General features: G+C 36.3%; 1 pseudogene across 1 annotated transcript; it reads left to right on the forward strand.

Annotated features, from left to right (window-relative positions):
* Positions 1-20,188: 20,188 nt before the first annotated feature.
* On the forward strand, positions 20,189-21,352 carry LOC308654013 (phosphoribosyl pyrophosphate synthase-associated protein 2-like; annotated as a pseudogene). Its single transcript has one exon. The product of its transcript is annotated as a phosphoribosyl pyrophosphate synthase-associated protein 2-like (transcript).
* Positions 21,353-72,089: the final 50,737 nt, after the last annotated feature.

Raw genomic sequence — 72,089 nt, forward strand, 5'->3', positions numbered from 1 at the left:
CTTAAACACATAGTATCATAATTCCTTTTCATATTTTTAAAAATTAAATCTCAGGTATTATGTAATATATGCAAGTGTGTGCATGCATGCATGCACACACACATATATATGTATATATCTCTAATTTTTAACTTGTACATAACTTTCTATTCTTTGAGAGTATTTTAACTGATTAAAATATCCTTCCAATACATATATTTAAGTGTTCTCTCTGTTCCTGTTCTTCTGTTACTTTGAACATACTTGTACATATACTACTGTCTTCGTGTGTGTGTGTGTGTGTGTGTGTGTGTGTATTCATTATTAAATTCCTATATGGGAATTTGTGTGTCAAAGAGTATGCACATTTTAAAACTGGAAATAAGTTGCCTACATAATGTTAAAGCAATTTCCATTTTCACCAAATATGTCTGAGGGCCTATTCTTTCTATCATCTAAAGTTTTTATACATCATCAATCTAAGAGATATAAATCACATCACATTTTAATTGCATTTATTTTATTACATAAATTTTTCTTTGAAGAATCACTTATATTTTGAATTATTAAATCTCACTGAATTATGTCTCTGAGTCATATGAATATGACTTGACAATTTTTAACCTTTTCTGTTTTGTTGGAAACTTATAATTCTCTGTAAAAAAACAATGAGGAATGAAAGCATATGTTGAGAGAAAAATGAATGCAAATAAAATGAAAAATTAAGAATGGGGCATCCTCTTTTCCATTTAGTTCTTCATAATTATCCCTCACAGAAAAAGTTAATAGTTTTTATTTAAATGAATTTTTATTGGAAAAAAAGAAATATTGAGAGTTTAATTGAAGATTATTGAGTTCCCTCACTGCAGGAATTGCACTTACAGTTCTCTTTTCTCTGGTCCCCTTCCCAGTTGAAAAGAGGGACAGAGCAGCTCTAAGTTTTGACTAGACTCACTGTCAGTCAGCCAATCCAAGGACAAGCATGAGAAGGGCCTCTTGAACTATGGCAAGTTTTCTCAGTAACTTATCTATTCTGATCATCACTTTTCTTACCCTACACTGGAGGTCTTGAACATCATTTGACTGTTAATTCATAGAAAAATTTTTAAAATGATCTAATTCCTATCTTGTTGACTCAGATTTCTGTATTTATCTTATTATTCTTAATACTTACAAATGTTTTGTGAAAATTTCCTTTAAATATCTCTTTCTTGTTTTTCTAAACATCATATTACCTAGGTACACAATACAAAGACATAATAAGCAAACTTAATGTTGAATACTAAATACCTTACTCTAATTATCATTTCTAAATACATATAGGAATTAACTATCCTTAATGATTCACACTTGAAGATAGCCATATTTTTACATCTCCTTCTAAAACATAATAAATTAACTTCTTGTATTTAAGTATTTAAACTTGGAGAAAGTAAAATTCTATAAAATCATATGTTGCACAGAGCTTTCAGTATTACAACATAGAACAGAATTCACGCTTCATATATGGAAATATTGCTGTAAATATATTTCAACCAATTCATGTTAAAATCATTAATCTTCCTTTTGAGATATTTATGTGGTTTATTTAAAAGAGTTGCCATAGTCTCAAGAAAAAAAGCATATACCCTCAGCAAATTTGGGCCTGTACTTTTGTGTTTGCTTCTGAGAAGACAAGTTGGTAAAATGCTTTTATACTTCAAATCAAGTTTCAAAAATATAACATACTTTTGCTTTAAATTTTCCAAGTCTATTTTCCAAGTCTGTGCTTTCTTGTTGCCTGATGGTTCTCTGGAAAACAATAAAAAGATTAAAAGGGTACCAAAAATTATTGCATGAGGATTTTTTCCAATCATTTCAAAGTAAGTCTAAGAAAGTGAACCAAATCTGTTGCAAGCCATCCATGGGCTGCTTGTGGGCTGCTGCACATCATAGTCTATGGAATAGGAGAATCTGGTGCCTAGAATGACCAGTGCACATTTCCTCTGGCTGTTGGCCCTGACTCATTGTGGGCCCTATTCAAGCTCTGCCCCAGGTCCCACATAGCACCAGATGGGGTGACCTGCTGTAGCTACACAGCCCTTCTGAGATGGGTGTGACCTGCCAAGATGACAATCAACCTATGAAGACATCAGGAAGCAAGACTCCACCCTTGAAACCTTATCCCTGCCTTTGAGGTACCCCTTAAATCACTGGAGCCATTTTCTATTGTCTAGCTCGAGCGAGCGCCTGTATAGACTGGACCTATCAGGGGCTCCACTTTTGAAAATATTTTTCTGACTCTTTGTCTTTTGTTCTTCACTCATTGTTTTAGGCTTTAATTTCTCAGATGACTTACACCCTCCTCAGCAGGAAAAAAGACCCTCACTCCACAACAATATGCTAGCTATCTCCCCATACAAATCCATGCTTATTATCTTTTTATTTTTTTCTGTTTTGTTGATAAGTGTGATTTTTAGTCAGTACTTGTTACTTCTTTGAGAAAAAACAAATGCTGAATGTCTTCTCTGATATAAGGTGGGTGACTCAAAACAGAGTAGGGAGGAAGAGCATGAGAAGAAGATTACCACTAAACAGAGACGAGAGGTGGGAGGGAATGGGAGGGAGAAGGGGAATTTCACGGAAGATGGAAGGAGACCCTCATTGTTATACAAAGTACATATATGATGGTGTGAGGGGGAAGAAAAAAAGAGAGAGAAAGGAGTCACAGTAGATTGGGTAGAGAGAGGTGATGGGAGGGGAGGGAAGGGGAGGAAAGGGGGTATAGGGAGGGCAGCAGAATACAACAGACACTAGTATTGCTGTATGTATATACGTGGCCGTATAACCAATGTGATTCTGCTATCTGTACACATGGAAAAATGAGAACTCATACCCCATTTGAATCAAATGTATGATATGTCAAGATTATCGTATTGTCTTGAGCAACTAATAAAAAAAGAAAAGAAAACAACTAGGGAGATGGAAGCTTTGAAAATTAAGTAATTTTCATACTTCATTAAAATTGCTTCATAAGTAAAACCAAATCCAGGAAGTCTAGTTGAGAAAAGAAACTAAAGTAACATAAGAAATGATCCCCTTTCTCTTTGTTCACAATAGTCATCCATGTGTTAAGAACACTGCATGTAAGTATATAAAAAAGTCTTCTGCCTCCAATAGTGAACCATCTCTTCCTTATAGACTTCTGGTTTTCAACTCTTTGTATTTGCTTTTTCAATATTCCCTACTTACATGATTATATAAAAACTAAAGAAAAATAATCAAAGATGATTCCAAGGTTTTAGGCCAATACCTTACCAGAATGAACATTTCTTTTTTAAAATGTAGAAAGTGAGGTAAACTACATGAAAGAAAATATAAGTTCCAAATTTCAGAAGGTAGAGTTTGAACCCACTGGAAAAATAGATGCATAACACAGATCTGGCTCTTCAGGTTCAGGAGAGAAGTGGGGTCCTCACTGTAAAACAAAAGCTGAGACTTGACACATGATCTGCTCACCCAGGAAAAAGTAGTAGGACGAAAACAGCTGTAAGTCATGGTCTCAGCTTGGTGTTTGAACATAGTTAAAAAATGAAACCTGGGGCCTACAAGAGAAGAAGAAGATCTAAACTACAGAGAAGAAAACAGTGCAACTTATATTAATATAGAATATTGTTTCTAATAATTAAAGCAATGCTCAAGGTAACATGCATTCACATATTTTTATATTCTAGCAGTGATGGGAAATATTAGTGTTTTTTCATTTTGATCCAGATGAAAGACTTCTAAAATAGTGAAGGTGAAGACACCACTGCCACAGCTGCCACTGTCATGCAGCCGCTGCTACCTGCCATGCTACCTCTGAGGTCACTGCTGCCCCCTCTGATATTGCTGCTGCTGTTCAGAGGTCACCTGAAGGTCTTCTTTCTGGATGTTGCTGCCCATGCAGCTGCAGACACCACTGACCCCAATGCAACAGATGCCAACACTCCTGCTGTCCCCTGGAGATCACCTGGTGATGCTGCCCCCACAGGGACAGTTGCAGCCATTGCTGACACTGATTCATTACCTCTGCTGCTGACCTGCAGCCTGCTGCCATCAACCATCACCACTATCAATGCTACCACACCTAGAGGTCTGCTGCAGGGAAGACTCCAGGTTTGTTTGCATGTGGCTGTACCCATTTGGAGACACTGGCCAAGGCCTGGGGCCAGGGAGCCAGCAGGTTTACCACCACAAAACCTCTGTGTAGGGACCCCGGCTGAAAACTGCAGGTCCAGTGTGGGGGTGCCTGTGGGTTTGAAGGAGCCTGGGGTCTTCCTGCTGGGAGTGCTGGTGGCCTTTGTCTTGCTGCTGCATCTCAGGGTTGCTCTTTTGCATGAGTGTACCCCTGGTGGTCTATTTGCAAGTTGGGATGGCAGTGTGGCCAAACCTGAGGTATCTGAAGCCCAGATTGGTGAGAGAGTGACTGGGCCTGCAAGGGCTGATCTGGGCTTGGTGATCCTGAGAGACATCAGAGAGCTGAGAAAATTTTGAACACTGATGAAGACAGTTTGACTTTCCATCGAGATTTATTTTATTTTTTGATTTGCTGTTATCTCTACCATATTTGGAACAGGGTGGGTTTTTTTTAATGCATCAGTGTGTGGAGAACAATGATATATAAATGGTATTTTGCATTTTTGTTGTATTCTTATGTCTTTGATTTTTTTTCTCTCTGTGTTCTTCCTCTCACTTGTTTGTTTTCATGTATTTTTTTCCCAATTTTTCTCCAACAAACAGCCAATCTCTATTGGCTCCTGTTCCACTCTTTCTATGAATTTTTGCTTCTAGTTTCTCTCTTCCTCACTCACAAACATCACATTCTATGCTACTTCTGTTCTCTCATCCACCATTTGAAATTGTAAATCATTTTAACAAATTTTCAGTTTATACTATAGATAGTTATTAAACTCATCATTTGGTTTAATGTGAGATGAGTTAGTGGGATGGCTTAGTGGGAGCTATTAGATTTAAGGCTACATATTGTTTATACTGGGTGCTGTTGATATTGGTCTCACCATTAAAGACAAGGCATTAGAAACCTTCAGGGACACAATATTTCTACAGGGTAGAATTTGTGCTGCCTTAAATCCATACTTCTAGATGGAAAAACACATAACAACATGAAAAAACAAGGAAATAAAGCACCCCAAACAGACCAAAATGCTTGAATGACAGAAGCCACTTCTAGTAGCAGAAATGTCCATGAAGGAGTTCAGAATGTACATAGTACAACTGATCTGTGAAGCAAAGGATAGTATAAGGAGTGAAATCAAATAAAAAATACAGAAAGTGAAATGTTACTTCAACAAAGAGTTAGAGATTGTGAAAAAAAACAAGTAGAAATCCTCAAAATGAAGGAATCAGTAAACCAAATTATAAATTCAATAGAAAACATCATCAACAGACTAGACCACTTGGAAGCCAGACCTCAGTCAATGAAGACAAAATATATAATCTTGAAAGTAGAGTTGACCATACGGAGAAGATGGTAAGAAACCATGAACAGAACATCCAAGAATTATGGGATAACATGAAAACACCAATTTTAAGGGTTATTGGAATAGATGAAGGAGCAGAGATACAAACCAATGGAATGAACAATATTTTCAATGACATAATAGCAGAACATTTCCCAAACCTAAAGAATGGAATGGAAAATAAAATACAAGAGGCTTACAGGACCCCAAGTGTACAAAATTATAGCAGATCCACACCAAGACACATTATAATGAGAATGACAAACACAGAGAATAAAGAAAAATGTTAAAGGTCATGAGAGAAAAAAATCAAATTGCATATAGGGGGAAACCAATTTGGATCTCAACTGATTTCTAAACCCAGACCCTTAAAGCTAGGAGGTCCTGGAATAATATATTTCAAGCTCTGAAAGAAAATGGATGCCAACCAAGAATTTTATATCCAGCAAAATTAAGTTTCAGATTTGAAGAGGAAATTAAAACTTTCATGATAAATAAAAATTAAAAGAATTCACAAGTAGGAAACCTACACTACAGAACATTCTCAACAAAATATTCCATGAGGATTAAGTGAAAAAAAAGAAAGAAAACCAGCAATGGAAGGCTCTACACTAAAGGAATATTCAACCAAATGAGAAACTAAGCGAATTAAAAAAAAAGAAATAAATCAAAATTACAGGGAATACAAATTATATCTCAATAATAACCTTGAATATTAACCACCTAAACTCATCAATCAAAAGACGTAGATTGGCAAATTGGATTAAAAAGCATGACTCAACAATATGCTGTCTTCAAGAGACTCACCTCATGGGCAAAGACATCCACAGGCTGAAGGTGAAAAGATGGAAAAAACTTATCACTCATGGATTGCGTAAACAAGTAGGGGTTTCCATTCTCATTCTGACTTTTGAGAATTCTAGCATTCTCAAAGTCAATCAGAAGAGTCAAAGAAGGACATTTTATGCTTCTTAAGGGAAGTATATATAAGCAGGACATAACAATCATAAATATTTATTCCCCCAACAATGGAGCATCTATGAACATCAAAAAAACCCTTCTCAATTTCAAGAGTCAAACAGACCACAACACAATAATACTCAGTGACTTTAACACATCTCTCTCACAATTGAGCAGATCTTCCAAAAAAAAAACTAAATAAAGAAACTATAGAACTAAATAATACAATCAATAATTTAGACTTAACAGACATATATAGAATATTTCGTCCATCAACAAGCAAATATAGTTTCTTCTCCACAGCACATGGCTCCTTCTCTTAAATAGACCATATCTTATGCCACAAAGCAACTCTTAGTAGTACAAAAAAAACAGAGATAATATCCTGCATTCTATCAGATCACAATTTAATGAAATTAGAAATCAATGATAAAATAAAAAATAGAAGCTCCTATAACAAATGGAGACTAAATACACTATTGAATGTATTATTAATAGTAGAAGGAGTTAAAGATGAAATAAAAAAAATTCTTAGAGGTAAATGAGAACACTGATACAACATATCAAAATCTCTGGGACACTATAAAGGCAGTACTAAGAGGAAAGTTTACTGCATTGATCTCATTCATTAAAAGAATAAAAAGTCAACAAATAAATAAATGCCCTAAAACCAAATCTCAAATCCCTAGGAAAAAAAGAAGACCAAATCAACAACAAAAGCAATAGAAGATGGGAAATAATTAAAATCAGAGCTGAAATAAAAATTAAAAAAACAAAAAACAAAAAATTGGTTCTTTGAAAAAATAAATAAACCCCAGACCATCCTCACAAAGAGAAAAAGAGAGAAAACTCAAATTACTTAAATATAATAAAAAGAAGGAAATATCACAGACATGTCTGAAATACAGAAGATAATTAGGAACTGTTTTGAAAATTTATATTCCAATAAAATAGAATATATCAAAGACATTGACAAATTTCTAGAGACATATGACTTACCCAAACTGAATGAGGAGGTCATACATGATTTAAACAGCTAAATTTCAGATAATGAAATAGAAAATGCCATCAAAATCCTACAAATCAAGAAATCGCAGGACCAGATGGATTCTCAGCCAAGTTCTACAAGACTTTCAACACCAATACTCCTGAAAGTATTCCATGAAATAGAAAAGGAGGAAACTCTTCCAATCTCATTCTATGAGGCTAATATCACCCTGATACCAAAACCAAAGACAATCAAGGAAATAAAACTTTAGACCAATATTTCTTATGAACATAGATGCAAAAATTCTCAATGAAATTCTGGCAAATAACATATAAAAATATTAAAAAGATAGTGCACCACTATCAAATGGGGTTCATCTCAGGGATGCAGGGTTGTTTCAACATATGGGAATCAGTAAACGTAATTCATCATATTAATAGACTTAAAAACAAGAATTATATGATCATCTCGATAGATACAGAAAAAGCTTTTGACAAAATCCAGCACGCCTTCTTGTTCAAAACACTAGAAAAACTAGGGATAGTAGGAACATACCTCAACATCGTAAAAGCTATATATGCTAAACCCAAGGCCAGCATCATTCTAAATGGAGAAAAATTGAAAGCATTCCTGCTAAAAACTGGAATAAGACAAGGGTGTCCTCTTTCACCACTTCTGTTCAACATAATCCTTGAAACACTAACCAGAGCAATTAGACAAAAGAAAGAAATTAATGGGATACAAATAGGTAAAGAAGAACACATACTATCACTATTTGCTGACCAAGTGATTCTATATCTAGAAGATCCAAACAATTTCACCAGAAAACCTCTAGAATCAATAAATGAATTCAGCAAAGTAGCAGGATATAAAATCAATACCCATAAGTCAAATGCATTCATTCACATCAATGATGAATCCACTGAAGAGAAATTAAGAAAACTTCACCATTCACAAAAGCCTGAAAGAAAAAAAAAACACCTGGAAATAAGTCTAACAAAAGAGGTGAAAGACCACCAGAGAAAAAAATCTACAGAGCACCAGAAAAAACACAAAACTACAGAACACTAAAGAAAGAAATTGAAGAAAACCTCAGAAGGTAAAAAGATCTCCCATGTTCCTGGATAGGCAGAATTAATATTGTCAAAATGACCATATTATCAAAAGGTTTCTACAGATCTAATGCAATTCCTATTAAAATCCCAATGACATTCTTCATAGAAATAGAAAAAGAAATCATAAAATTTATTTGGAAAAATAAGAGACCCAGAATAGCCAAAGCAATCCTTAGTAAGAAAAGTGAAGCAGGAGTCATCACAATACCAGAATTAAACTATACTACAGATCTATAGTAATAAAAATGGCATTTTATTGGCACCAAAATAGACTTGTAGGCCAATGGCACAGAACAGAGGACACAGAGACAAACCCACATACATAGAGTTATCTCATTCTAGACAAAGGTGCCCAAAATATTCACTGACAAAAACATAGCCTATTCAACAAATGGTGCTGGCAAAACTGGAAATCTATGAAGCAAAAATGAAATTAAACCCTTATTGCTCACCCTGCACAAATATCAACTTAAAGTGGGTCAAAGACCTAGACACTAGAAAAGAGACCCTGTGCCTAATAGAAGAAAAAGTAGACCCAAAAATATTCACCATGTCAGCCTAGGATCTGACTTCCTTAATAAGACTCCTAAAGAACAAGAAGTAAAATCAAGAATCAACAAATGGGATGGATTCAAATTAAAAAGCTTCTTTTCCGAAAAGGAAACAATCAATAATATGAGGAGAGAGCCTAGAGATTGGGAGAAAATCTTTACCACATTCACCTCCTATAAAGGATAATCTCTAGGATGTATAGAGTACTCAAAAAATTTAACACCTTGGGGATGTGGCTCAAGCGGTAGCGCACTCGCCTGGCATGCGTGCTGCCCGGGTTCGATCCTCAGCACCACATACTAACAAAGATGTTGTGTCCGCCGAGAACTGAAAAATAAATATTAAAAAAAAAAATTTAACACCAAAAAACAAAATAACCTAATTGATAAATGGGCTAAGGAACTGAACAGACACTTCACAAGAGGAAATACAACCAATCAACAAATATATAAAAAAGTGTTCAACATCTCTATCAATTGGAAAATTTCAAATCAAAACTTCACTTAGATTTCATCTCACTCCTGTCAGAATGGTAGTTATCAAGAATAAAGGCAACAATAAATGTTGGCGAGGATGTGGGGGAAAAGGTACACTCATACATTGCTGGTGGGACTGCAAATTGGTACAATCACCATGGAAAGCAGTTTGGAGTTTCCTCAGAATACTTGGAATGGAACCACCATTTGACCCAGATATTCCACTCCTTGGTTCATACCCAAAGTACTTAAAATCAGCATACTACAGAGACACAGCCACATCAATGTTTATAGTGGTTCAATTCACAATAGCTAAACTATGAAACCCACCTTGGTGTCCTTCAATAGATGAATGGATAAAGAAAATGTGGTACATATATTCAATGGGCTATTACTCAGCTTTAAAGAAGAATGAAATTATGGCATTTGCCAGTAAATGGATGGAGTTGGAGAATATCATGCTAAGTGAAATAAGCCAATCTCACAAAACCAATGGTCAAGTGTTTTCTTTAATATGCTGATGCTAATTCACAATAAGGCAGGGGGTACAAGAGAAGAATAGCATTACCTTAGATTAGGTAAAGGGAAGTGAAGGAAGGGGAGGGGTAGGGATATGGGGATAGGAAAGATAATAGAATGAAATAGACATATATATATATATATATATATATATATATATATATATATATATATATATATCAGCATGACCAATGTGATTCTACAACATGTACACTCAGAAAAATTAGAAATCATACCCCATCTATGTATAATATATCAAGCGCATAAGTGTATTCTACTGTCATGTATACCTAATTAAAACACAAAAATTTTTTTTAAAAGAATATACCATGTGTGGGTGGAGGTTCCCCCATTCTGAGGGTCTCCTCAGACCTTACCTAGTCTAGTGATATGACAAACTATGAAAAGCAGTATGCATGTTGCTCAAAAGACTAGAAATGGAATAACCGTGAGATGCAGGTACACCACTCTTTGGTATTTGCCCAAAATATTTAAAGTAATCATTCTATGGTATGCAATATATGCACACCCATGTTTATAGCAGCATGACTCATAATAGCCAAATTGTGCAGCTGTCCTAGGTGTGCATGAACAGATAAAGAAATATATATTACACACACACACACACACGCGTGTGTGTGTGTGTGTGTGTGTGTGTGTAAAATTAAGTGTCAGGACCCATCCTGAACAGGAGCTATGTGAACACAACTTTAAGTCCTGAGTAAAGAGGTACTGAACTGGTATTACATTCATTGCAATGCAACTGGATCTACCTCCACTCAGATAATAGAGGTGAGGTTCCAGGAGTGGGAGTCACCTGATGGGGTTGGATTATGCCCTCTTATTTGTTATAACCCTACCCCTTGTCTCATTTGAATGGCTTCTCCCCAGTAAAACCCAGGTTCGAGGCGTGCTCCTCCTCCTTCTTGCCTGCCTTGCCCCCTTGTGAGAGCTAAGGCTGAGGAGCAATCACTGAACCCAAAGAAAAAGGTGTTTCTGTGTTCGTGTCTTTATTTAGTTAGCCCAAATTCACGTGGAGTGCCCCTGATTGATTTAGTCGCATGTCCCCACAATTAAATTTTATTTGGCCATAAAGAAAAATAAATTATGTTGTTTGAAGAAAGGGGCTGGAAACGCAAAAACTTTATATTAAGCAAAATAAATCAAATTCAGGAAAATCAAGGGTCAGATATTTTCTCTCATATGTGGAAGCTTGGGAGGAAAAGGGAATAAGAGTGGGGAGGGAGAACCTCTTGGAAATAGAAGGGAGATTGGTAAAGAGGTAGAAGGGGACCAGGGTGAGGGAGGGAGGAGTGAAACAGGAAGTACTGGGGAAAAATTGATCAAATTCTGTTGTGTGCATGCATGAATATCTAACAAAAATCCCATTAAAATATATAACTATAATATATATTTATTCACTGATAAAAAATTAGAAGAAATAAATAAAAGTTTTTTATTTATCCACTGTATGGTAAGATTGCTTACAAATAATAAACCCAAAGTGAAATTATAAAAAAAATAAGTGAAGGTGAGGTGAGGACCAGGCTAAGAAAGAGACCATTTGGATTTATTGCCCCCAATCAAGTTAGTTATACAATTACTTACAATGTTAGATATCAAGGACTGTGCAGAATCAAGAAGTAACAGACTCTGAAAATCATCTCAAAGATATTACAAGCCCAGTGCAGTAAGGAGATCCAAGGGCATATTGTTCCTATCATGATACAAATCAGTGTTTTGAAAGGGCTGGAATTAAGGGCACAAAACTTTTTTAAAAAATTTATAAGACAAGTGATCATGTCCTATACTATATGAGAGAGATTTCTTTTAAGAGGAAGAACTAAAAATGAGAATAAAGGATGTGTGTCCAAAGAATGCTTGGGCACTTTGTTTCCTATTCATGCCCACCCTAGCATGGTAAGGGAAGGATGCCCACCCTAGCATATGGGGATGACCACTCTCCCAATACTAAACACTGGATTTTATTAACATTTAATAGCATTTTATTAACACACATACTTGTCCTTTGAGAGGAGGGTACAACACCTTGTAGGGACAGAGAAGGGTATTATTTGGAATCTAAGTGAATAAGCACAGGAGGTGCGACACAGACTTTGTAGTATCAAGAGGGTAGGGTGACATACCCTGGTTGACTTGTTTGAATAACTTTGTGGGTAGTACAGAACTGAATTCCATAACTTAGGAGAAAAAGATACTGCATCTGTTCCCTTTGATACAGAGGGCTATCTAGAGGCTTTTATCTATGGGAGCAAAATGGGGAGGGGTACTTGCAGTTAGGCTTTTGGAAGTCTTCCTGATTTCACCAAATGCCAAGGTAATAATAAGACCCTCTGTTTTAGGATACACACACCCACACATACTTGGGGGAAATTGATAAGTTTCACGGTATTTAGACCTTATTCTTTTTAAATTTATTCTATGGCATATGTTCTGACAATACTAAGAAGAAATGCATTATTATGGCTTGCAGTGTGGGTATAACCCACACACACTCTCTATAAGTTGCATTATCCTTAATTTAAAATTATGGCAGTGGAAGAGATGTAGGAAGAGCAGTTGATAAAGCTAATAGCTACAGAGGGGGATAGCCAGAGTAGGAAGGGGGTTTTAGAGGAGAAAAATTTCTAATAAAAATGCTTCTGTTCATTCCTGCACAATGGATGCAGTCCTTTTTCTTCAACTTCCTCTTTGACGTATAAGTAAAGACACTGTAAAGAAACAAATTTGCACCATATAGTTTTGAGAAATTCTGCAAAATAAAATAACTACAATGCTGAATACAACAAAAACATAAAAGAATTCTTTTATAATGCCTGATTGAATTAGGTCAACTAGAGAAATAATAAAGGACAGAAACCTTGAGAAAATATGAGTTCCATGAAAATAAGTAGAGCTAGCATCATTCCAGGGAACCAATTCTTGAATTTAATGGGACTAAAACTTCACCTTGAGAGAGCAGACACACTTTGGGGCATACTTGAAGAGGTTGATTAGATCAAGGGATTCATCATGAAACACAGCTCTATAACAGGGGCTATTCCATTCAGTGAAATAAAAACCTGCTTCACATGTAGTGGACAGACCTAGTTATGGCAGAGCAAAGCAAAGGGAAAATTATCTACCCTGAAAAACAAATTTGCTCTTATTATAGTTAGGGGCTGTGATTCACTCCTATGTATTTTAAAAAACAAATAAGCCGAAACAGAACAACAAAAGCAAAACAAAATCAAATGATGGAATTATTTCCATTGGTCTATGTTGGTAGTATCCCCAGACAGTTTCCAGATAATGATGCAAATTATATTTAGAGAAAGAGAACATAATCCATTAATAAAATAATACAAGCAGACTAAATTCAAAAAACACAAACTCAAAAATAACAGTCAACCGGTCTTTGACAAGGGTATTAAGAATACAGGTTTATCAAAGGATAGTCTGTTCAACAACAGGAAAATGAGATATTCACATGTAAAAAGCTGAAATTGGTCTCCTACCTTACACCATGCACAAAAGCAAAAAAAAAAATGAAGACTTGAACACAAGACTCAAAGCTGTAAAATTTCTAGAAGAAAATGGACGAAACCTTTCTTTTTAAATTTTTTAATTTTTTTAGTTATATATATATTTTGATTTTATATACACACACAAACACACAGACACACATACATACACACACACAGAGTATAGCTTCCCATTCTTATGACTGTACATGCTGTGGAGTTACACTGGTCATGTATTCATATATGAAAATAGGAAACTTATGTCCAATTAATCCTACTGTCCATTAATCCTGTTCCATTTCCCTATTCCTTCTCTTCATTTCCTTTTGTCTAATACAATGAATTATTATTCCCCTCTCTACCCTCCCTTGTGGTGGGTTAGCATGCATATATTAGAGAGAATATCCTGCCTTTGGTTTTCTGGGAATGGCTTATTTTAATTAGCATGATAGTCTCCAATTCCATCCATTTACCTGAAAATGCCATAAACTCATTCTTCTTTATGGTTGAGTAATATTCCATTGTGTATATATACCACAGTTTCTTTGTCCATTCATCTGTTGAAGGGTATCTAGTTTGGTTCCATAGCTTAGCTATTGTTAATTGAGCTGCTATAAACATTGATGTGACTGCATCAATGTAGTATGCTGATTTTAAGTCTTTGGGGTATATATGAAGGAGTGGGATAACTGTGTCAAATGGTGGTTCCATTCCAAGTTTTCTGAAGAAACTCCATACTGCTTTCTAGAGTAGTTTCCCCAATTTGAAGACACACCAACAATGTATGGGTGAACATTTTTTCCCACATCTTTGTCAACATTTATTGTTACTCATATTCTTGATAATTGCCATTCTGACTGAAGTGACATGAGATCTCATTGTAGTTTTTATTTACATTAGGAGAAAACTTTTTTGACATTTTTTGGTTTTGTCAGTAAATCACAACTTTTATTAGGTGATGCTGACTAGGTATCTCTCAAAAAACTAGGAGAAATTGGTTTGTTAATACAAAAAACTTTTCTGGATCCTCCAGATCATCTGGATCTACATAATATGAATCATTTTCTGAACATTTAAATTATTTTTGTCTTTCTGGAAAAAAGTCCTTATAAGGTAAAGATAAAGTGGGAGAAACAAGCATAAGCATGAAGGCTTTTTGTCTGTGAATGTTATTCCCTCTGCTGAGCCCAGCTCACCCCCACCCAACTGTACACAGAGAAGCAATAATTGCACGGCTTTCCCAAGTATTCTGTGTCTTGTAAGTTCTCTACCTCCTCTAAGATCCCATGTCAGTCTGCATTCTTGAAGACAGGGACCTCTGTCCTACAAAGAAGTTATCCATAAAACCACAGCTTGCCTGGAAGATTAAGAAGTGTTTTTCACATGAAATTTGTCTGTTTGACTTGAAAGAAAGAAAGGAAGGAAGGAAGGAAGAAAGGAAGGAAGGAAGGAAGAAAGAAAGAAAGGAAAAGTAAAGAAAGAAAAGAAAAAAGAAAAACAAAAAACATGCTTCCTTTGAGAGATAAAGAATAGAGAACTCAAAAAGATTTCAAGGACTGGGGATTTCAGTCTTTTAAACTATACTTAAAGCTTCCTTTAGTGTGAGAACTTAGGTGAATATACCAAATAGACAAAGGAAAACAGTTTTGATTTCTTTTTATTTTATATAAGATATTGAACAAATAACCTGGACATTTTCATACTAATTGCTTATTATTTCAAATTTAAGTTCCAAGAATCTACAAAATGCTTGTATGAATTTTCAATAAGGAAAATTTAAGAAACTCAGAAAATATGAGGTAAAATTAATCCACTTAAACTGATTTGTTCAGTGACCAATGTTTTATTTTTTCCCCTTCTTTTTATTTCCTAGTAAGTTAGAAAAATTCAAAACAAGATAGATGCAAGGAATGAGTGAATTATTTAGTGCCTTAATTTTTAATACTACAACAGTCAGTGCAGCCACTGCTGGAGGGCAACTTTCTGCCTTAAGGAAGCACAGCCTCAAGATAGTGAACTTCACTTCTAGTCTTTCCAGTTCAGGAGCTGAGGATAACCTAAAGTTTAAGTGCTTTTCGGAGTGCTGACTGCCCTCCCCCTTCAAAGGACATAGACATTTGAACAGTGGCTCATCGCCTGCAAGCAGAATAAGAATTAGCCATGAGTATTAAGTATAAAATAATCTAAGAATGTATGAAAAAATAACTAAAATAGAGCTGAAAATGTAAAACTCCTAGAAGAAAGCATAGGGAGAAATCTTCATGTTGGAATTAGCAATGATTTTGTTTTAATGTTACATCAAAAGCTAAGGCAACAAATGCAAAAATAAACAAGTGGGACTGCACCAAACTAAAAAGAAAAGGAATGAGAAACAGAATAAAGATATTCTATAGAACGGGAGAAAATATTTGTAAACCATATAACTAATGATGGGTTAATATCCAAAATATATAAGGAACTAACACAACTAAATAGGCAACAAAAAAGAAAACAAAACAACAATAACCCAACTAAAAAATAGGCATTTTTCCAAAGAAGATACTTGCAAATCACACATCAATTTTAATTTTAAAATTAAGACATCCAATATACACAGTATTGGCATAAACACAGACACACAGCCCAGTGGTGTAGTTCACAAATAAAACTTCACATTTAAGGCTAAATGGTGCTAACCAAGAGACCCAGTTCAACAGGGGAGAGAACAATCTTTTCAGTAAAGAGTGCAGGGAGAATCAGATAGCCATAAGCAGATGGATGAAGTTGAAAACCTAACTTGATCCATGTATGAAAAACTCAAAATCATGCAAAAAATTAAAAAAATTAAAAAAATAAAAATCACATAGTCCTAAGAGTTAGAGCAAAAACTAAAAAAGAAAACACAGGAAAAAGTTTCATGATATTGGATTTGACAAGTATTTCTTGGATATCACACTAAAGGGTCAACAAAAGAAAAAATTGAATTAAATTAAAGTAAAAAATATTTATGCATCAAAGAGTTATCAAAAACTCTATCAACAAGTAAAAAGACAATTCAATGAATGGGAGAAAGTATTTGCAAGTCAAGTATATGAAATTGCTAATTCTTTTTATTTCTTTTGATTGTTATCTTCTCAGCATTCTCAATATCCTCTCTGGGTGTCACTTTAATGGATGGTGGAAATCTTCAGAACTCCATCAAGTCTTGGACTCTTTTTATGTGTTTTTTTTAAATTCATATTCCATCTTATTCTGATAGGCCCTAGCTTTCTGTTCCAGCCTTCATCTATTTAGAGCATCAGTTACATCTTCTCCAATATATATTTCAAAACATTGGCAATGTTTTTTTAATAGTCTTTCTGTATTTATACATAGCTACATCTAACTGTTCTGGGAAAAAGTTCTAATGATCTGTTTCCTTCCATTTCCTCTCCCATTTTTCAACCTTTTTTGTATTTTTCTGAGCACATTTTATGCTTTCTTTAAAATAAATATGTGATTTTTAGTAGATGTTCATGTATCTTGTAAGGACATAACTTTTGTCTTTAAAAAATAGTTAAAGCATACTTATAAATAGAAGAAACATGAATTATACAAATACGAACTTTACATGTAGTCACTTGTCAGATCAAAATATAGAACTCTCCAGACTTCCTTCATACATCAACAAGTCAATATGTGTCTCTAACCTCAACCAAGGTAACTGTTACTCTGCAATTCATCATATAGCTTTCTTTTTCCTGGATTGGAACTTCACATACACTGAAGTAAGCATGCTTTTGTTTCTGGCAGCTCTTTCTCATCATTCTATGTGTGAGATACATTCAGTAAATATTCTGATCATTATGTAGCATTTCTTCTGTGAATATTCCATAACTCTTACATTTGTAGTTGCTAAGTTACTTGATTTGTATCCAACTTTCAGCTATAAAGCTAGATATGTTAAACCCATTTGTCTGCATGTCCCATGGTGGACATATTCATTTTATATTTTGGGTATAAGCCTTGAAATTTACTGATGATCTTAGAAAACTTGGGCATATTTGAATTCCTTTTCTGAGATTTTTTTCAATTTACACATCCACATAATGAAATCTGTGAGCACATCAGATTGAGATCCTAATGAATTTATATTTTGTGCACTGTACATTCATGTATTGTAGAACTTTTATTATATTAAATTGGTAATTATAGGTTTATTACAATTATTACAAGAGATTTCCTTGTTCTATTACTTCCTAATAGCATACTGACTTTGCCAGTTTTCTGAAATTACTAGATTTTTAAATTCCACTTTATTTCCTTTTTTTTTTTTTTTTTGGTTAATGTCTCGCTCATTTCACTTATGTATGCATCTCAAACCGCATATATTACTCTGCCATTGTTAATCTTCACTTATACATAGAGTTCCTCTTGCCAGTGTTGTTCACTCATATACCTTCATATTTCTATCCAGGATTACATTCTGTCAGCACAACCATCTTTTGCATTTTTTACATCTTACTCTGATACTAATTATTTTGGTGTGTTTTTTTAACAATATTTACTTGAATATTCCTTCTCCCAATTTTCTCTCCTCACTTTTTTTGGAATTCCAAATATTTTTAAATTAACTATCGATTTCATTCTTTTCTAATTGGAAGGATTGCATTTTCTCCTCTTCTGCATATACTGTACCATTCAGTTTTTTTTTTAAAGAGAGTGGAGAGAGAGAGAGAATTTTTAATATTTATTTTTTAGTTCTCGGCGGACACAACATCTTTATTGGTATGTGGTGCTGAGGATCGAACCCGGGTCGCACGCAAGCCAGGCGAGCGCGCTACCGCTTGAGCCACATCCCCAGCCCCTCAGTTTTTATTTATAAAAATCAGTGGGAAATTCCAGATACTTTTCTAGTTAACATACAGTCCATTGCTTTATTCAAACCTTTGTATAGTCCAGCAGTTGAGGGAGCAAAGGCCCAGTTAGGCCAAAAACAGGAACAAGTGTTGCAGAACAAGGGATAACTCCTCTTTTCCGTTAGGTTAAAGAAAACATGTAATGGTTCTTGATATGGCATTTCTGTACACTTCTTATTCCCGATGTATAGTTTATGGAGTAATTATCACATCCACTAGCAGCACATCTAGGAGTAAATCATGGAGCTCCAGAAATCGGCTGTGCAGGGGGCAGCCCCACCCAGGAGCCTCACAGGGTTGAGGCTACAAGAAGGCAGGGGTGCTTTTCTCATGCAGCAGCCGGTCATAGCTGGATCTCCTGTCCTCCCAGAACAGAGTACACTGGCAGAGCTCACGGGTAGGGAAGCCCCAGGTGGCCTCCTGGCAGGTGTCCTGGACATCCACTAGGCTGGGCTGGAATTCAAATCCTTCACCCGTTGGTTGGACTCTCTTCACAAGTGAGGATCTGGCCCCCGGCCTGAATCTCCCTGTCCTGTCCAACACGAGTAAAGTGCCAAGCCGCCTGAAGCAGGGTCCTTCCAGGAGTCACTGCTCAACAGATCGCGAGTCTTTATGACGTCACAAATACTAGGCTTGGGTGTGGGTGCTGGAAGCTTCGCTGGGTTCGGAGTCTCCACTGGCCTCTGGCGGAGTGTGCTCTGAGCCTGTGCACTCGGGTTCTGGCAACTATAGTGCAGCGCCACCGCTGGGGGCAAGGTGGTTCTCACTCTGCAGTGGCTTCCACCTGTTAACACTAGTCTTGGCAATGATCTCTTTGCTGCCTCACCACCAATACTGACAATAATAAAAATGAGATAAGTAGGACCAAAACAAACCGAAAAGTGTCTGCCCAACTAAGGAAACAACTGATTGAAAAGGCAACCCAGAGAACGGGAGAGAATATTTACAAAGCACATCTCTAATAAGGGTTTAATTTTCAAAAACCCTAAGGTACTTAACAACTCAGTAGTAAATGAAAAAAATGAACTGATTAAAAAATGGACGAAGGATATTTCTATAAAGAAGACATGCAAATGGCCAACTAATTTTTTTATACATGAAAAAATAAGTAACAATAATCAGGAAAACACAAATCAAAATTGCAATGAGGTATCACTTCACATCAGTTGGACAGATATTACTAAAAAATAAATATAAGTGTTGGTGGAGTTGTAGTGAAACTGAAATCCTTCTACACTGTTGATGAGATACAGAAGGGGAGAGAAGCTATGGGAACGAGTATGGAGGCCCTCAGAAATTACAAACAGAACTACCATATGATCCAGTAATTCTACTGCTGAGTTTATATTAAAAGGAATTGAAACTAGGATCTTAAAGAGATCTGAACTCCCACGTCAGTGCAACATTATCCCCAGTACATAGTCAATATATCAACAGCAACTACAATAAAGATATCAACACCAGCTACAACATAGATGTGCGTGCGCGCGCGCACACGCGCGCGCACACACACACACACACACACACACACAGAGAGAGAGAGAGAGAGAGAGAGAGAGAGAGAAGACTATTGTTCAGTTTGAAAGAAGAAGGAAATCCTGTATTTGTAAGCATATGCATGAACCTAGAGGATATTATCCTAAGTGAAATAGGCCAGTCATTAAAGGATAAATATCATCTTTCGCATGGGGCCGCCATTTTGCTCCTAGGGACACCGCCTGGAGAGCGGTGATTTCTTCCTTCAGCTGGGGAGGGCTCAGAGTCGGAAAACCAAGAAGGTTTTGATGTTTTGTGTGATTCCACCTGAATTAGAAACCAAGATGAACATAACCAAAGGAGGGCTGGTGCTGTTTTCAGCAAATTCTAATTCATCATGTATGGAGCTTTCAAAGAAGATTGGCGAAAACCAGAGTACAGATTCAAGAGTCTGTGAGGGGGAAAGACGTTTTCATCTTCCAGACTTCTCAAAGGATGTGAACACCACCATCATGGAGCTCCTGATTATGGTGTATGCATATAAGATCTCTTGTGCCAAGAGCATCATCGGCGTGATCCCCTACTTTCCTTACAGCAAACAGTGCAAGATGAGGAAAAGAGGCTCCATTGTCTCTAAATTATTGGCCTCCATGATGTGCAAAGCTGGTCTAACCCATCTCATTACTATGGATTTACACCAGAAGGAAATTCAGGGTTTCTTTAATATTCCTGTGGATAATTTAAGAGCATCTCCCTTCCTATTACAGTATATTCAAGAAGAGATCCCAGATTACAGGAATGCAGTCATCGTGGCCAAGTCTCCAGCCTCGGCCAAGAGGGCACAGTCTTTTGCTGAGCACCTGCGCCTGGGAATCGCTGTGATTCATGGAGAAGCACAGGATGCTGGGTCAGACTTGGTTGATGGACGGCACTCCCCACCCATGGTCAGGAGTGTGGCTGCCATCCACCCCAGCTTAGAGATCCCCATGCTGATTCCTAAAGAAAAGCCCCCGATCACAGTCGTTGGTGACGTTGGAGGAAGGATTGCCATCATTGTGGATGACATCATCGATGATGTGGACAGCTTTCTTGATGCAGCAGAGACCCTAAAGGAAAGAGGTGCATATAAGATCTTCGTGATGGCGACTTATGGCTTGCTGTCTTCGGACGCCCCCCCACCCCGCCCCCGGCTGATTGAAAAGTCTGCCATTGATGAGGTGGTGGTTACCAATACAATTCGACATGAAATTCAGAAGCTTCAGTGTCCCAAGATCAAAATTGTGGATATCAGCATGATACTCTCAAAAGCCATCCGTCGCATTCACAATGGAGAGTCTATGTCCTACCTTTTCAGAAACATAGGCTTAGATGACTAAAAGGCTGTCCTTTTTAAAACTCCCAAGGGCCAAACTGGAAGCACAGGCATGAATGCTGTGAGGACCCTTGTGGCTAGGGCTGGATGTACTTGACGGAACCCTGTGCTGCTGTTCCTCACCTGTCCCCCCACCCGTCCCCATGGATTCCTGGGAAGACAGACAAAACTTTTTATGTCGGGTTGGGTATTTGAGTTTTGGGAGCAATTTTTATAAAAGAAAAACTATTCTCCTCTTAAATAAGTTAAAATGTGGTTGTTTTTAGTGTAACTATTTAAAAAAAACATTGGAATAAGATTTTTAAGCCTACAAACAGCCTTTTTCCAAAGTTGCTTGAGCCAAGTGTCCAAAAATGTTCAAATAATTTACTCTGATACCTGCAATTGAAAAGCCAAAAAGATTATACTGTTGACTCAAGTAAATGATGTTTTTAGAAATGCTTTTATAGACAAGCATATGGAATATGTGGTTGTATTTATTTTCTGCAACAAAAGAAGGAATAAAAATTTGTGTTTGTGTGTGTTTTTTTAAAAAAATAAAATAAAAAACAAGGATAAATAACACAAATTCCCCTTAGGGGAGGTATTTGAAATTGTCAAGTGTATAGATGCACAAATTAGTATGGTGGTTTTCAGGGGCTTATGGGGTGGGAGAAACAGGGAGCTATTACTCAAAAGGCATAAAGTTGCAACAAATTAGTATTGTTTACTTCAAAGACATAAAACTTCAAAGTTTGCTGAGACTATACATTTCATGTTTGTTTTGTTACCATATCCCTGCCCCCTGCCCCACACTCAGGAACAGGGACAAAAGGAAATTTTGAGAGGTTTTAGATATGTTTACTACTCTGATTACAGTGATGGTATTTCATGTGTTTGCATATGTCAAAGTTCCTCAAATTGTGTATATTAAATATGAGCAGTTTTATATCATTTGCACCTGAATAAAGCTATTAAAATTATTAAATACGAAGAAAGACAGTCCAATTAGGCTCACAGCAGATTTTCTAAAATAACATAACATAGGATGGGATACAAGAAGGTAGAATAGAGGAGATACTGTTTCTGGTTGCTCTGTGGAATTAAACCAAGAAAGTAGTCAGGCGGTGTCTCCACAAGGTCTCACCTAGATGGAGTACAATATCTCAGAGCATGCAACAGGACCCCTGCACAGCGGATTTTCACAGACACCATCAGAGCTGCAACCATCTGTGTAGAAATCAGAGCCTCTGTGTTCCAGAAAGACTCTGGATCCGGACCCAAAGCCCGCAGTTCTAGCGCACACATGGCTCTCAAGTGGTGGAGCAGAGTCACCTGTGGCTGCAATCTAGCCACAGAACAAGGCCACCCCAGCTCCCCCAACCATAATGTAAATTGTTAAGAAAATTGTTTTCTTTTAGTGCCTTCTGGAATGTTACACAATTTTTTCTTTAGCCATTATTGCCAGAATTCCTATCTTCATCCCAGTGCCAGTGAAGACAATGTAAATTGTTAAGAAAATTGTTTTCTTTTAGTGCCTTCTGGAATGTTACATAATTTTTTCTTTAGCCATTATTACCAGAATTCCTATCTTCATCCCAGTGCCTGTGAAGACAAAGATAAAACCAATCTACAGCTTCTGTAATAGCCATCACTGAACTACTTGCAGAACTTGCCTAGACTATGTGTCACTTGTATGCCTTGCGAACTCACTTGTATGCATTGTGAATTATCTGTTGGTGCAGCGACTTGTGGTATTGTTGGGGTATTTTTGCTGATGATGTCATCGGTCGTACAAATTTTCCAAAAGGAGCCGTCAATTGGCTTGGTGTATCCTCCTCCCTTCTGCTTGTCATGATCATTCAGCTAAAATTTGGGGGCCAACAGAGGTGAGGCAAAGAACCTCACACCCCCCTGCTGGTACAGAGGCCGATCCACAGGTGTGGCTGTATACTGGACCGGTAGTCAGTGATGGGTAAGATCCAATTGCAATGGTACCAACCTAAGACAGGAGGCTGATGCCCTGAAGTCAGCTCATCCGATGACGGGTAAGGACCATATGTAGTATTGGACAACCTAAGGCAGGCACGGTCCCTAAGCCACATGCTTGTTGTTTAAACAGAGAGGGGGAGATATTGAGAGCCACAGCCAAAGGGGCCCCAGCAAACTTCCAGCTGCCAGCAAACTTCCAGCTGCCAGCTGATGATTGGCTCACAGCAGCCCCAGCAACATCTAGCTGATTGGCTCCTCTGCGGTGATGCTCATTGGGCTGTTTCCCTGGCCTTTCAGACCACGGAGCTGCACATTGGGGGACTTCTTTGGCTCCGCCCACACGACCCAGCCAATCGGCCTCAAGAGCAGGAGGATTGAGGGAGGTGGTGAGGCTTGTGTTGGGGTGAGAGGCTTGTGGGAAGCCGGTGGTGGCAGTTGGGCTCTGAGGGTTTTTTCCTGAGGAGCTGTTTTGTTTGGCATGTGTAGTTCTAAAAATAAAGTTAGTTTCTTTTGACAAGTGGCTCCTGAATTGTGCCCAGCCAGACTGTGGCAAGTACCTGGTTTCCAACTCCCCCCCCCCAGCATATTACATCCTGTAATCTTCTAAATAATATGTGTGTTTGTTTTTATGTACTCTACTGACCTCCCATGTACTTGTCTACCCTAAATTACCTCCTGTCTATGTCCCTCATACTAACCCTCTTCATTAGAGTTCTCCTTCAAATTTTCCTAAGTTTATTAACCCCATACCCTCACATCTTTCCCCCTTAGCATATTGTCCTACGCCTAGTCCCCAGTTCACTGTCCGCCACCAGAAACTGTACACCTTTTATGAAACTACTGATTATATTTTAAATAATAATTGAATCCAATATTTATGGACATTGAGACTAAATATAATGTCTTTTTTTAACACATAAGGATTTTTATTTTTAATGCCATTATACCTGAGCGCTCGCGCGTGCGCTCGCTCTCTCTCTCTCTCTCTCTCTCTCTCTCTCTCTGCCTTACAATTCTTAAAACACCTTTATACTACAATTTATTATATCTCTGTTTGTATATAAGGTATGTTGACACCAAATTCACATCTTCATACATGTATTTTGTATAATGATGACCATCACCTTCCAGCATCCTTGCTATTCCCATTCCCCCTCTCTTTCCCTCCCACCTCTATCCCCTATCTAGAGGCAATCTTCCTCCCATGCTTTCCCTCCCTACTCCACTTTGCTATAAATGTCTAAATAACAATAATTTGTTTATAGGTGATGTTCTGTAGATATTAGGATCTGTTAACATTGTCCTTCCCCACAAAGGAGGGATCTTGGAATCCTACAAGAGCTCTACAAATCTGTAGGGTAAAAACAATAATACACTAGTCCCACAGAGCTGGAAAGAAGAAACGTGAGCAACATGAAAAGACAAGGGAAGAAAGTACCACAAACAATTCAAGGCAACACATCACTAGAAGCATTGGCAGCTACAGGAGAAAACATGACAGAGAAAGATTTCAGGATATACATGAATAAAATGTTTTGGGAACTCAAAGAAGGAATGAGAGAACAAATACAGGCAGTGAAAGATCACTTTGACAATGAGCTACCTAAACAAATCCAAGAAGCAAAAGATCACTTCAACAGGGAGATAGAGGTTATAAAAAAACCCCAAAAATCCTTGAAATGAAAGAAATAATAAACCAAATTAAAAACTCAAATGAGAGCATCACCAAGAGAGTAGACCACTTAGAAGATAAGACATCTGACAATGAAGATAAAGTATATCATCTTGAAAAGAATGTAGACAGCACAGCAAAAATGATAAGAAATCATGAGAAGAACATCCAAGAAATATGGGATAGCATAAAAAGACCAAATTTAAGAGTTATTGGGATAGAGGAAGGCATGGAGGTTAAGGAATGAGCAGTCTGTTCATTTAAATAATATCAGAAAACTTTTCAGACATGAAGAATAAAACAGAAATCCAAATCCCAGAAACCTACAAGATGCTGAATATGCAAAAACACAACACATCCACACCAAGACACATTATAATGAAAATGCCCAGAAAAAGGAGGTAATTTTAAAATCCTCAAGAGAAGGAATCAGATTACATATAGGGGTAAACCAATTAGGCTAACGGCTGATTTTTCAACACAGACCTTGAAAGCTAGAAGATCCAGGAACAATATATTTCAAACACTGAAAGATAATGGATTCCAACCAAGATCTTGTATCCAGTAAAATTAAGCTTCAGGTTTGAAGATGAAATAAAAACCTTCCACAATAAATGAAAGATAAAAGAATTTGCAGCTAGAAAACTGGCACTACAAAACATCATTGGCAAAATATTTCATGAAGAGGAAATGAAAAAAAAAAAAAACAATGAAAACCAGCAGAGGGAGATATTACACTAAAGGAAAAATTAATCAAAGAGGAAAACCAAGTCAAGTAAAATAACAAAAATAAACAAATATGCCTGGAAATACAAACCATGTCTCAATAGTAACCCTAAATGTTAATGGCTTAAACTCACCAATCAAAAGACATAGGCTAGCAGACTAGATTTAAAAAATAGATCCAACAATATGCTGCCTACAGGAGACTCATCTGTTAGGAAAAAACATACACAGAATGAAAATGAAAGGTTGGGAAAAATCATACCACTCACATGGACCTTGGAGGCAAGTAAGGGTGTCCATACACATATCAAATAAAGTAGACTTCAAGCCAAAATGACCATACTACTAAAAGCACTATACAGGTATAATGCAATTCCAATCAAAATCCCAATGGATGTTGTTCACAATTCAGGAGCCACTTATCAAGCAGAAATAAACTTTATTTTTAGAACACACATGCCACACCACACGAGCTCTTCAGGAATTCCCTCCGAGCCCAACTTCCACCACCGGCTTCCTACAAGCCTCTCAACACCCGACTCCTCCTGCTCTTGAGGCTGATTGGCTGGGTCGCGTGGGCAGAGCCAAAAGAGTCCCCCAATGAGCAGCTCCGTGGTCTGAAAGGGCCAGGAAACAGCCCAATGAGCTTCACCGCAGAGAAGCCAATCAGCTGGCAGCTGGAAGTTTGCTAGGGCCGCTGTGAGCCAATCATCAGCTGGCAGCTGGAATTTTGCTGGGGCCGCTGTGAGCCAATCATCAGCTGGCAGCTGGAAGTTTGCTGGGGCCCCTTCAGCTGTGGCTCTCAACATCTCCCCCTCTCTGTTTAAACAACAAGCAAGTGGCTTAGGGACCGTGCCTGCCTTAGGTTGTCCAATACTACGTATGGTTCTTACCCGTCTTCTGATGAGCTGACCTCAAGGCGTCAGCCTCCTGTCTTATGTTGGTACCATTGCAATTGGATCTTACCCATAATTGACTACTGGTCCAGCATATAGCCACACCTGTGGATCGGCCTCTGTACCAGCAGGGGGGTGAGGTTCTTTGCCTCACCTCTGTTGGCCCCCAAATTTTAGCTGAACAACCATCACAAGCAGAAGGGAGAAGGATACACCAAGCCAATTGATGGCTCCTTTTGGAAAATTTGTACCACCGATGACACCATCAGCAAAAATACCCCAACACTAACCACAAGTCGCTGCACCAACAGATAGTTCACAATGCATACAAGTGAGTTCACAATGCATACAAGTGATACATAGTCCAGGCAAGTTCTGCAAGCAGTTCAGTGATAGCTATTGCAGAAGCTGTAGATTGGTTTTATCTTTGTCTTCACAGACACTGGATGAAGATAGGAATTCTGCCAATAATGGCTAAAGAAAAAATTATGTAACATTCCAGCAGGCACTAAAAGAAACAATTTTCTGAACAATTTACATTATCCTGAACAGAATTATTAAATAAAATGAAAAGGAAAGGTGAAAGTAAACAAACAGATCTGTTAACCTCCTTTTTTGTTCGCATATTAAAACAATCCTCAACAGCTGTTTACCCAATTTAAATTAAAACATTTAAATCATGTGAATAAAAAAAAATTTGGATCCATTTTTTCATGAGCGCTCATCATATATGATATATGGACATACGTACATACAAACATACAACACAAAACACAAGTATGCACAAATAATAAATTCAACATATAACGTAATAGTAAAGGCCTTATAACTTTTTACAGGTGAAATCTCCATTGCAATGTTTAAAAACTCTATAGTCAAAAAATAGAATCAGCAAAACATTAACCCAAGTCCGTATGACCTCAAAAAACAAAATAGAACTTCATGATGTGGGAAAGGGCAATAATAAAATAGATATTGAAAAAAGCATCCTGGTTCTGTTGCAGATGTAAGGATAGCCAAACTGGAGTTCTGGATATCAGCTGTCATGGAATTGAGCCAAATAATCTTCTTTTTGGTCTGTAGAAATTGCTTTAGTTAATCTCTATGGAATCCAAATCAGCTGCTGTTCTCCCTGTGAAAACACACAAACAGACCCCCAACTCCAGACAATTACTGGGTCAGGACCTTTCCATTGTCCTGTTAGAATATCCTTCCAAAGTACCTTGGGCTTATGTACATTTTTTGGACACATATGCCTTTCCGCAGCACTAAGCCCTGATGAATACAAATTTTAAAAGTTTAGAATAAAAAGGGTTATTTTAAGTTTATCTTTGGGGAATATATACCCCTTCCCAATTCCGTCTTTTTGCTTTAATAAGTACATTTTAATAGTTTGATGAGCTCTTTCAACTATGCCTTGTCCCTGTGGATTGTATGGGATTCCTGTTATATGAGTAATACCAAATGATGAGCAAAATTGTTTAAAAGAGGTAGAAGTGTAACCAGGGGCATTATCTGTTTTTAACTGTTTTGGAATGCCCACAGTGGCAAAATTTTGGAAGCAATGAGCTATAACATCTTTAGTTTTTTCTCCAGCATGAAGGGAGCCCATCAAAAATCTGGAAGAAGTATCAACTTTAACATGCAAATATTTTAATTTTCCAAATTCTGGCAAGTGTGTGATGTCCATCTGCCAAATATGGTTAGGTATCAATCCTCTAGGATTGACTCCAAGATTAATTTGTGGTAAAAAGTTCACACAATTTTGACATTGTTTTATTATTTGTCTAGCTTGTTCCTTAGTTATTTTAAAACACTTTTGTAAAGTATTAGCATTGACATGGAACTTTTTATGAAAATTTGTAGCTTCTTCTAGTATAGAGAAAATATGTATGTCATGTGTAGTTTTATCTGCTAAATCATTGCCCAAACTAAGGGCTCCAGGCAATCCTGTGTGTGCCCTGATATGTCCTATAAAGAATGGATCTTTTCTGTCCTAGATTAGACTTTGTATAGTGGAAAACAAAGAGAAAACAGTAGAAGAAGGGGAAATCCTACCAGCATCTTCAAGGGATACTATAGCATTAACTATATATTGACTATTGGAAAATAAATTAAATACAGAATCTTTAAACATCACAAAAACTTGTAATACTGCATTAAGCTCTACCTTTTGAGCTGATTGTTTGGGTACTAAAAATGTAAAAGTTTGATCAGGTGTAACTATTGCTGCTGTACCATTATTTGACCCATCAGTGAATATATTTGGAGCATTCATGATAGGTGTTTTTTTTTTTTGTCATTTTTGGAAAAATTACAGGATGCGATGACCAAAAAGACAATAAAAGATTAGATTGTAAGTAGTTATCAAATGAAACATTAGATTTGCACATGATTATTGCCCAAGTATTTAACTCATTAGCTAACTCATCAATTTGATCCATAGTATATGGAGTAATAATTTTATTGGGAGAAATTCCAAACACTCCCTTTGCTGCTTTTATTCCTTTGAGTATTAATTGTCCTACAGCCTCAGGATACCTAGTAAGAATAGTGTTAGGAGAATAAGATAAATGTATCCATAATAATGGACCTTCTTGCCAAAATACTCCTGTAGGAATATTTTTTGTTGGTAGTACAATAAATAATAAAGGCAAACTTATATCAATTCTATCCAAATGCATATTTTCCATATATGTTTCAATAATTTTTAATGCCTTTCTTGCTTCAGGTGTTAACATTCCAGGTGAATTTGGATCAGATGGACCTTTTAGGATATCAAATAAAGGTCCCAACTCTCCTGTTGGTATGCCTAGATAAGGCCTTATCCAATTTATGTCTCCTAATTACTTTTGAAAGTCGTTAAGTGATTTGAGTTGATCTACTCATATTTGAATTTTTGGTGGATGGACCATGGTTGAGGATAATAGAACTCCTAAATAATTAATTGGAAAATTTAATTGTACTTTATCTATTTCTATCTCTAGATTATAATAAAATAAAAATAAAAAGTGTTGATGATGTAGCTTAGTTGTATGGAAATCTGGGTTTAATATCAAGTTCCACCAAAAAAAAAAAAGTGCATGTTTCACGTTTCTGAGTAATTGCACCTCTAGATAAATATAGAGTCATTCATCATGTCCACAAAAAATGAATATTCACTGTGTTAATACTGAAATAAGACAAGATATATATGACTGATGGTCCATATACAGGGAACTCGTTAAGTAAATGGTGGCCATCTGTTCTCTGTGATTCTAGGCAGCTGTGAGAAACAATGAAGTAGAACTAGCTAAATCAGCTTGGAGAGCTCTATAGGCACTGTCAAGGGAGGAAATAGCTAGCTAGGTGAAAACCACCAATAATTTTTTGTTTCTTATGCATATTTGGTTTTTTTCTTTTTTATTGATTTTTTTGAAAAAAATAAATGACCGTGGAATGCATTCTTAGTACACATATACAGCACAATTTTTCATATCTCTGGTTGTATATAAAGTATGCTACACCAATTCATGTCTTTATACTGTAATTTGGATAATGATGTCTAACACAGGTAGATCAATGGTACAGAATAGAGGACACAGAGACTAACCCACAAAATTACAGTTAGCTTATATTAGACAAAGGTGCCAAAAACATGCACTGGAGAAAAGATAGCATCTTCAACAAATGATGCTGGGAAAACTGAAGATCCATATGCAACAAAGTGAAATTAAACCCATATCTCTCATGCACAAAACTTAACTCAAAATTAATCAAATACTTAGGAATTAAACCAGAGATTCTGCATTTAATAGAAGAAAAGTAGGTCCTAATCTTCATCATGTGGGATTAGGCCCAAAATTCCTTAATAAGACTCCTATAGTGGAAGAATTAAAATCAAGAATCAATAAATGGTATGGAATAAAACTAATAAGTTTATTTTCAATAAAAGAAACAATTTGTGAGGTGAACAGAGAGCCTACATCCTGGGAGCAAATTTTTACCCCTCACACATCAGATAGAGAACTAGGGTATATAAAGGGTATATAAAGAACTCAAAAAGTTAAACACCACAAAAACAAATAACCCAATCAACAAATGGGCTAAGGACCTGAAGAGACACTTCTCAGAAGAAGATAAATGAAAAAATGTTCATTATCTCTAGCAATCAGAGAAATTAAAATCAAAACCACTCTAAGATATCATCTCACTCCAGTCAGAATGGCAGCTATTATGAAGACAAACAACAATAAGTGTTGGCGAGGATGTGGGGAAAAAGGTACACTCATACATTGCTGGTGGGACAGAAAATTGGTGCAGCCAATTTGGAAATTCCATGGAAAACTTGGAATGGAACCACCATTTGACCCAGCTATTTCTCTCCTAGGACTATACCCAAAGGAGTTAAAAAGAGCATACTATAGGGACACAGCCACATCAATGTTTATAGCAGCACAATTCACAATAGCTAAAATATGGAGCCAAACTAGATGTCATTCAGTGGATGAATGTGTAAAAATTGTGGCATATATACACAATGGAATTTTAAACAGCAATAAAGGAAAATAAAATTATGGCATTTTCAGGTAAATGGATGATGTTGGAGAAGATAATGCTAAGTGAGTTCACCCGATCCAACAAATGCCAAATGTTTTCTCTTATATAAGGAGGTTGACTCATAGTGGGGTAGGGAGGGAGAACATAGGAGGAATAGATGAATTCTAGAGAGGGAAGAGGGTTGGGAGGGAAAGTGAGGGTCAGGGGATTAGCAAGGATGGTAGAATGTGATGGACATCATTATATAAAGTACATGTATGAAGAGTTGAATTGGGTGTCAATATACTTTCTATACAAACAGAGATACAAAAATTGTGGTATATATGTGTATTAAGAATTGTAATCCAGGGGCTGGGGATGTGGCTCAAGCGGTAGCGCGCTCGCCTAGCATGCGTGCAGCCCGGGTTCGATCCTCAGCACCACATACAAACAAAGATGTTGTGTCCGCCGAAAAACTAAATGTATATATATATATATATATATATATATATATATATATATATATATATATATATTCTCTCTCTCTCTTAAAAAAATTGTATTCCAATAAAAAGTACATGTATAAAGGTAAAAAAAAAGCATTACCTTAGATTAGGTAGAGGGAAGTGAAAGAAGGGGAAGGCAGGGGATGTGGGGATAAGAAAGATAGTAGAATGAAACAGACATTATTGTTTTATGTATACATGTGCCTGTATGACCAATATGATTCTACAATATGTATACTCAGAAAAATGAGAAATTATATCCCATCTATGTATAATATATCAAGGTATATAAGTGCACTCTACTGTCATGTATAACTAATTAAAACAAATTAAAAAATTAATTTAAAAATGAAATAAAACTACATAAAATGCTGGAATATACACTACAAAAAGCAGAGGGATTTTACAACATATCTAAGATAAGATATCATCTCACTCCAGTCAGAATGGCAGCTATTATGAAGACAAACAACAATAAGTGTTGGCGAGGATGTGGGGGAAAAGGTACACTCATACATTGCTGGTGGGACAGAAAATTGGTGCAGCCAATTTGAAAATTTGAATTGTAAAACAATGAAAAGCAAGAAAATGATCAACATAAAACTAAACAGTGGTTGCAGTATGTATTACATACAATATTATCTTTTTTGCAATATTATTTGCAATATTCTTTTTCCAAACTGGGGTTTGCTTTATTATTTTTATAATATTATAGTTATTTACTGAGTAGGAAAGCTTTCATTAGTAATATCTTGTTTTATAAAACCAGCCTCCAAACTACTCTGTGAATAACAATACTCTAGATGGGGAAGAGGGGTGGGAGGGAAAGGGAGGGGCAGGGGATTAGCAAGGATGATGGAATGTGATATACATCATTATCCAAAGTACATTTATGAAGACACAAATGGGTGTCAGCATACTTTATATACAACCAGAGATATGAAATATTGTGCTGCATACATATAAGATTTCTAATGCATTCTGCTGTCATTTTTTTAAAAAAAATCAATAGAAAAAGAAAATAAATAAATAAAATAAAAATAAGGTGAATTTCCTTTGCTTTTCAAATGTTAATATAATCACTTAAAATGTTTAAAAGCTAAATTGTATTCAAAGCTTAATCTATGCCACACTCTGTATAGGAAATATTTTAATATTATCTGATCAACACTTATAAAAATTTCATAATGTATAGTATTTTATCTCCATTTCATAGACAAGGAGATTCATAATTAAAGGGATTATCTAATTTATATAGCTATCTCTCACCTAGACTTCATGTCTACATATTAACACCTATTGATCACTCATACACACACTACACACACTCACATACACACATATTCTGACTCTATCATATATGTATGCAGTCTCACTCATAAAGCATGTCTTTATAGATTAAATTTCCTGATTTTTTTTGGAGGGGTGGGTACTGGGGATTGAACTCAGGGGCACTCAACCACTAAGCCACATTCCCAGCACTATTTTGTATTTTATTTAGAGACAGGGTCTCACTGAGTTGCTTAGGGTCTCACTGTTGCTGAGGATGGCTTTGAACTTGTGATCCTCCAGAGCTGCTAGGATTACAGGCATGCCCCTCTGTGCCTGGAAATTTCCTGCTCTTTTAAACATTAATTTCAAAAGTATTAAGCCTTAACCAATATATATATATTACATTATATATATGTAATATATATAGTATATATGTGTGTGTGTGTGTGTGTGTGTGTGTGTGTGTGTGTATATATATATATATATATATATATATATATATATATATATATATATAATTTTTTTTGTGGAAACTTGAACCAGAATATGATGTACAAATAGCACTAGTGGATTCTAAATTAACTACTCAACAGTGGAAGAACAAAATTTTGCAGATAAATAATTTTATTAACAATTCTCAAAGCAAATAATTTTTTAAAAAAATAAAAGAAAACATTTGCACAAAGAATACATCATTTTGTGTCTGAGATGTTTTTAAAAATGAACAAATCACACATTTTCTCTAAGGATCCTATACTGGCAATACATGAAATGTGACTTTTAAACACTTCATTGCCCTCAATTCCTTATTAGAATGATCTCAGAAATAGAGGGCAAACTCTCATACATGTGATTGCTCTGAAAACTTCCTAATTATTTGTTCTAAGTGACATTTGAATGTATATTGTATAGAACATTAAGCCCCAGGAAAATACCATGAACAATTCTTTCATATAGCATCTTAAATTGTCTTGCCCATATATAAATTCTGTTATCAGAAATCATTTCCCATGTTAAAGTTTGGGGTTTTTTAGTCAAAGACGACAGCTCCACACTCATCTCTGATCTTAACTCAGACATGGATGGGGACAGCAGGACTATGCTGGGTTTTGCTGTCAGGAAGCTTTTAGCCCAGAGTACATTGCATTATGTACATCAAGCTGGTTTTTCAAATTTTTATTATATTATGTACTGCATTATCACATTTTTACACATCTTTTATATTTCTGCCATTATAAATACAATTTGCTCACTTTCCTTACAGTTTACTTCCTTTCATCATCATCTATTCTTAGAGCTGATAAACTGTACATAACTTGCACAAGTTTTTCAAATTAGTACAGAATAAGACAAATGAACAAAGTAATGTAACCAGTAAATATTGTTGAGTGCTTTCTGTTGCTGGTTTTATTCCTTTGTGTTTGAACAATAAATAATACATTGGAACCTATGAGTTCACATTCCATAATGTAAATGTAGATTTAGAATATTCATCCCACAACCTCAAAATTGTAAAATCAACATATATGGAAAAGAAAAAGGAATAAAAACAGTTTTAAATCTGCCATTGTAGTCATAGTATTATACATAAAATTTATCCTCATTTTTAAAATAGTTTTATAGTAGTACTTTATAATGATCTCATAATTTTTAATTTTCTTAGGTGATAATCTTGTTTCCCACTTTTTATTACATTTTTTGTTTTTGTTTTTGTTTTTGTTCTCGTTTTGGTTTATGTTTTTATTTTGGTACCGGAGATTGAACCCAGTAGTGCTTAACCACTGAGCAACATACCCATCTCTTTGTTATATTTTATTTTTAAAAAGGGTCTAGTAAGTTGTTGAGGTTGGCTTTGAAGTTGAGATCCTCATGCCTCATCCTCCTGACCCACAGGGATTATAGGCACACACAACAATGCCCAGTTATTTTTATGTCTTTTAATTTGAAAAATATTAATGAGATGCAAACTATTTCTTACAGTTATATACCTTAAAATTAATCTAGCACAAAAATATGAGAATGCCTTCTACTTAAAATGTTCATCATTTTCATAAAGGTGATCATTTATTGCCCAGAAAAATACAATGATCTGAATTTATATTAATAATATAAAGCTCTCCAGAAATGAAAGAACACTAATTCTTTAAACAAGTCTATGCAGTACTCCACATAAAATATACCTAAAATTGAGTGATTTTTTATAAGTTCAGAGCTTTACAATTATCAATAAAATTCAGTTGTAGAACATTTACATTAATCCAGAACTTTTCCCCATCCCACTTATAGCATCAGGCAACCACAATCTACCATTTACCTTCAATGGTTGGCCTTTTCTGAACTTTTAAAATAAATGGAAGATTATAGCATGTAGTCCTCTAGTGATGAGCTTCCTTCATTGATCATAATATGTTCCAGGTTTATCTGTATGATAGTATTCATCAGCACACTTTTTTTTTACTGGCAAATACAATTAATGGAATTAATTGAAATGAATTAAACAAATATAATTTATTTCATCTATTCAAAAGTCAACAAAATTTGAATCATTTCCATTTTGGGCTGTTTTAACCATCTTTGGGATATATAATATTCACTTGCTAAATTAATTAATAAATTTTATTGTGATTTTTACCTGTTACACAGCATGTGACGAGATTATGAAAATAAAAAATAAAGCTGGGCATGATGGCTCCTCTCTGTAATACCAGAGACTCAGGATGCTGAGGCTGGAAGATTGCAAGTTCAAGGCCAGCCTTAGTAACTTAGCAAGGTACTAAGCAACTTAGCAAGATCCTGACTCAAAAAAAATAAAAAATTAAAGATTGGGGTTGTGGCTCAGTTGTAAAATGCCCCTGGGTTCAATCCCTGGTACAAAACAAAACAAAAAAATATGTATGTATGAATGTGTGTGTGTGTGTGTGTGTGTGTGTGTGTGTGTGTGTTTGTGATACAATGTTTGAATAGAATGCTCTGACTAGAGAATGGTCACCAGTGCTAACTGCACTTTAAGTCACCTAAGAAACCATTAACACCTGGATTTTGTAGCCTACCTCTCAAAACTGTTAATTTAATTCTGTTAGGTACAAACTTGGAGGAATTTTATACAAGTACCTTAGGTGATTTGAATATGCTATCATGTTTGATGATCATTATTATAAAATTATATCCTTTAACCTAGATTTTGCTTTGATTGAATGGATAAAACTCTCTTTAGAATGTCACTTGTTATACTCCTATTCTCTTTTATTTGTAGGGTAAAGAATGAAGAATAGTGTGAGATCAACTGAGGGACAGGGAAATATCAAGTTCTGTCTACTCGTGGACTGATGTTAAGCAGAGTTAGTGCCTTCTGTTGCCTTCTTTTGATGAAAGAAATGATCTGTTTTGTTTATATAAATCAAGTCCAAAATAATTCAGTTGAGAGCAAACAGTGATTTGTAACAAATAACTCTACCAATTAATTTTCCTAAAGAAAAATGAATGTTATCATAGAGAAAAGATCTTAAAATTTCTTCCTAATTGACTCACAGGGATGAAATCTTTGAAATCTTGAATCTCTAATTTCCATATCATTCTGATGTCAGTTTAAATGACATCTCCTAGGAGAGGGCTTCTAACCTCCCAGTACAAAGTGGTTGTTTCATTACCCTATTTTTAATATCCTACATAAAACTTATTTATATCTGATTTTTTAAAAAATAATGTATCTGATTATTCAGTTCCTTGGTCTTCTGAAAGTTCCTTAGTCTCTGAAATTAGAAGGGCTCTTTCAGGCTTATCTACCGTTATTTCCTTCATGTTGAAATAAAAGCATAACCATTGTTTTGTATGTGCATTTTATTCCTCATTACTGTATCTATAGTTGAAAATGCTAAAAATGCTAAGTACTTTTTAAAAAAAATAGCTAGACTTTCTAGATATTCTAAAGTTCCTGATATATGATAAAGTAGAAATGGTAAAATATAACATATTTTGTATATTTTGTTCTGTTAAAATTCTTACAAAATGGTTTTTTTTTGGGGGGGGGATGGCAGGAGCCAAACCCCCTGTTGAATAGTACAGAGTTGTGGGTTGCTTCTCTGGAGCACCGGGCCAGTGTGCTTACATGAGGCAAGAGTTGTATCTTATGTCTATGAGTTTTGTTTGACTTTGCTGTATACATAGTGTAGATAAAGTACAAACAAGTCCTCATCTACTTGTTTGTACTTTATCTACACTATGTATACAGCAAAGAGGTTGCCAGTACATGACAAAAGAAGAAGTCGTAAACAAATTTTATATGTTTTGTGTTAAAATTCCTAGGAAGGATTGGATTGTCTTCTGAAAACTTGAGCTTTATAGCCTACTGGGTTGGTGAAGGGCCAGAATGCTTATAATTTGAAGGCCTTTTCAAGTTAGAAGTATTGATACATGTGTGCAAGTTTATTCAAGACTGTCATGTACATAGTGGAAAAACTGAGTCCTTCCTTGAAACATCTAGTCTGTCTAGATGTTTAGAAGTACCTGAAGTATGTTAAATGTAGAGGTACTAAAATATCACTTTGAAAATATCCTTTTGCTAAAATTCATGTGAAATATTGCCTTTTGGAAGAGGAGCTGTTAAACCACCTTTTGAGAAGAATAGTTATGTCTGTACTTGCTCAGTGATGGGGAGGAGGTAGGAGGGAAGTGAATACTAATGAGTCCATACTTGGATATTCCCAGACACCAGTTTTCTCATGTGTTTTGTACATTTTGTTTTGCTGTGTATATTAATGTATGTAATGGACAAATAAGTCCCAATTTTGTAATGTCTAGTCTCTAGATGTAAAAAGGTTGCCAAAGCATGACCAAGTACTTAATAAGATTAGCACATTTTATACATTTTCTGTTGAAATTCATATGAGAGCCTATCCTCTATAAATGACTTCTGGATATTAGTTTGTTCAACCATCTCTAAGCATTACATATGCCTGTAGTTGTCCACCACACTGAAAGTAGAGATGGAACTGAGGAGGAATATGTTCAAAGTACAAAATGATCATATTACAGGATACCTCAGATTATAAAAATGTACAATTTTGTTTACCAATGGGGTTACTGTAAAATTCAGTAACATCCTCAGGCCACAGTGGAATTAAAAATATAATTCTGTACAAGTTTCAATCATAATTGAAATACATCTGAAATTGTTCTCTGAGTTTTTTAAAAAAGAAAATATATGATGTAGCAATATCCATTCAAACATATGTAGTTTTTTATCTCTTTCTTTCTTTTGCCTAATTGCTCTGGTTTGAGTTTCAAGGACTATGTTGAATCAAAGTGGTGAAAGTGGACATCTTGTTCACATAACCTAAACAGTAATAATGAGATTTAGGCTTTATTTTTTAAAAAAAACAGAGAAAGAGAGGGAGAGAGAGAGAGAGAGAGAGAGAGAGAGAGAGAATTTTTTAATGTTTATTTTTTAGTTTTCAATGGACACAACATCTTTATTTTATTTTTATGTGGTGCTGAGGATCGAACCCAGCACCTGGTGCATGCCAAGCGAGCGCGTTACCACTTGAGCCACATCCCCAGCCCAAGGCTTTACTTTTTTATGAGTCAAGCATGGTTCTTGGCCTGAATCTCTCTGATACTGCAATAGTCTCACCATTGGGGAGATTGAGTAATGGGGTGTTCCTGAGAAAAATTTCCTCAATTAAATACATATAATCTCTCTAATTTTGGTGTCCAGTATAAAGTTGGAAAGTTCAAGTTAATAATAGAATTTCCACTGTATGGGAGGCACCTTAAATGATGGGCTCTAGCAATGTGCAGTGCTGTGAACAGTGCCTGGATCCTAGACTGTGATGATGTCATCAATAGGTCATAATAGACTTCTGAGGCCCTGGCAATAGCTGGTCTCATGACAACCCTGATACAGTGGTGAACACTGCTCAGGACAGCAATCTGGTGAACAGATAACCTTTTCTTATAAAATTTGTTGTTTCTGAAGTACAGATTTAATTCTTTCATCATCAACTAATTTTTCTTGGGAGTTTAGCTTTCCAGAGAAAATTACCTGATCTGAGTAACCCTCCAAGGAGTTGCATCATGAAGAAAAAGCAAAAGAAAAGCAACAACAACAACAAAAAATCTGGAAAGTCCATTTATCCCTCAAACAAGAAGTCAAGCAGTAAGTATTAGCATTTTCTCTAGGTCTAAGGTAACCAGGAGCTACCTTGTATAAAGGGAAAGTGTGGATTTCTAGGAGAGGAGAAGAAAGGGAGAGAAAGAGCAAAAGAAGGATCTGAAGAAAAATGAGAGGAAGAAAGGGAGGTTTTTCTGTGTAGTTCTTGAGGTCTTTCTGAGAATCCAGGTTGTCTGAAACTAGAGAAAAGATTCAGGTTTTGGGCTGGGGATGTGGCTCAAACGGTGGTGCGCTCGCCTGGCATGTGTGCAACCTGAGTTCGATCCTCAGCACCACATACAAACAAAGATGTTGTGTCCGCTGAAAACTAAAAAATAAACATTAAAAAATTCTCTCTCTCTCTCTCTCTCTCTCTCTCTCTCTCTCTCTCTCTCTTAAAAAAAAAGATTCAGGTTTTGTCTTTGTGGTTTTGGGCCCAGGCCATCTACTCAAAAGTCACTCTCTGTCACAGAACCGTGGTTTGCCTAAGCTAATTTTAATTTTAAAAAACCCTACATTTTTTTCATTAGACTTCTTAATGTAATTGGGAAAACAAATGTTATAAATTTTCTAATAATACTTTTTCAGCTTAATAAAGAAAGTGATTCTTAGAACTAAGGGAAATAGTGAAAAAAAATTAAACACTTTAAAACTGACTATACAAAGATGAATATAAAGTCATATAGAATTTATATACTTAGGAATGAAAACTAAGTATTTTATTTAAAACTCTGAAGATGGAAATGTGGGGCTCCTCTGTAAAATGTTAAAAAAAAAGACACACAAACATTGTTTAACAATGATGGCTAAATTAAAGAGATCAGATGTGGTTCTTTACAGTAAATGAGGTATTGATGGTCAACATGGAAATTAATAGTAAACAAATTACTCATAAGAGACAGAACCATTGTTTAATTGTGCTGGGGAACAAATTGGAGCCAACCATGAGATTCCAAATTATGACCCAACAAAAATTTCTGAGAATAAGTTGTAATTTGCTGTGAAGTTTTGAAGCTTGTACATTTCCTAATGGTCCTTTTGGAGAGGCCTGGAGAGTGATATTTTCTTCATTCACCAATAAAACCATCACAAAACTGTAGACTCAAATTATGCTACAGAGCTGCATATAATCTGAGATATGCCAGCATACACACCAATTAATAGCTATGTGTATACATATGACACATATATCAAACACCTAGTAGACCAGGGGAAAATACATATTTACATCTATCCATAATTGTGCAGATATATACTAGGTCAGATTATTTGCTCCTCAAAAAATTAACTATGACTTCATTAGAGCAGTCCACACAGTGGCAGTTATGATAAGGAATCTATTTCTTACACATAAGTAACAATTCAGAGCATTGGCGCAGATGGAAATGACAAGTGTTCTCTGTGATATAATTCATAATTCATGGACTGGGATGGAAGAAAACTTCATTATCATGAATATAGAGTTTTCTAGGAAACCTTGGGTTCTTAATATTCCAGTCAGGTAGAAAATGCAAGAGTATGGAGATATCAAAAGGGACATATTACCAAAAGTGTTACTCAGATTCAATGCAATCTGCATCAAAATATCAATAACATACTTAATTGAACTTGGAAAAATAAGAAGCCTAGAACAACTAAAGTAATCTTGAGAAAGAAGTGCAAAGCGGGAGGCATCACAAAACGGTAGACTCAAATTATGCTACAGAGCTACAGAGTCTTTTAACAAATGATATTGGGAAAACTGGACATCCAAATGCAGAAGAATCAAACTCGACCACTATCTCACCCTGCACAAAAGTCAACTAACAGTGGGTCTAATATAGTCTAATTTAGGAATTAGACTAGAACATCTGCAACCGCTAGAAAACAATGTAGGCCCAGCACTCCTTCATATTGACACAAATATCTACTTCCTTAACTAGAATCCTAAAGTGCAAGAAATAAAACCAAAAATCAATAATTGGGATGGCATTAAATTAAAAACTTCTGGCAGTAAATAAAATAAGAGTTTAAAGAGAGAGCCTAGAGAATAGAGAAGATCTTTGCCACCTGCTTTGACAGGGCATTAATGTTCAGTATATGCAAAGAACTCAAAAAGCTTAATACCCAAAACAACAAAAAAACTCAGTCGATAAATAGGAAAACAAACTAAGTGTAAATTTTCAAAAGAAGAAACACAAATGGCGAATATATGCAAAAATGTTTGAAATCTCAGCAATTAGAGTAATGTAAATCAAAACTATACCGATTTTATATTACTTCATTCAGAATGGCAATGACCAAGAATACAAATAATAATCAATGCTGGTGAGAATATGGCAAAAAAGGTACACTTTTACATTGTTGATGGGTGGGAATGAAAATTAGTACAACCACTGTGGTACCACCATATGACCAAGCTATCCTACTCCTTCATATTTATCCAAAGGAATTAAATTCAGCATACTATAGCAATACAGCCACTTAAATATTTATACAAAACACAATAGCTAAATTTGGGATCAACTTAGGTGGAATATTACTAAGTGTTAAAGAATGAAATTATTAAATTTTAAATTTGGGATCAACTTAGGTGGAATATTACTAAGTGTTAAAGAATGAAATTATTAAATTTGCCAGTAAATCACCAGAAATGGAGAGCATGATGCCAAAGTGAAATAAGCCAGACTCAGAAAATCAAGTTGATTGTTTTCTCTCACATGTGGAAGCTAGATCAAAATAAGAAATGGAAGGCAGTAGGGTGTATGGATATCCTAAATATACAGGGATGATCAGTGAACAGAAGAAGGAGATTGAGAGGGATGAAAAATGGGAAATAGGAGGGAATATGGAATGAATTTAACAAAATCATACTATATCCATATATAAATGTACCACAGGAAATTTCAGCTTTGCATGTACAAAGTACCAATCAAAAATAAATTAGTAAAAGGAAGATGAAGAGTGTAGAAGAACAGGCAGATGAAGAAGGGGAGGAAAATGGGGGCATGAGTATTGAAATAAAGTTCCACACATATAAGATTTTGTCAAAATGAACCTATTATGAAAAAGTATAATTCTCTAATAACAAAAAGAGTATATGCAAAAAAAAAAACCCCACACACACATATTTAGTAAAGAATGGAGGGAAGGGAGGGGAAAACAACCAGAGTATACACACAAAATCTGCAAATCCCCAAATCTTCAGTTCTGGATAAAATCTCTTAATATTATAAATATATGATTTTGGTCAATGAATTCCTTTGTAATGGAAAATAATTTTTATTTTTAATCCCAAATTTAACATCAAATCTCTTATTACTATGATTAAATTTAAAGTATTTAACCTTAAAAAATATTTGTAGGTACTTTCATACCCTTTCTTAATAAGCTCTTTGTCTTGAAAATAGGAACTATAGCACTTAAAGTGAGAGTTTTAATGAGGGTAATAATATTCAGGTTATAGAGTGAGGCAAGAGAAATTTCTCAATGGATGTTGGTTTTCACTTTTTAAAATTTGAGATATTTTATTTTTGATTTTCAGCATTTTTAAAAAAAATTTGTAGTTGTAGATGGACAGAATGCCTTCATTTTATTTATGTTATGTGGTGCTGAAGATTGAACTCAGTGCCTCATGCATGCTAGGTAAGTGCTCCGCCACTGAGCTAAAGTCCCAGCCCTCAGCATTTTGATTAGAATAAGTTTAGGTTTAATTTTTATTTCCTCATTTTAAAATGAATCTTGTTTAAGATTTTCTCAGCTTTTTTTGAAAATGTTAATTTTATACAAAGAAGACTCACAAATATTTGAAAAAGTAAAGAGAACTTCTATATAACCATTATCTAGCTTCCCTCAATGTACTCATGTATATAATACCTGTCATGAACAACTTAGAGAGTTAAATTTTATTTTGACTAATGTTTTCAGAAGTCATAGTGCACGATCACCTGACTGCACTGTTCTGGGTCTGAGTGGGGGATAACACCATGGTGGAACGGTGTGTCAGAGGAAAACTGCTTACCTGCTGGCAACCAGGAAGCAGAGGGGGAAGAGCCAGGGACAAGATATAGTCCAAGACCATACCCACAATGATCTCCTTCCTTTAGCCATGCCCCACTTTCCTACTATTACCACCCTGTAGTACATTCAAACTAATATCCTGCAAGTGGATTCATCCACTGCGGAGGTTACAGCTCTTGCTACCCAGTATCCTTATATCTACATACTACTACATTGCCTAAAATGTGAGCTCTAAAAATGAGGGGATATTTTTAGACCCAAACTATAGCAATCAGTAATGTTATTGGTCGTATTTTTGTGGTTTTGTTGGTGATTTTTATTACATAATCATAATCTAGTTATTACTTAAATTTCTTTTGGTATTAATAGGACTATTAATTAAAATAGTCCTGTGTTCATCAGGATTATTCTACTGTACACTTTTGTCAAAGTTATGATCCATTATTATGCAAAGAAACTTCAAAAAGGATTTGCTTAGGCAAAAATTACTAAACTATATGAATGTTACAAAATAGTTTTTTATATTTTTCTCTTACCATAATCTAGTGGTTATGATTGACACATATTAAAACTTATTTAAAAAGTTATTAAAAATTATAAGCAAAAATTACTCCAGATTTTACTTCTCTAATGTAAGTATTCTCAACATAAGTTAGATGTCATCCTAAAAGAATATTATATCTGTACCTACATATAAATAGAAGGTAAAATAGCTGAATCAGACTCATTCAATTGCATACCTAAACTATGCTGTTATAATGCATATAAATTATATATAAATAAAGCTCTTTAAATAAATTTACGTGTGAAAAATGTATAATGGAAAGTAAAACAAGTTAATTTACAAAAATCAAATCATAGTATAATTTTTTAATCACATTAAATTTAGTGATTTTTTTTACTTTGTCAGAAAAAAATAAAACTAACATGACTAAGCATTGTGGACCTTTTAAACATTTCATAACACCTACTAGTTTATTAATAGTTAAAATTGACCCTGCAATTAAGAAAAAAGATTTAATATATTAAGATTAATGTAGTGTTAAGTTATCCAGAAAACTATAAATTTAATTGTGACAGATGAAATCGATAACACAATTTACTTTCTTCTGTGCCTATCTCTTTGTTTTGTAGGTATTTCTCTTTAAAATTTACATTCTTTTCTCTAATCATAATTCCTATAGTTATTTTCCTTATTTTTGTATATAAATGGATTAAGGGCTCATCCCAGTGCTTTAACATACTCAAGAGAATTTTTTAAAACTTATTTTTAATTATTGATGGATCTTTAATTTATATTTTTATATGTGATGCTGAAGATCAAACCCAGTGCCTCACACGTGCCAGGCAAAGTGTGCTACTGCTGAGCCACAACCCCAGTCCCCTCAAGAGACTTTTAAATCATTTCTTAGTCTGTTCAATTTCATGCTCAAGCTCATTGTTTGGGTGAATTTTCAAATAAGAATCATGGTCAGTGAATTATTGACAATTGTGTTGGCCGTTAGAATTTTATGATTATCCATGCATAGCCTTTTGGTTAAAGAATGACATTTAAATGGTGACCCAGTACTATGTAAGATCAGGTACACAGAGATGTATTCATGAAAATTTTGAGTTGAACAGTCAAACTCAAACTGCACCCAGTACAAGAATAATTCATCACAGGATTTATGTGAAATTTCAAGACAGGATGAAAAGATGGGTCAAAAGCACAAAGGTGGGAGACATCTTGTGGAGATACCATGGGAACTGAGATAGTGCAGGAGCCCCTGGTAAGACAGAGCAGGGTGAGAAAAGAGTCTGAAGCAGCAGTCCTTGACAAGGGCTTAAAGGATCTGAGGACAGAACATTGTAATTGGATCCACCAATTTCCATGCTGTTCCACTTCTACCTGTATTCCAAGATGGTTCTTGTCAATATTCTCCTGTCTTCTAGCTGAAGGTTTTACTCATATCTTTTCATGATATTTCCATTTATTTATTTTTTTCAGGATGAGAAGACATTATAGTTAAATATGTGAATTATATACAAATTGCTTCAGAAATTTAATAAAAATTCTAACATAATTTTTCTTCTTATTATTCCTTATTTTTATTTATTTATTTATTTATTTATTTATTTATTTATTTATTTATTTATTTATTTATTTATTTATTTTGGTAGTGCTGTGAATTCAACCCAGGGCCTTATGCATGTGAAGCAAGCACCCTACCAATTGAGCTATAGCCCAAGACCCTAACATAATTTCTTAATTAAAATATTCAGAAATAAATAAGATAATTTTATATAAAAATGTTTATGAGAAAATTAAAGCATAATATTAAGTTCAAAATTTGCTGTGTTACTAATGAAAGTATAACATTGTGTCAAAAGAATTTACAGTAAAAAACAGATAAAATCATGGATTTAAAGTACAATGTAAAGATCTACTTATCTAATGGATAAGGTGATAAATTTAGTGGCTCTTGGCCCAGGTAAAGAAAGATCAAAAAGATAGGAGATGGCAAACTGAATCTGTGGGGCCAATCTAGTCTGCTGCCTGGATTTTTTTTTAATTATTCTTTTATTTGGAGGATTTGTACTGGAAATTTAACTCAGGGGCACTCAACCACTGAGCCCCATCCCAACAACCCTATTTTATATTTTATTTAGAGATAAAGTCTCAATGGGTTGCTTAGCACTTCACTTTTGCTGAGGCTGACTGAACTTGTGATCCTCCTGTCACAACCTTCTGAGCTACTGGGATTATAGATAAGCACCACTGCACCTGGCTATTTGTTCTTTTTTGACAGTGTACATGACAATAAAATGTATTTTCACATATTAGACATACATGGAGTGCTGGGTTTCTGTTCTCATGACTAAAAGGCTCAGGGGTCACTCCAGTTGAACTGGGATGACTGGGCTGCGCAAAATAACCACACAAGAGACACAAAGGCCTTTTTCTTTGGGGTCACTGTGACGGCTCCTCTGACCTTAAGGATCCACAGGAAGAGAGAGAGCGAGAGCACATGCTGACCCCTTTTATTAAGGAGAAGCTATTCAAATGAGGCAAGGGGTCAGGTTTCAGGGGGCTGAGTCTATCTTCATGATGTCCACTGTCAGCAGGTTGACTGACACCTGGGTAGGACACACCCAAGGGCACAGTAAGAGAAGGGGACACACACAACGCACTTCCAAGGAAGATTCTATCCTAAACAGGGCAAGGGGTTATATTACAAAGGAACAGGTGAGCATAGCTCCACCCATGGGGCTGTAGGAAGACACAAAGACACAGTCACTGGAACCCTAGAAGAGCAGGGCAGTCTAGCAGCATGGGTGCCTGATGCCACATGGCCCAGCAGGAGAGTTAACTTAGTCACATGCGAGGTTGGTCTCCCGCAATGGAGCATAACCTTTTCTACTTAGGATCCCAGTCTTGCCATTGTACGTGATGTGCACTTCACTGTTCGTGTATTCATATATGAACATGGAAAATTTATGTCAGATTCCTTCTACTGTCTTTCTTATTCCCTTCCTCCTCCCTTCCCTTCATTCCCCTTTCTTTGGGTAATGCAATGAGCTTCTATTCTTCCCTCCCCCTTTCTTATTATGTGTTAGCACCCACATATCAGTGAGAAACTCAGCCTTTGGGTTTTTGGGGATTGTCTTATTTTACTTAGCATGATAGTCTCCAGTTTCATTCATTTACTAGAAAATGCCATTATTTCATTCTTCTAAATTATAGTAGTGTGTGTGTGTGTGTGTGTGTGTGTGTGTGTGTATCATATCTTCTTTATCCTTTTGTTGAAGGGCACCTAGGCTTGTTACATAGCTTAGCTATTGTGAATTAAGCTGCTATAAACATTGATGACTATATCAGTGTATAGTATGTTGATTTTTTTTTAAGTCCTTTGGGTATAAACTGAAGAGTGGGATAACTGGGTCAAATGATCATTCCATTCCAAGTTTTCTGGGGCATTTCCATACTGCTTTCCCGAGTGGTTGCACCAATTTGCAGACCTACCAGTACTCTAATAGTGTATATTTTTTCCTACATCTTCTCCAATTTATTATTGCTTATATTCTTGATGATTGCCATTCTGGATAGAGTGAGATTGAATCTCAGTGTAGGTTTAATTTGCATTTCTGTAATTGATAGCGATGTTGAACATTTTTCATACTTTTTTGATTGTTTGTATTTCTTCTTCTGTGAAGTGCCTCTTTGTTTCCTTTGCCCATTTATTAATTGGGTTACTTATTTTTTAGTGTTAAGTGTTTTGAGTTGTTTGTATTTTCTGGAGATTAATGCTGTATCTGATATGCAAGTGACAAATATTTTCTCCCATTCTGTAGTCTGTTCACATTCTTGATTCTTCCCTTTGCTGTGAGGAAGATTTTTAGTTTGATATCATCCCATTTATTGATTCTTGATTTTACTTCTTGTGCTTTAGGAGTCTTGTTGAGGAATTCAGTTCCTAAGCTGAGATGATGGGGAGTGGTACTTTTCCTTCTATTAGACACAGGGTCTCTTGTCTAATGCCTAGGTCCTTGATCCTCCTTGAATAGAGTTTTGTGCAGAGTGGGAGATAGGGATTCAATTTTATTTTACTACATATGGGTTTACGTTCTCAGCACCATTTGTTGAAAAGGCTATATTTTCTCCAATGTATGGTGCCTTTTTCTAGTATGAGATTACTGTATTTACGTGGGTTTGTCTCTCTGTCTTCTATTCTGTTCTACCACTCCTCATGTTTGTTTTGGTGCCAGTACCATACCATTTTTGTAACTATGGACTATAATATATAATTTCATGTCTGGTATTATAATGCATCCTGCATCATTTTTCTTGCTAAGGATTGCTGCATGTATTCAGGGACTCTTTTATTTCCAAATAAATTTCATGACTGCTCTTTCTTTTTCTATGAAGAATGTCATTGGAATTTTAAAAGGAATTGCATTAAATCTGCATATCATGTTTAGCCATTTTGACAATATTAATTTTGCCTACCCATGAGCATGGAAGATATTTCCATCTTCTAATGTTTTCTTCAATTTCATTCTTTAGTGTCCTGTGGTTTTTATTGTAGAGTCTTTCACTTCTTTTGTTAGATTGATTTCCAATTTTTTTAGGCTATTTTGAATGGGGTGGTTTTTCTTATTTCTCTTGCAATGGATTCATGGCTTATGTATAGAAATTCATTTTATTTATGGGTATTAATTTTATATCCTGCTACTTTGCTGAATTCTTATTCGTTCTAGAAGTCTTCTGGTGAAATTTTTTTGGATATTCTAAATATAGAATCATGTCATTGGCAAATAGTGATAGTTTTTCTTTTCCTATGCATAGACATTTAATTTCTTTCATCTGTCTGGTTGCTCTCACTATAGTTTCAAGGACTATATTGAATAGAAGTGGTGAAAGAGGGAATGCTTTCAACTTTCTCCATTTAGAATTATGTTGGCCTTGGGCTTAGCATAGACAGCTTTTTCAATGTTGAGGAATTATTATTATTATTATTATTATTATTATTATTAGTTTTACTAGTGTTTTGAACATGAAGAGGTATGTATTTTGTTAAATTCTTTTTCTGCATCTATTTGAGATAATCATATGATTCTTGTCCAGTATTACATTTATTGATTTCTGTATGTTGAACCAATCTTTCATCCCTTGGGATGAACCCCACTTGATCATGGTACACTATCTTTTTAAAAATTTTTTCTTATTTATTTTTTTATTAACTACACATGATATTACAGTGATCTTGGCAATTCATACATTTTTATCATATGGGTATAATTTCTCATTTTTCTAATTCTACTGATTGCAGAATCACACTGGTCATAGAGTCACCTATATACATACATCAATCATAATGTCTATTCTATTCTGCTGCCCTTCCTATCCCCCCTACTATCTTTTTAAATATGTTTTTGTATGGAATTTTCCAGAGTTTTACTCAGAATTTTTGTGTCTGTGTTCATCAGGAATATTGGTCTGAAGTCTTCTTTCCTTGATGTGTCTTTGTGTGGTTTTGGTATCAGGGTGAAACTAGCTTCATAGAATGAATTTGGAATGGTTTCTTCTTTTCTATTTCATGAGTATTGGTCTTAATTCTTCTCTGAAGGCTTAGTAAACTCAGCTGAGAATCCATCTGGTCCCAGGTTTTTTTGATTGGTAGGCTTTTGATGGCGTCTTCTATTTCCTTGCTTGACAATGATCTATTTAAATTGTACATGTCTTCCTGATTCAGTTTGTGCAGATCATATACCACTAAAAATTTTTCAGTGTCCTCAATATTTTTAATTATACTGGAGTATAAATTTTCAAATAGTTTCTAATTATCTTCTATAATGATATTTCCTTTTTCATCATGAATTTTAGTTAATTTGAATTTTGTCTCTCCTTTTCATTAGTGTGGCTAAGGTTTATCAATTTTTTTCAAGGAACCAGCTTTTTTTCTTAATTGTTTCTTTTGTTTCCATTTCATTAATTTCTGCCCTGATTTAAATTATTTTCTGTCTTCTACTAGTTTGGAGTGTTGATTTCTTCTTCTTTTTCTAGGGCTTTGAGATGTAATGTCAGGTCATTTATTTGTTGACTTTTGTTGTTTTAATGAAGAGCTCGATGCAACACATTTTTCTCTTAGCACTGCCTTCTTAGTGTCTCCTAGATTTTGACATGTTGTATCAGAGTTCTCATTTATCTCTAAGAATTTTTCTATCTCTTCCCTGATGTTTTATCTTATCCATGAGTCATTCATAGCATATTGTTTAGTCTCCAGGTGTTGGAGTAGCTTCTATTTTTTGTTTTATCATTGATTTATAATTTCATTCCATTATGGTCTGATAGAATGCAGGGTAGTATTTCTACTTTTATTTATTTATTTGTATTTGGTAATACTAGCTTTGTGGCATTACATATGGCCTATTTTAGAGAAGGATTCATGTGCTGCTGAGAAAAAAAGTGTATTTGCTTGCTGATGAATGAAATATTCTACATATGTTTGTTAAGCCTAAATTATTGATTGTATTAATGAGTTCTATAGTTTCTTTTTTAGCTTTTGTTTGAAAGATCTGTCCAGTAGTGAGAGAGGTGTGTTAAAGTCACACACTATTATTGTGTTGTGTTCTATTTGATTCTTAAAATTGAGAAGTGTTTGTTTCATATACATGGATGCTCCACTGTTTGGGGCATAGATAGTTATGATTGTTATTCTTGTTGATGTATAATCCCCTTAAACAGCATGAATGACTTTCTTTATCCCTTCTGACCAACTTTGGTTTAAAGTCCACTTCATCTGATATGAGGACAGAAACCCCTATTTATGTGGCCCATGTGTTTGTTTGTTTGTTTACCCATTCTTTCACCTTCAGCCTGTGGATGTCTTTTTCTATGAGATTAATTTCTTGAAAGCAGCATGTTGTTGGGTATTTTTTTAATACAATATGCCAGTCTATACCTTTAAATTGATTATTTAGGCCATTAATATTCAGGGTTATTATTGAAATATGGTTTGGATTCCTTGTCATTTAGGTTTTGTTGTTGTTGTTGTTTTTAAGAGAGAGAGAGAGAAAGAGAGAGAGAGTTTTTAATTTTTTTTTTTTTTAGTTTTCAGTGGACACAACATCTTTATTTTTAAGTGGTGCTAAGGATCAAACCCAGTGCCCTGCGCATGCCAGGCAAGCGTGTTACCACTTGAGCCACATCCCCAACCCATTGTTGGTTGTTATGTTTACTTTTTTTCTACTTTAATTGTTTTTTTCCTTTAGAGTAGTTCCTCCCTTTAGTGATTTTTCTTGTTGATGTATTAATGAGTTCTATAGTTTCTTTTTTATCTTTTGTTTGAAAGATCTGTGATTTTCATTGTTGTTTTTCATTTCTTCCTCATGGAATATTTTGCCGAGAATGTTCTATAGTGTCCACTTTCTAGTTGTAAATTCTTTTAACTTTCGTTTATCATGGAAGGTTTTTGTCATCAAATCTGAAGCTTAATACTACTGTCTGTAAGATTCTTCATTGGCATCCATTTTCTTTCACAGCTTGGTATATGTTGTTCCAGAATCTTCTAGCTTTTAGGGTCTGGATTGAAAATCTGCTGAGATCCCAATTGGTTTCTCCTTATATGTAATCTGAAACTTTCCTCTTGAGGCTTTTAAAATTCTCTTTATTCTGTATGATAGGCATTTTCATTATAATGTAGCTTGGTGTGGATCTGTTGTAATTTTGTACATTTGGTGTCCTGTAAGCCTCTTGTATTTGATTTTCCAACTCATTCTTTATGTTTCAGTAATTTTCTAATATTATTTCATTGAAGAGATTGTACATTCCTTTGGTTTCTTGCTCTATGCCTTTCTCTATCCCAATGATTCTTAGATTTAGTCTTTTCATATTATCCCATAATTCTTGTAGGTTCTTGAAAGAACGATCAAGGCTTGCTGTCAGAGAAAATGCCCATTTATTGAGGAACAGCTCTGCATATTTATAGAGCCAGGGGCAGTTTGACAGTTTAATGGTTGACTGGTTTGATAGTTGGCTGGGGTGCTTTCTGATTGGTGTGAGCCAGCAGGGCTCACCATTGGATGGCTCTTCTTGGGGGATGGGGAAGTTAGTCTTTGGAGCTGGGGCGACTCCCAACAGTTATGTTCCTGGTTTCTTACTATCTTTACTGTGTAGTTAACTTTAATTTCAAGATTATATATTTTGTCTTCATTGCTTGCGGGTGTGTCCTCCAAGTGATCTAGTCTGTGGTGATGTGCTCTATCGAATTTTTTTATTTGGTTTATTGTTTTCTTCAAGGATTTCTGGGGGGTTTTGTTTTGTTTTTTATTTTGTTTTTTATAGAGTCTCTCTTTTTTGAAGTAATCTCTTGCTACCTGTATTTGCTCTCTTATCTCTTTATTGGAATGACAAATTGTTGCCCATGTTTGCTCTCTTACATCATTCTGTGCTTCACAGATAATTTAAATTATGTACATTCTGAACTCCTTCTCTGATGTCTTATCTACTGTACTGTCAATGGATTCTATCATTGTAGCATCTTGGTTTGTTTGGGGGCACTTCCTTCCCTTGTTTTTTTTTTTTATGTTGTTCATGTGTCTACCTCACTAGCAATGCAGATCTGAGGTATTAGTTTTTACCCTAAAGACTTTTAATGTCCCTGCAGGTTATTAATATTTTGCCTCTGGTGCAACCAGTCCTGCAGGGACCTTGGTGATTGTCTTTTAGGTCCTGGATGTTGTCTCTAGATGGAAAGGGGCTGGGAGAGACATGTCTTGGTAGATGGGGTCTGCAGTGCAGCGTGGTTTCTCTCCTCCTCAGCACGCTGGGCCAGGGTTACTCTACTCCTGCTCCTTCAATAGTTGGGTTGGGGTTGCTTTAATGATCAGCTTTTACAGTGATGTAGGATGTGATGATCATGAGGGAGAAGTAGAGTCAATAGAAGTAAAAAATTAAAGGAAGAGTGAAAGAGAGAAAAATAGAGATTGGCTGCTAGTAAAAGAAAAGAGAGAAAGATAATCAAGGAAAACAGATAAGGAAAAATATATAAAGTAACAATTTTATAAAATAAAAGAATACAAGAGCAATACTGAAATATACTAATCAAATATCTGGCCCTCAAAATACTGGTCCATGAAAAATAAATGCCTTCATAAAAAAAGAATGAGATATTCATATATATAAGTGTCCATGAAACATTCAAGTCACAATTAACAGAGAAAAGAAAAACTAAAAATAATTAAAATTAAAAAATAACTCAATGGGATGTTAATAAATTGTTTCCATGGGAGTTCTAAAGATGCTCAGCTTCCCATTTCAGCAGTGTTAGATGGAGTTGTCTACCACGCGGCCTGTGCAGTGGTTTCATTAATGAGGTTCTAGGCATTAAGTTAGTTAGAAGAGATCAAAATAAAACACACAGACAGTACCTTATTTATATTGCTATGTCCGAGACGGCTCACCTCCCTGGTTCCCACCTCTAGCCGCCCAGCAGGGCAGCGAGGATTACTCTGGGCTAGCAGGAGAGAGAGAGAGTGAACACGCCTGGGAGTAGCCTTTTATTTGGGGAACAAGAGATTCAGGGGAGAATTCCATCCAATGAAGGTTGAGGGGGGGCTGCACTCCAAGGTCAGGGTCAGTGATTGGGTCCCCGGGGTCAGTGGTCAGGCACACCCCACACGGATGGGCTCTCTCATCAGGAAAGGGTCGGGAAAGCTTCGACACAGCCAAAGCGCCTCAGGCCCTTAACGGGAGTCACCCAATCATGCGTCAGAATGGCCCCGACATATGCCCCCTTTCTTTTCTTAACAATGAGGCGGCGGTTCACTCTCTGGAGTTCCTGGATTCTTGATTGGAAGAATCGCCATCCTATGGTTACAATACAAAAGAGAATTAACAGCAAAGAGAATAATCCAATAATGTACCAAGCGGAGTGTTTAAGAATATTTCCAGGGTTGAATCCATTTAACTCCTTCAAAATTTGGTTGGCCAAAGAAGAAGGTTCTGAAAAATCAGCTCTATTATTTTGAATGTCTTGGATATGGTGATGAAGATCCAGAATATCCAAGCTATTATTACTATTTTGCCAAATACCTAATAAATGGTTTTTAATCTTCTCCCAATCCCAGAGAGAAGCATTGTACTTGGCAGCTGTAACACATACATACTTATAATTAGCATGGCATTTAAGCCTTTCCTTAAATTTTAAGGCTGAAAGTTCATTATCTATGTTTATGACAGTTGCCTCTAAGGCGTTTAATTTAGTCTCAATCCTTTCATCAATATTTACTTGATTACGTAGAGCCTTGGAAGTATTTTGAGCTAAATTATTAAGAAATTTTGCATGCTGAATATTCTGAGACAATGTCAGAGATGCAGAGACAGTTGAGGCAATAAATGAGACCAGTGCTAAGACACCAACAATTATGACTCCAATAGCACGTTTAGGTCTTGTTAGCTGGGCATGAATTTGCTGCAAGACTTGTAAACCAGCATCAGCATACCATGGCTCTGAAATATTAGCAGGTAATAAAACAAAAGAGGGCTGATGAAGTATCAGCACTCCTTTTCCTCCATTATACCTAGAAATACAATTAGTTAGGTTGCACTTATTACAAGTAACAATATATCTGTCATCTATCCATCTAACTTTTACATTTCCAATAATTAAAACATAAGGAGATTGGACACAGGCTCTTAAGCCATAGCAAGATCCCTCTTTACAGTTCTTGCCGACAAATTTTGGTAAAGGTTTATCTGTAAAATGTAAATATTCTGAGGCAGCAATTAAACGCCAAATATCTCTTTGAACACCTCCTTCACTATAAGTCAAAATATTACTAACAAATCCTGCAGGTGTCATAGCAGAATTTCTTCGTAATTGTCTTTTATCAATTTTTGGAGACCAGTCTAAAATATACCCACTAGCTTTAGACACCTTATGTTGTACAGGAAAGGTATTTACACAATCCATCCATTTAGGAAAGGTGCCAATTTCAATTGTAGAACTATTTGGACAGTGGGGTACTGGTGGAGGTTTTGCAGAAATGACTGGCCTGTTATGGGAAAGTCCCATCTTAATTACTGATCTAGTATTAGGTTTTAAGTCCCCATAAATAGAATTATTTGTCAGTCTAGGTTTACCAATCACTGTCTTTTCTTCAAATGATACTTTCAGACAGCCAGCATGTTTATCATGTGACCAACATAAAGGTAATTGGGCACTGTAGCCAGAATAATTAAATCTAGTCACATGATTGGGAGTAATATGAGTATCTGTAAATCCTCCCATCATGAATGAGTCATTAGTAAATACTGGAATAGATTCTCCAGTCCACACAGCTGGGTGTACCAGGGGTGGATCTGGGAAATATGTCCAATAAGTGTCTACTTGATTCCCTTTTACCTGACAGCCCAGTAGGGCAATTACTGTCGCTACCATCAAGACTGGGGTCCTGTTCTTTCCTAGGCGTCGAAGTATTTGGGAAGCCTGGGTTGTTAGTTTCTTCACATCTTTCCATGAAATCAGCTTTTCAGCTGGTTCAATCTGGTTTTTCTTCATCTTTTTCCGATATCTCCTCCTTCTGGGTTGTGGCTCCTCCGGGTCGATCCGCAGTCTCTTGAATCTGGGTTCTATCTCCTCCATGTCTGATAGCACGTTCAGGCACCCAAATAGGACGGAAAGCACCTTCTGGAAAGATACAAGCATGACCTTGGCCCCATGTTATTACCGGGTCCAGACCCTTCCACTGACCTGTCTGTAAATCTTACCACAGAACTCTGCCTAAGGGGCCTGTTACTGAGGGAGACATTTGCCTCTCAGCAGCAGTGTGACCTTCTGTGTCACAGTTTAAAAAATTTAAAACAAATAAGGCATGATTAAGGCTATTTTGGGGAGTCACAATCTTATTCCCCCCTTTTAATTTTTGTAATTGAAGCTTAATAGATAAATGAGCATGTTCCACAATGGCTTGACCTTGGGGGTTATAAGGAATTCCTGTTTTATGATTAATTTTAAACTCTTGGCAAAATTGTTGAAAAGAAGAGCTTACATAAGCTGGAGCATTATCTGTTTTAATCTGCATAGGGCACCCTAAAACAGAAAAAGCTGCTAAGCAATGAGAAATTACATGTTGAGTATTTTCCTTAGTACATGCTGTAGCAAAAATAAATCTAGAATAAGTGTCCACTATGACATGCACATAACATTGCTTACCAAATTGAGGAATATGAGTTACATCCATTTGCCATATTTGATTTGGTTTTAATCCATGGGGATTTACCCCTGATGGCAGAGATGGAGTGTGAATAACACACTTAGGGCATTGGCTTACAATCTGACGAGCTTGTTCTCTGGTAATATTAAATTTTTTACATAAGCTAGAAGCATTTTGATGATGCAAGGAATGGGAAGCTAGTGCACAGTCACACGAAGACATCTGTTGACAAAAAGCTACTAACTTATCAATTTTGTCATTACCTGTAACTAGAGGTCCAGGATGGTTAGTATGGGCACGGATGTGTCCTATGAAACATGGGTACTTTCGCATTAGCACTGTCTTTTGTAAATTATGAAATAATTCAAATAACTCCTGTGATGAAGTATACCCAATAACTGAGGTTTCAATATTTTTGGTAACTCTGACTGCATATAAGCTGTCAGAATAGATATTAATAGGCTCATTTGAAAAATAATCTAAGGCACAAATCAGAGCTTGAAGCTCTGCCCTTTGGGCAGAAGTATAAGAAGTTTGTATTACCTCTGTGTGAATACGGCTGAAGAAACCTGCCTTACCAGAGTTGGAACCATCCGTGAACACCGATAAAGCTTCTTCTATTGGATGAGAACGTACAATCTTTGGAAAAATAAGTGACGTTAATGATGCAAATTGTACAATCTTGTCCCGAGGATAATGGCTATCTATCTGGCCAGGGAAATCTGCAAAAGCGATCTGCCAGGAGCTAGAAGTTTGAAAAAGCCAATTAGTCTGTTGAACAGAAAATGGAATAATTATGATATCAGGTTCAGATCCAATTAATTGTAAAATCCTAGTTCTACCTTTAATTACTAATTGAGCTATAGAATCATGAAAAGGAATTAATGTTTTTTGAGGGGAATGGGATAAATAAATCCATTCAATAACTCCTAATCTTTGCCATATGGCTCCTGTTGGGGTATGTTCAGTTGGAAATATTAATAAATACACTATTTCTTTAGGATCTATTTTAGTAAGCTGTGCATTTTTAATTGCAATTTCAACTTTTCTCAAGGCTGCTTTGGCCTCTAAAGTTAGTTGTCGTGGAGAGGTTGGAGAAGGATTTCCTTGTAATATCTGAAATAAAGGACTTAACTCAGAAGTAGTTAGTTTTAAAGATGGTCTTAGCCAGTTAATATCTCCTAATAGTTTTTGAAAATCATTAAGGGTATGTAACTCTTTAACTCTTATCTGAAGATTTTGAGGACTGATTGTACGTCCTTGAATTATCTGACCTAGATATTGAAAAGGAGACACTTTTTGAATTTTTTGAGGAGCTATACATAAACCCATTGCTGTAAGTGAAGTCTCTAACTGAGTAAAAATTTCTGAAAGTACTTCTGGATTAGTATGAGCCAATAATATATCATCCATAAAATGAATAATATATGCATCAGGAAAGCTATTTCTAATGGGATCTATTGCCTGGTCAACATATTTTTGGCACAGTGTAGGACTATTATGCATTCCCTGGGGAAGTACCTTCCAGCAATATCTTTTAACAGGTTCCTTAAAATTAATTGCTGGGAGAGTGAAAGCAAATCTTTCACAATCTTCAGGATGTAACCTTATAGAGAAAAAACAGTCTTTTAAATCTATTACCATCAAGCTATAATCTAAAGGAATGGCTGTGGGGGAGGGAAGTCCTGGCTGTAATGATCCCATAGGCTGAATTGCATGATTTATTGCCCTTAAATCCTGTAGTAATCTCCAATTTCCTGACTTTTTCTTAATAACAAAAATAGGTGTGTTCCAAGGACTAAGTGTTGGTTCAATATGACCAGCCTGAAGTTGTTCCTCAACTAATCTATGAATTATTTTAAGCTTTTCCCCTGAGATGGGCCACTGAGAAATCCATATAGGCTCCTCTGTGAGCCACGTGATTTTTTCAGCTGTCTTAGGGATCGGGGAAGTACTCAGGGCCCCTAGTAAAAATTTTGGTTTGGAGTATTTACTAATCTTTGTCGTGGAGACTGGCTTGTAAATAGATATTCTTCCTGAAAGGTCTCCTTATCATCTCCAGGAAAATACCTCTGATTAATTTCCTCAACTGACTTTATAGAATTGGGGTAACTAATAACAATCCCATTTTGGCTAAAATATCTCTTCCCCATAGGTTAGCTGGTAAAGACTCTAATACATAAGGCTTAAATATTCCACTGTTCCCATCAGAATCTTCCCAACGGAGATAGTTGGCACTTTGAGCAGGCTGTGAAACCTGTCCTATTCCTTCTAGGTTAGCTGGTGCTACATGCAAAGGCCAGTTCCTAGGCCAAAACCGACTGTACAATACCGAGCTATCAGCTCCTGTGTCAATTATCCCTAGGAAATTTTTATTATTAATTCTAAGTTTTAATAAAGGGCGTTCTTGTCATACTAACTGGGACCAATATACTCTGTCCGGCGGTTTAGAAACTGAATCTACTGGCAGGTGCCTTTCTGAGACACAAGGCAATAATATTAATTGAGCAAAAATATCCTTTGGGGTGAGCCTTAGGGCATAATTGGATTTTACAGTAACATATAACTGCCCTTTAAATTCTGAATCTATCACACCAGGTATTACCTCAATGGCTCCCTTTAAACTATTACGCCCCAAAATCAAACCTACAGTATTCTCAGGAAGCGGCCCGAAAATACCAGTAGGGATTTGTTCTGGCCCCATTTCAGGATCTAATTCAACTGTCTTTGAAGGTCCTAAGAAAACTGTCTGTGATCTCTGTCCCTGTCCCGGTAAAAATTGCGGACTGTCCTGGTCGGCGTCAGTGACGTCACACTGTGCGACCTTTCCTGGAATTCCCGGGCTCCCACTAGGAGGGAACGATGGCAACGAGAAGGCGGGCTGATCCGCGCCATCTGAATCCTCTGCATGGGGCTTGGCCCTTAGCGCTTTTGTCTTTAAACGGCTCAAGGGAAAGGGAATTAACTTAGCCTCAGGCTGATTTTCCATTTGAATAGACTTAACAGCTCTTTGAATGCCTTTTAAAAGGTCTTCAGGGGGCCACGAACTTTGGCACATATAATCAAAAAGACAAACTTCTAGGGCTGTCCAAGTTTTCTGTATATTTTCTATACCTCCAGGTATTTCAGTAGAAAGACAGACTCTCTGTAACTTTCTTCCTAATTTCTCCCAAGTAAGTAAATTTGGAGACTCTTGGTCACAAAACCAAGGACAATATTCACCTACAATCTTTAAGAATTGTAATAACTGAGTTTTCTTTATCTGTTTTCCTTTCTGATTAATTATACTGTCTAAAATAGTCAGATACATTTCCTTATCCGTAGAAGTAGAATTTCCCATTTTAAGTAATTTAACATCTCTTTCCTTCAATATCTCCAGGTACTTTTGTGACCCAACTGTCACCTCTCCCTTTATTTTTACTTTTATTCCTTATCTTCCTTTATCTTTATTTTTTTCCTCATCTTTTTAGTGCATGCTCCCACTCAATCTAACTAATCTAGAATGCCCCCCTCGTGGGAGCCAATTCTACCACGCGGCCTGCGCAGTGGTTTCATTAATGAGGTTCTAGGCATTAAGTTAGTTAGAAGAGATCAAAATAAAACACACAGACAGTACCTTATTTATATTGCTAGGTCCGAGATGGCTCACCTCCCTGGTTCCCACCTCTAGCCGCCCAGCAGGGCAGCGAGGATTACTCTGGGCTAGCAGGAGAGAGAGAGAGAGAGTGAACACGCCTGGGAGTAGCCTTTTATTTGGGGAACAAGAGATTCAGGGGAGAATTCCATCCAATGAAGGTTGAGGGGGGCTGCACTCCAAGGTCAGGGTCAGTGATTGGGTCCCCGGGGGTCAGTGGTCAGGCACACCCCACACGGATGGGCTCTCTCATCAGGAAAGGGTTGGGAAAGCTTCGACACAGCCAAAGTGCCTCAGTCCCTTAACGGGAGTCACCCAATCACGTGTCAGAATGGCCCCCGACAGGGTTGCTGGAGTGTGAGAGAAAATCCTGTAAGTAAAGTTCTTGGAGGTGGGGTTTAGGTAGGCTCCACATGTTTTGTTGAATGGCAATTGGTCTGAAGATTTTAATCAGCACAGCTTCAGTGCCCCACCATTGCAGGTCCACACTGAGAAACTGCACCCCAGTGATCTTCTCAGAGTTCTATTTGTGCATTTGAAGAGCTATTCCTGAGTCCCCTCCTTCACTCATGTTTCCTGACCTCTCAGGTTCAGTCTCTTAAATTCAATCATTCCTGACTCTGCTCTTCTAAATTCCTGAGTTTGTGCATCTCTCCCAGCTCAAAGTGCAAGCAGTTGGTCTGGAAGGGGGTGGGGAAAGCCACATGGGTAAACCCCTCTCCATGTTTGATTTTCTTCTGGTCACTTAAGCACACTCTTTGTCATGTGTGTGGTTTTGCCAGGCCCATATTTTAGGCCAAGCTCAGTTTACCTAGAATCAGTCCCTGCAGCTGCCAACCCTGTACCATGACTGCAAAATGGTTCTTTCTCTGTCCTCCATGGGCAGCCTGGAGAGAATCAGCTTCTTTTCCATACCAGGATATTATACAGCATGCCTTTCAGGTTAGTCAGTGTCATTGATTGCCAATCTCTCTGTGCCCAAACAAGCCTCAGGCCTCTTAAAAATGTGGATTCCTTTGATTACCTTATCCCTCCACTTTTTGGTTGGTGGGGAGGCCCTCTCTGGAAGGCACCACCGGTGAAGGTGGTGGTGTTGGGGATTGTTTTCTTATTTTATTATACCCAACCTCCTGTGTCCCCAATCTGCTATGAATGCCCAGAATTAATTCCCAGTAATGTCCCTCCCCCTTTTTATTTTCACCCACCTTGCTGAGAAGCTGCCTATCTGCTTTTTGGGTTTCATCATCAAGCCACCAAGAAAGTAATCTCCTCTATTCCACCATCTTGAAGACCTCTATTTCTTTCTTTCTTACTTTTTTATATATACCAGAGATTGAACACAGGTGTACTTAACCACTGAGCCACATCCCCAGCATGGTTTTGTTTTGTTTGTTTTGTTTTTGAGACAGGGTCTCATTTAATGGGTTAGGGCTTTACTAAGTTGCTGAGGCTGGCTTTGAACATGTGATCCTCCTGACTCAGACTCCAGGAACTGTAAATAATCATTATCCCCATGAACAGTAAGGATAACATCATGCTCAATTTTTATTTTGTTCAGGTTCAGAAAGTTTCACAAATCCTGCCTACCTTTTTAATTTCACCCTTGGCCTTGGTGGTGATCAGGATGACATTCAATGTCCTTGCTACCTCTTTGAGGTCATTCTAAATCTACATTTATAATGAGTAATCATCCTTCCAGTTTAATCAATTTGTGTATCAGCCAGCAACAGCAATGGCAGCTGGCATCATTGAAATTTCCATGCAGATGGTTGAACTGAGGACACCTTCTGCCCTGATGTACTGTGGAACAACCCCCTCTGTTTGCTTCTATTTCCAATGGTCACTGAGGTCTTTATTTCTCTGTTCACATGCTTTGTTATTGAAAAATATTGGTTCTTACTGGAAACAGCTTGTATCATTTGATAGATAATTAAAGAAAAGTTAACCCAGGGAATGGGAGGAACCTGGAAGTGCAAGCAAAGCCTTCATCAAGGGTGGCATTATCAACACCACATATGGTCCTCTCCTGAGTTGTCACAGGCAATGAGCCACACCTGTAGAGATCACCACAAAAACTTTGCAAAAGAAATATGAAAGCCAGCAATTAATTTTGAGTTCCAGAAGAGAAACTTGTCTCCCAGATATCATTAAAGATTTCTACATTGTGATAATTAAGGTTCTTAAAGATTGAGCAATTCTTACCCTAACACATAGTCAGGAGGCGACCATCAGCAACGCTGTCAGTGGTGGTCTAAAAATTTATGAAACAGTTTTCTACAACAACTCTTATAAGTGGTGTTCTAGAAATTATGAAACAATTTCTTACAACAGAAAATGATTAGGAGTAGTTGAAAAGCATGAGATAGCTCATCTTTTAACCAGAATAAAAACCTTAATTGAAATATAAAATTTGTATATTCCAGAGATGTTGAATTAGAGAAAGGAAGCATGTCCAAGGAGATCCTCAGCACTAGGCTTACCCTATACTGACCAAATGGGAAGACTGCTCCTCAGAGAGGTGAGTAACTAAGAAACCTCACTGATAATTAATACCACACTGAAAAAAAAAGAAAAGAAAAACAAAACTTCATAGAGTTACGGAAAGGCAATAACTTGAACATATGAAATAATACTTAACTGGGCATGGTGGCACATGCCTGTAATTCCAGTAACTTGGAAGGCTGAGGCAGGAGGATTGCAAATTTGAGGCAAGCCTTGGCAATTTAGCAAGGCCCAAAGCAACTTAGTAAGACCCTGTCACAAATTAAAAAAAAAAATTAAGGGCTGGGGATGTAGCTCAATGTTTAAGCACCACTGCCTTCAATTCCTGGTATTAAAAAAAACCAAATAATATTTTAGAGATCAGCCAACTCTAGCCACCACCAGTTGCAGCAAAACAAAGCCAGGAGGGCAGACAAAAGAGACATGTGGCCGACAGATAAAGAAATTTAAATTAAAAAAAATGGCTTGAGGAAACATGGTTTACAGAGGAAGTCTACTTTTAATGGACACAGAGTTGAAAGAGAAAGTGTCTCCATGAAAACAAATCAACAGCAGCCCTCCAGGGTGAAAGCATTTCTTGGGGGACAGCAAGTCCTCTATGAGTACTGAACATACTGGCAAGTGAGAAAAATGTCCCTGGATGCTAAAAGCTGTCCTCACATAGACTGTACAGCTGGTAACAAGGAAAGGAGATGGGAAAGTCATAAAGGAAGTGACCAGCAGCCATTGCAAGAGTTCCCAGAAGGCACCTGAACCAGAGACTGAAACAGGCACAAAGAAAGTTTTACCTGGACCATTTAGCGTCTGGATCCCAAGGAGGAGGCTCCCATAATTGCTGGTGCCCCATAAGAACTATTGCAAAAATGCTCTACTGTGGCCACACACATGTGTCTGTACTCTAAGGCTGCTACCCAGAAATTCACATCCATAGTGGTAAAAGTGAAACCTGTGATGGGTAAGTCCCCATACCCTGAAAGAGAATTTTACTAGAAGCTCCAGATCCAAGAATGCAGCAAAGATCTGCAGCTCCACACCATTAGGGGGCATAAATCAAATTTCAAATACCCATCAACAAAGTTCAAAACTCACCAAAGTTCAAACCCCAACAATTGGAAGCTCCTACTTAAAACTCTGTATCACCCCCATTATAGGATTACATAAATCATCAGCACTCCCCTATCTTATCCAATATGGGGGATTAGAAGCTGAAAGCTACTACACCTGCTAGCAACTGGGTGAGGAACATGAGGATAAAGGCCAGAAATTACAGAGCCAAAAATAAGGAATGAAAACCCATCCCAGCCAACAGATTTGACCACTGCACCAGAAATAAGCCCTCCACCTCTCATAGAGAAATTTTTTATTTATCCCTACTTCATTTTCCCTTTGTATTCTCATTTTAAGAGACTTTTAATTTTTAACATTTAAAAATTTTTTTCAAACATCATTTAATGATATTATATTATTATTCACTTTATTCATTGTGCATGATTTTCTGTGTATATGAGTATGCATGTATGGATATGTATGCTGTCACTGCAAGGATAGGTTTGAAAAAAATATATATATATATCTCACATATATATATATATGTATATAATATATATATCTCACATATATATGATATTTATATATCAGTTATCTAACTTACACTTTAAAAGTTTTCTTTTGCATGTATTCATTATTTAACCTTTATTAGAGCAAAAGTATATTATGATTCAAGTGTTTTGTTTATTATTTTGTGTCCCACTGATTTAAGAATTTAATTCTTAGTGTCTACAATGGCTAATTATGCTTTATAGTTTAACATTTTATGACATAAAAGTTGCCATGAAATGTGTTGCCAAATATTGCTACATAGTTCAATTTTGTACAAACATCCCCCTGCCCCAAATTATACAGGGTAAATGGAAATGCTCAGAAAAGTTCCACATTCTTTCTATGGAAATATCACACCTTATTCATGGGTCTGTCTACCAGTATCCTTAAAGATGCATTTTACAGAAATGTTTAAGTTGTATAATGAAGAATTAAGGAATGATATTTTTTTATCCTGCTCACAAAATATATTATAAATGGCTATAAAAATATACTTCAAATAACCATAATGAGTGTTCACACTTTAAAAATCACCACTAGTCAGGCATTCTTTCATACTGCTAAACCACAAACAGCTAGGATTTTAAAGCACGAGGGATACCTTTTCTATAAATGCTACATTGGTGTTCTATACATATAATTGTGATCGCATTAGTAGGATAAATATCTGAAATTGACATTCAAGTAAGCATTAACATTGACCTCAAAACATCCAAGTCATCATCTACTTGTTTTCCCCATTTTAAATATACTGCAATTGAGACTAAAGTGGTAAATTAACTTCCAAATTGAGTCAGCATAAGGAAGCAGATGTTTGTGAATACAGAAATGATACATTTAAAAAAATACAATTGTTAACTATTCTGAGCCATACAAAAAGTATGAGCAAGTTTGGAACTGGAAACATGATCATCTGTAAGTTCCATAACCAAATATAATACTAATTTTATATTAAAGCAAAGATCTGCATTTTATTAGGACCAAGGAAAAAAGAATATTTGATCATGCTTAGTTTTTGTAGGGTTCTGAAACTGCTTTAAAACATGAGAATTCAAGTGATAAATTCATTTTAGACAAGTGGACACAATTTTTTGAAACTTTGTAACTCCAATGGTATGTGACCTACAGTAATGAAGGGTCTCATGCATATCAGGCCCCATGTATGCTAAGTAAGCACTCTACTAGTAAGCCACATCACCAGCCTTAGACCCTGAATCTTGAGGCATGGAAATGGATGTGTTGAAGAAAGTTAATTACCAGAGAATAGGCACAGCTGGTTGCCAACCAGGCTCTCTGCTTTAACCTCCATATTGTCAAGTGTGGAGTAACCTTCTTGGGATGTTACCAGGGAATGTGCTGAGAGGTGTGAATGTATCCCCAGGAGGATATGAAGTTTATATAAGTGCTAGTATTTGCTAGAAACTTATAACAATGTGACTGAGGACAGTAGACTTTTTAAAGTAAGACTGTTATAATGGAATCTCTGCAGTGGTAGCACTAATATGTAGCAATTCTCTCTCAATGTCTGAGGTGTCCAGTGTTTTTGGTTTTTTTTTTTTGCTCTTAATTTAACATTACATCCTTCTGTATTTTTCCAAAATTGAAAAAGAATAAAATGTGGGAGGCCAACCTTACATGTGACTGAGTCACACTCCCCTGCTGGGTGCTGAGATGCTCAGCCGCAGAAATGTGGCAGAGCTTTCCCCACCCTTCTTGGGTTTGAGGGTCAGTGTCTCGTGCATGGGTGTGTCTTGCTACAGCCCCATGGGTGAAGCTATGCTCACCTGTTCCTTTGTAATATAACCCCTTGCCCTGTTTAGGATAGAATCTTCCATGGAGGTGCCTTGTGTGTGCCCCCTTCTCTTACTGTGCCCTTGGGTGTGTCCTACCCAGGGGTCAGTCAACCTGCTGACAGTGGACATCATGAAGATACTCATCTCCCTGAAACCTGACCCCTTGCCTCAATTGAATAGCTTCTCCTCAATAAAAGGGGTCAGCGTGTGCTCTCGCTCTCTCTCTTCCTGCGGACCCTTAAGGTCAGAGAGCCATCACAGCGACCCTAAAGAAAAAGGTATTTGTGTCTCTTGTGTGGTAATTTAGTGCAGCCCAGTTAGCCCAGTTTATCTGGAGTGACCCCTGAGCCTTTTAGTCTCAAGAACAGAAACCCGGTAATTGCGTCCAATGTGGGCCGAAAGGTCTGAGTCTTTAAGCCGCCGGGACAAAAACCACAAATGCTGGCTCTTAAGGGGACTCCAATTCAAATTTTAAAAGTCTAGTGAAGTTGAAAGTTCTCTCCAGAAGTTAAGCATGCTTAGGATTGCAGAGTATTGCAGAGTATTGTGGGCAGAATTGTAGAAAGTAAGTAAATTAGACAAAAGGAAAATCTGTGACATTAAAATTTTAATATTGGGGTATAATGTAGAGACTCTAAATAAATGTAAAGAGTTATTAAGATGATTAATGGGCTGTGTTGTTGAGTTGAGTCCTCTGCATCAAAAGAGCACTTTTATGAATTTTTAAAAAAATTGTTTTTGTAAATCTTTATTAAAAAAATTGGGGGGGGGCTGGGATTGTGGCTCAATGGTAGATAAAAAACGGGGAACGTCTGAAGCTTGGAGGTAAGTGAAATTGCTCGCCCCTGGGGGAAGGCAAGAGAATGGGTGACCATTTCAAAAAACAATGTGTTCTTGTTTTGATTTATTTTGTTTTTGTTTCAAGCTGCCTATCCCTAGAAATTTCTCAGGGAAACTGGGAAAAATGGTTGGCTCAAGGTTTGAAGTTTGTCGGCCCTGAGGAAGAGAAAATTGATACAACGATTTTTTTTCCATTTTTGTTTCATTCAGTTTCGGTTTTGTTATGTGTTATCTTATTGGGTTGCGTTATCTTTATAGTAGATTAGAAATTAGTAAAAAACAAACTGAAAGAGTGTTAAGTAAATTGTTAGAGGTTCAGACCATGGAGAAAGACATTTTAGATCAAGCAAAAGAGAAGGTCTCTCGAGCTAGTCAGACAGAGTAAGAAAATTTAAAGGAAAAGGGGCTATTAGGAAAAAGGCTACAACAGGAGGCTGCTACTAACTCTGTTCTATCACCAGAAGGCGTAATTCAACCAACAGCTCCACCTATGGAGATAGCTGAGTGGCCCTCAACCCCCATAGTTGATAAATGGGATCCTGATATAGGACCTCAAAGATGAGCATGCCCTGTACTTGAACAGGTAAGAGGGAAGCGAATTCACCGTGCTTTATATTTCAAAACAGTGAAGCAGTTAAAGGAGGCCATAACAACCTATGGTCCCCAAGCACCCTTCATGGTAAGCATGGTCGAATCCATTACTAACTTGGACATGACGCCAGGAGATTGGGCTAGCATGTGTAAATCTGTGCTAAATGGAGGACAATATTTGTTATGGAAGGTTGCCAATGAGGAATTTTGCACAGAGACAGCTAGGCGAAATGCAGCAGCCGGTTACCCTCAAAGAAATCTAGATATGTCATTAGGAAAAGGACCTTATGAGGGTCAACGGCAACAAATTGAATATGATCCTGCTATATATGCACAAATTGCTGCAGATGCAGTTAGGGCATGGAAGACTTTACAAGGACATGGAGATTTACAAGGTCAGCTATCTAAGGTAATACAGAGAGCTAATGAACCTTATGCTGAATTTGTAGATAGGCTTATTCAAACAGCTACCAGAGTTTTGGGGGATACAGAACAAGTGATGCCATTAATAAAACAACTGGCTTATGACCAAGCAAATCGTTGCTGCAGAGAGATCATTAGACCATGGAGACATGAAGATTTAAACACATATATTAAATTATGTAGAGACATTAATGAACAGGGGCAAGTCTTGGCAGCTGCAGTACAACAGGGTTTAGATGCCAGGCCAAAAACATGCTACAATTGTGAACAAACAGGACATTTTAAAAGGAATTGCCCCATAGAAAAAGGGTTTAACAAAACTAGGTATCAAAGGAATAGAATGCCAGGTATTTGCCCAAGATGCCATAGAGGGAGACATTGGGCTAATGAATGCCATTCTCAAACCACCATAGAGGGTGCTCCCTTATCAAAAAACAGACAAGGACCAGGTATCTACCCACAATATCATGGAGAAAGGCATCAGGCTCCATTGCCAAAAAACGGACTGGGGGGTCCAATGCTCCGGGGCCCACAACCACAAATATACGGGGCAGTGGAGGAACCCAGCAACACCATCAGGGTAGTGCCCAGGACACATTGTCCATTAAATCCCTCATCAGACAAACCAGAGGGAGTGCAGGGTTGGACATCTGCGCCTCTGCTAGAGCAGTACTAACTCCAGAGGTGGGAGTTCAAATCATTCCCACAGGAGTAAAAGGACCTCTTCCCCAAGGAACAGTAAGCTTATTAGTAGTTCATCTACATTAAAAGGACTTATGATAAGTCCTGGGGTAATTGATCCCGATTATGTAGGTGTGTGAATGTCTAGAGCGTTCGGGTCCCTGGGTAAGGGTCGCGAAATAACCGGGACAGAGGGGATGCAGAGCAAAGGCAGCAGTTGCAACTGCATGCTGAGGTTTATTTGCAAGTTCCTTTTATATTCTTCTTCTAACAAAGCAAGCAATTCTTCAGTAACACTTTACCCGCATTGCCCAAAAATCATGCCTCAGCGGGTACACAGAGCTAAATTCAGATTGTTCCTGTTCATTTGATAAGTACCCTCCCAAAGTTCTTTGTAGACATTATCTAATCCCTGAATGTACTGTTCCCAGGTCCAGTATGCAGGAAGCTTCTTCCTCTTGGCCAAACCTTGCAGAACTTGTGACTTGCGATACGGGGAAGAGAACCTTTCCTCCTCATAACTGAGGTTTGCCTCAGCTGACCTAAATCACAACCACAGCTCTTGCAACCTGTCAGGCCTGAGGGAGATAAACTCTGCACACTCGAACCCCAACATAGGTGAAATAAAAATTATAGCTAGTTCTCCAAGAGGTATATCAGTAATTTCACCAGGAGATAGAATAGCACAGTTGTTAATAATACCCAGCCTACATGATAAATTTTCCAGCCGTAGTGTAGAAAGAGGTTCCAAGGGATTAGGCTCCACAGGTGTAGATTGGGCTATGCTGTCTTTAAATTTAGATTCTCGCCCAATGCTAAAACTAAATATTCAAGAAAATGAGTTTAATGGGCTACTGGATACAGATGCTGACCTTAGCATCATATCTCGTCAAGAATGGCCAAAACTTTGGCCATTACAACAAACCACTCAAACTCTTCAAGGCCTAGGAGTGGCGACTAATCCCCATAGAAGTGCAATGGTATTAGATTGGAAGGATCCTGAAGGATGTGAAGGAACTATACAGCCATATGTATTGGATCATCTTCCTATAAATTTATGGGGATGAGATGTCCTAGATCAATTAGGTTTGACGTTAACAAATAACAGCAATCCTAACGCGCCCACTACTAGGGCTAAACAAGGTTTTAGGAAAGAAAAAAGATTAGGAGAACAAGAACAAGGTATAGCAGCACCAATTCAAATAGATCAAGGAATAAATAGACATGGATTGGGTTTTCATAAAGGGCCACTGAGACAATAAAAATTACTTGGAAATCAGAAAGACCAGTATGGGTTCCTCAGTGGCCCCTGATTAAAGTCTCATAATATACCACACAAGTAGCCAGGTTTCCACTCATTAAAAACTGTCATAGATGATTTAAAGAGGTATAAATATGTTCATGACACATTATTAAATGAAAGTAATGGGTTATAAAAGATGAAACAGTTTCTATAATTCAAAAAAAAAACCTAATAATAAGAAAACCTATAATCGTAACAACATGGTAGATTTTTTTCTTCTGTTTGTTTGCTTATATTTTCTTTTTTTATTTGATTTTTAAATATTTAATTGATTTTATTTTTTAAATACATGACAGTGTAATGCATTATAATTTTTATTACACATATAGAGCACAATTTTTCATATCTCTGTATATAAAATATGTTCAATTTTAAACACAAGCAACTTCTTAAAACTTTCACAAAAAATAGTGAAAAATGATTATTTTGAAAGAAAAAGTACTGGGTGATTTCAATACACCCTTATCACCAAATAGGTCATCAAAACATTTCCAACCTAAATAAAGCAATAAAGCCAATGGCCTTTACACACATCTATGCAATATTTTACTCCAAAAAGTTGAATTTATCTTCTTTCCAGTAGCTCATGGAACTTTTGTCCAAAATAGACCATACTCTAGGTCACAAAGTGAATCTTGGAAAACACAAAAAGTCAATATAATCCCACACATCTGATCAGATCATAATGGAATCTTGCAACAAAAAAAAATAGTAGAAACCACAATCAATAGCAAGAAAAATAGTAAAAACCACACAAATACATGGATATAAAATAATACTCTCCTAAATGAAGAGTGGTTCAAATAAGAAATGAGAGTAGAAATTAAGAAAATCTTAAACAAGAACAGAGATACAGCATATTAAAATGTCTGAGACAATTTAAAAGCAACCCTAAAAGGAAAACTGAGGATCAATGCAGTATTAAATATTGAAAAAAAAGATGGGAGGAAACCACAAAGAAATATTGACTAATACTGAGTGTTAATTTTCTCAGTGTTAAAAATAGAGCCAGGAGTGGTAGTGCACATGTGTAATCCCAGCAACTTGGAAGGCTGAGGTAGGAGGACTGCAAATTCAAGGCCAGCCTCAGCAACTTAGTGAGGCTCTAAGCAACATAGTGACACCCTGCCTCAAACAAAATAAATAAATAAAATGCTGGGATGTTGCTCAGTGGATAAGCACCTCTGGGTTCAATCCTTGGTAATGAGAGAGAGAGAGAGAGGTAGATCACAAATAAGCTGTACTCCACTTCAAGGTCTTAGAAAAAGAGCAAACTAACCACCCAAACAAGCATAAGATAGGAAATAATTAAGATCAGAGACAAAGTTAATGAAATAAAAAATAAAAAATAAAGAATTGGTTCTTTGAAAAGATAAATAAGATTGATAAACCTTTAGCCAAACTAACCAAAATAAGGAAAGAGAATAACCAAATCAATAAAATTAGAGAGGAAAAGGGAGATATCACCACAGACCCTTCTGAAATTTCAAGGATCATCAAAACTATTTTGAAAATTTATATTTCCATAAGCTAGAAAACCTAGAAGAACTGGCAAATTTCTAGACACAGATGACCTGCTCAAATTGATCCAGGAAGATACAGAGAAACTAAACAGACCAGTATCAAGTAATGAAATTGAAACACCAATTAAAACCTTCCAACAAAGAAAAAGCCCAGAAGTTGATGGATCCTGAGTTGAACTCTACCAGATATTTAAAGAAATCTTTCTCAGTCCATGAAAATGAAAGAGAGAGAACACTCACAAATGCATTCTATGAAGCCAGTATAACTTTGGTAACAAAACCAGACAAACACATCTAAAAAAAGGAAAACTAACAACCAATATTCCTGATGAAAATAAAAAAAAATTTGTTAGAAAATTGCATTGGGAAAAAACTCATTAAGCAGATAAAATACCATTATCATGTGGGTTTCATTCCAGGGATGAAAGATTGGTTCAATATATACCAATAAATAAATGTAATTAATTACTAAAGAGGATTAAGGAAAAGAACCACATGAATATCAATAGATGCAAAAAAAGCCTTTGATAAAATCTAGCACCCATTCATATTAAAAACACAGTAGAATTTTTTTGGAGGGGGATCTTCTAAATATGGAATCACGTCATCAGCAAATAGTGATAGTTTTGAATATTTCTCCTATTCCTATCCTTTTAATTTCTTTATTCTGTCTAATTGCTCTGGCTAGAGTTTCCAAGACTATGTTAAATAAAAATGGTGAAAGAGGGCATTCTTGTCTTGTTCTAGTTCTTAGAGGGAATGCTTTCAATTTTTCTCCATTTAGAATGCTGTTGGCCTTGGTTTAACATATACATCTTTTAAAATGTTGAGGTATGTTCTTACTATCCCTAGTTTTTCCACTGCTTTGAACATGAAGGGGTGCTATATTTTGGAAAATGCTTTTTTATGCATCTATTGAGAAGATCATATGATTCTTGTCTTTAAGTCACAGAATAATGCAGAAGCCATGCCCTGAGAGTGTACCAAACTGGTCTGAATGCACAAAATGCCAACTCACAGTATGTCTCAACTCATCCCACATCGAATGAGTTTTATATCAGTCAGCTTCAATATTGGGCAGCTCAACCTAGCAGCTCACAGAGTTGCACAAACACAGGAAAGGGTTAACAACGCCACCCCTTGCTCTATTAGTGCATAACTCATGAAGAATTGAAGAGAAAGATTGTTGGACATGGACAGTAACCACCTAATCTGGGCAACTATTACCACCTCAGAGGAGACAGTATATTTTTCATTATGATTTCTTTCTGTGTGTGTTTGTGTGTGTGTGTGTGTGTGTGTGTGTGTGAATTCTTTCTGTGCTGACTGGTTCAGGGACATTATTTGTTTGTTTTTCTTTAATTAGTCACAGTTTTAAAGTGTAGCTGTCTTTTCCTTGCTTTGTCTTTTGAGGGTTTGGTTTTTGGATTGTATATCTTTGGTTTTGTATCATT

Source organism: Spermophilus citellus, assembly GCF_964194105.1.
Source record: "Spermophilus citellus genome assembly, chromosome: 1".
Taxonomy (NCBI): domain Eukaryota; kingdom Metazoa; phylum Chordata; class Mammalia; order Rodentia; family Sciuridae; genus Spermophilus; species Spermophilus citellus.